The following is a 72,089-nucleotide window of genomic DNA, read 5'->3' as shown; positions in this document are numbered from 1 at the left end:
TTCCATTGACCCAGCCAGCCTACTTGAACCCACAGTGCACCAAAGAAGGACCCACTCAGGAGCACAGCATAACTGAGACCAAAATCATCCCAAAAGGTAACTGGAATTACACCAGGTCAGTACCCACCAAATAAGCCTGGTATATAGGCCTGAACTGGAAGTGCTAATTGCACCTTCAAAATCATGATAAATTATATGTTAAATCTGACGGATGGTCAGATTTGCCATTCTTCAATATGGTATATTTTGGCTTGTATTTTTTTGTTGCTTCTTGATTTATAGTGGCTTTGTAGCCTCTTCTGTTATATATTATGGAAGGATCTCACTTGGTCACAAGATGACTTGGAACCCTCAACAGACCAGAAATCTTAACCTCCTTGTTGATAGAGGATATGGTTGTCATAATACATACTCTTGCATAAATACTCTGTTCTGTGTTTCATTGAAAGTGTACATTGTTTAGTTAAATTTTAGAATCTATCTGTATTTTGTTCCACTCAGCCTACTTGAATACTCTCATAGTAGGCAAACCCAACACCTAGGGTCACTTTTGTAAATACTCTGAGAGTCTGAAGAGTCACACCTAGCACCTTAAAATCCTGCCCTGAAGATATATAACATCAGATTGATTGATACATCCAATAATACCCAACTAACAAGAAAATCCAAGCATTAAATTGATCCAAGATGCAAAAATATATACATTATAACAGAAGAAACACCAAAACTCAAGACAATATAAATCCACCAAAAAGTGTTAATGCATCAGAAAGGACCTCCAGTAAGAACGAGTGAGAGGAAATGCCCGAGAAAGATTTCAAAAGAATAATTATAAATATGTTCAAAAATGTCAAAGAAGAAATCAAAGGAATGAAAGAGGAAATCAAAGGAACCAAAGAGGACACAAGACACCAATTTAATGAAATAAAGAGGTCAATACTAGACATAAATAAGGAAACAGAAATAATAAAGAAAAAACAGTTGGAATTACTAGCAATAATAACACAGTTAATGAAATAAAAATCTCTATAGAAAATATCACCAGTAAATGCATTATGGAAAGGATCAAATATCTAAACTAGAAGACCATGTGGCAGATCTAATACAGTCCAACAAAGAGAAAGGCAAGCTAATAGGAAAGTATGGATGGGATATTTGGGACACTATGAAAAGACCAAAGAATTCAGGGTATAGTAGAAGGAGAAGAATTTCACTCCAAAGGCATAGATGGCGTTTTGAACAAAATCATAGAAGAAGACTACCCCCAAATTGGGAAAGAGGAGCAAATGCAGATACAGGAATCCTTTAGAACACTAACTAGACAAAACCTGGAAAGAACCTCTCCTCACCATATTATAATTGAACTACAAAACATACAAGGAAAAGAAAATATATTGAAAGCAGTCAGAGAGAAAAACAAGTTCTTACAAACACAAGCCCATCAGGATCACAGCAGACTACTCAGCACAAACTTTAAAAGACAGAAGGGCTTGTAGTGATGTATTCCAAGTTCTGAAAGATAACAACACTCAACCAAGGTTACTTTATCATGCAAATATATCCATTCAAATAAATGCAGAAATAAGGACATTCTATAACAAAAGCAGGCTGAAGGAATATTTGAAGACAAAACTAGCTCTACAGATAATAGTTGAAAGACTCCTCCATGCTAAAGATGAAGAAAAGCATGCATATTAGAACCTAGAAAAAGCAAGTCATACTCAAATAGAAGTTAATACTAGAAAGCACAGATAAAACATGAAGAACTACCAAAAAACAGCAAAAATAAATACACATCTTTCAATATATCTCAAATATCTCAATATATCTCAAATATATATATCTATAATATATATATCAATATATCTCAAATATCTCAATGTCAATGGCCTCAATTCCCCAACAAAAAGACATAGGTTTGCAGACTGGGTCAAAAGCAGGATACACCAATTTTTGCCTCCAAGAAACCAACCTTTCTACAAAGGATGGACACTATCTTACAGAAAAAGGTTGGAAAATGGTGTTTCAAGCAAATGGACGTATAAAATAAGCCAGGGTTGTTATCCTAATATCTGACAAGGTAGACATCAGACCAACATTAGTTAGGAAAGATAAAGAAGATCACTTTATATTTATTAAAGGCACCCTCCAACAGGAGGTCCTTACAATCCTAAACATATATGCACCTAACAAGGGGGCTCCCAACTTCATCAAACAAACACTATTAGAACTAAGGTCACAGATAACACCAAACACAGTGGTATTGGGGGACTTCAACACCCCACTCTCATCAATTGAGAGGTTAACCCAGCAAAAAATAAACATAGAGGCATCTGGATTAAATAAGGTCACAGAACAAATGGACCTAACAAGTATACACAGGAAATTTCATCCAAATATTGCAGAATGTACATTCTTTTTAGCAGCACATGGAACATTCTCTAAAATAGACAATATATTAGGACACAAAGCAAATCTTAACAAATACAGGAAAATTGAAATAGTCCCTGGCATTCTATTTGACCACAATGGAATCAAACTACAATTCAATACCCAGAAATACTATAGAGCATGCACAAAATCATGGAAACTATGCAATACACTACTAAATGATGAGTGGGTCAAAGAAGAAATCAAGAAGGAAATCAAAAAATACATAGATTCAAATGATAATGAGAATACAACATACCAAAACCTTTGGGACATAATGAAGACAGTACTAAGAGGGAAATATATAGCTTTAAGTGCCTATAGTAAGAAAGTAGAATGACCTAATGCTTCACCTTAAAGCCTTGGAAAAAGAACAAGGCAAACCAAAAATCAGTAAATGGAAGAAATTATAAACATTAGGGCAGAAGTTAATGAAAAAAGAAACCAAAAAGCAATCCAAAGAATCAATGAAACACGAGTTGTTCCTTTGAAAGGATAAACAAGATGATAAACTCTTAGAAAATGTGACCAAAAGAAAGAGAGAAGAGATACAAATTAATAAAATTAGAGATGTAAAAGGCAATATCACAACAGATAGCAGAGAAGTTCAAAAAAATCATAGGGACACACTATAAAAGCATATACTACACAAACTATGAAAATCTAAAAGAAATAGATGGTTTCTGTGATTTATATGACCTACTTAACTTAAATCAAGATGAGTTCAATCATTTTAATAGATGATTCACAAGTATGGAGATCAAAGGAGTTATCAAAAATGTCCCAACTAAAAAATGTCAAGGCCCAGATGGATTCATTGCTGAATTTTACCAGGCCTTCAGGGAAGAACTAATGCCATTGCTTCTTAAGCTTTTCCATAAAATAGAAAAAGGAATCATACCATATCCTTCTATGAAGCCAGTATCTGGCTGATACAAAAACCAGGCAAATATAGAACAACAACAACAAAAATACAGACCAATCTCCCTCATGAACATGGGTGCATAAATTCTCAACTAAATATTAGCAAACAGAATAGAAGATTATATCAGAAATATCATTCATCTAAACCAAGTAGGCTTTCTCCCAGAGATGCAGGGATGGTTCAATATATGCAAATCTATAAATGTATTACATTATACAGTGGACTGAAGGACAAAAATCACATGATCATCACATTAGATACAGAAAAAGTATTTGAAAAAAATGCAACATCACGTCATGATAAAAGTCCTATAGAGAATGGGAACACAAGGAACATATCTCAATATAACAAAGCCTATTTATGACAAGCCTACAGCCAACATATTACTAAATGGGGAAAACTGGGATCTTTCCCACTAAAATCATGAACAAGACAAGGGTGTACACTGTCCACACTTTTATTTTGTATAATACTGTCAGTCTTAGCCATAACAGTAAGGGAAGGGACACACATAAGAGGGATGCAAATTGGAAATGAAGAGATCAACTTATCAATATTTACAGGTGGCATGATTCTATACATAAAGGACCCTAAAAGTCTACCACCAACTGTTAGAGCTGATAAACACCTATAGCCATGTAGCAGGATACAAAATAACTACACAGAAATCAGTAGCCTCCCTGTATACTAACAACAAACACACAGAGGATTAAATCAGAGAAACACTCCCATTCACAATTGCATGAAAAATAGTACCTTGGAATAAACCTAACCGAGGAAGTGAAGGATATCTACAATGAAAACTTTAAAACACTCAAACAAGAAACTGCAGAAGACACTAGGAAATGGAAAAACATCCCTTGTTCCTGGATCATAAGAATCAATATTGTGAAAATGGCAATCTTACCAAAAGCAATCTACACATTTAATGTAATCTCCATCAAAATTCCCATGGCATTCTTCACAGAAATAGAAAAAAATCCAAAAATTCATTTGGAATTACAAAAAAAAAACCTCGAATAAATAAAATAGTACTGACCAACAACAACAACAACAAAAGGCTGGTGGTATCACCATACCTGATTTTAACCTATAGTACAAAGCCATAGTAACAAAAACAGCATGGTACTGGCATAAAGCAGACATGTAGATCAATGGAACAGAATAGAAGACCCAGATGTAAGTTCAGGAAGCTATAGCCACCTGATATTCGATAAAATTACCAAAAATACTCATTGGAGAAAGATATCCTGTTCAGCAAATGGTGCTGGGAAAACTGGATATGTATCTAAAGAAGGATGAAAACAGATACTTCTCTGTCTCTACGCACAAAAATTAAGTCCAAATGGATTAAAAACCTTAACATCAGACTAGAAACTCTGAAACTGCTAGAGGAAAAAGTAGGGGGAACCCTTCAACACATTGGTCTTGGCAAAGACTTTCTGAATATAACACCAATTGCTCAGGCAATAAAAACACAGCATAACCACTGGGTCCTCGTGAAATTAAAAATATTTTGTACAGCAAAGGGTACTTTGAATAAATCAAAGAGGAAACCTATATAATAATTAAAAAATCTTTTCCAGCTATACTTCTGAAAGAGGATTTAAATATTAAATAATAAGAAATCAAAGAAGCCAATTAAAAATGGGCTATGGAACTAAATAATGAGTTCTTAAAAGAAGAAAAATAGATGGCATATAAGCATCTGAAAAAATGTTCTACATCCCTAGTCATCAGAAAAATGCAGATTAAAACTACGTTGAGATTCCATCTCATTCCTGTCAGATTGGTTACCATCCTGAAAACAAATGGCCATAAATGTTGACAAGGATGTGGAAAAACAGGAACCTTTCTACACTGGTGGTGGGAATGAAATCTGGTCAAGCCATTTTGGAAATCAGTGTGGATGTTCCTAAGATAGCTAAAACTAGATCTAACAAATGACCTAGCTATAGAACTCCTAGGCATATATCCTAAGGACTCATCTCATTACACAGATACATGCTCAACCATGTTTATTGCCGCTCCATCCACAATAGCTGTTTAATGGAGCCAGACTAGATGTCCATCAACTGATAATGAAGATATGGCACATTTATAAAATGAGGTTCTACTCAGCAGTAAAGAAAAATGACATTATGAAATTTGCAGGAAAATGGATGGAGCTGGAAAGAATTACACTAAGTGAGGTAATCCAGGCCCAGAAAGCCAAGTATCACATGTTCTCTCATATGTGTGTCCTACTTATAGATGACTGAACTTCTGGGTGAGCAGGATAAGAACTAGTAGCAAAGGACAATAAGGTAGAAAAGAGATATAAAGGGAAGAGAAAGGAAGGGACTTGGTACTGACAAAGATGGTATTGTATATATGTAAATAGAAGAATAGATTAATGGGGGTGAAAGGCCCAAAGTAAGATTGGGGCTCAGAGGGAAGCTCCACGATGGCAGGGAAAACATCCTGGCCAACATAAGGTGGACAGTAGCAACAGGAAAGTGTGCCAACCACTGGCATGGGGAAACTGGCTATAATACCCATAAAACCACCCACAACAATACACTCCCTCTAGGAGGCATTAATTACCAAATATCCATCAGCTGGGAAACTAGCATTCAGAACACCTAAGCTTCGGGGGGACACCTGAATCAAACCACACATTCAGCCCCTGGCCCCCATAAACTGATAACCATACATGATGTAAAATGCAATGCATTCATATGACTTTAAAAGTCCCATAGGTTTTATCAATCCCAATGATGTTCAAACATCCCCATAGTCCAAGATCTTTTAACTGAGCCACAATGCTAAAAAATGACCACAGAAAACCCATGATGGCACAGAATAAATATTCACACTGATGGCATTGGGCATAGCAAAGAAACATTCAACCAATACAAGATTTAATCAACCGGGACAAACATCAAACTCTGTAAAATCAAGTCCAACAACTCTAGCCAGTTTCAAATCCTTCCACATTCCTCCTGAAAATCAGCTCCAAAAGGCCAAAGCCACAGTCAGGTGTTTAGTAGCAATCCCACTCCTTGGTACCACTTTACTGTTGCAGTCCGGTTCGCATTGCTGGTAGAAATCACCCAACCAAGAGCAGCTTCTTGGAAAAAGAGGTTTATTTTGGCTTACAGACTTGAGGGTTAATTTTCAGTGCCAGGGATGGGACAACTTCCAGTGAATTATTGGCCAGGGATGTCCCTGATGCCCCCAAAACATTATAGGCCATGGCCGAGACTCTTGGTTTCCCACCAGGAATAGATGGTAAGACCCTATTGCTGATGACGCCACACACTTGGGCTGTAAGGCCACTGACAAATCCTGCTGGAACTGAGCTGATAACCTCCTCCATGTATACCAGCTGACAGAAAGCTGGAAGAAGTCATTCTGCATGCAGTTCAATTGGAGAAAGAGAAATCATCAGTGAAGATAGTCAACAGTGAACCCTGCAAGCCTTAGAATTGGCCAGCCAGACCAAATGAGCCAACGGGTGCAATAGTGGCACATCTTTCATGGTGGAAACCAACTGTCCTCTCATTGGACTGGAGGCCCACTCCAGGGGAGGGAATACATCCCTGATACTGAAAACAAAACAGGGATAGTCATGAGCCCTAGGGGGGTAATGTCTGCTGCTGTCTGGCTAAATGTATATGCTATACTTATCAATCTGCCTGGTAAGCACTTCTCTTAATATTCATAACCTTATATTAATGCTACTCTCACTTTTGGTAGAGAATCTTCTCTTTTCAGATGGTGACCTTGGGATGACTCAGAAGGTATTTTGTCCCAACAAAAATATAGTAGCTAACATACTAGGGAGGAAGTGTCACATTCCTCAATGGTGTATCACTAGTACATTACCTTTGTTCCAGTTTAAAAAAAAATAATGGCCTAGAGAGATGGCTTAGTTGTTAAGGCACTTGTCTGCAAAGACAATGGACCCAGGTTCATTCCCCAGGACCCATGTCAGCCAGATGCACAAGGTGGCTCATGCATCTGGAGTTTGGTGCTGGTATGCCCATCCTCCCTTTCTCCTTTTCTCTCCCTCTTTCTCTCTCACATAAAATACATAAATAAATCAATGCTTTAGCTTTTTTTTTTTAATATCCCTTGTTCATATTCAGACATGCGACCCTAATTTAACTCTGGATCACAGAATTTTACAGGACAGGAAAGTATGAAGGCTGATGGGATGGCTGGAGTTCCTGGCATGCCAATTCACTCTCTCTATATCTGCCTGCTCTCTCTCTCTCTCTCTCTCTCTCTCTCTCTCTCTCTCTCTCTCCAATAAATAATAAAATAAAAATTAAAAAATATAAAAGAAAGTAGAAAGAAATTATTTGGGAAAGAGAAAGGGTTCAGCCAGAAGGGACATTTGAAGATAACTGGGAGCTTAAATATGATCAAACACATAATAGGTTCATATAAAATTTTCAGTAAAATTAATCTTATGGGTTGGAGAGATTGTTTAATGGTTAAGGTACTTGCCAAATTATCTGTATTGGATTCCCCCAGACCCATGTAAGTCAGATGCACAAGGTGGCACATGTGTCTGGAATTCATTTGCAGTAGCTGGAAACTAACTAACTTTCTTTCTTTCTTTCCTTCCTTCCTTCCTTCCTTCCTTCCTTCCTTCCTTCCTTCCTTCCTTCCTTCCTTCTTTCTTCTTTCTTTCTTTCTTTCTTTCTTTCTTTCTTTCTTTCTTTCTTTCTTTCTTTCTTTCTTTCTTTCTTCCTGTCTCTCCCTCTTACTCTTTCTCACTGTATCTACAGTAAATAAAAAAAATATTTTTTTAAAAATAACATACCTGATCAGGCATGGTGGCACATACTTTTGATCCCAGGAGGCATAGGTAGGAGGATCACCATGAGTTCAAGTCCACCCTGAGACTATATAGGGAATTCTAGGTCAGTCTCAGCTAGTGTGGGGCCCTACCTTGCAAAACCAAAACCAAAATAATAAATAAATAAAATAACATGTCTGACCAGGCATGGTGGCACATGCTTTTACTCTCAGCACCCAGGAGGCAGAGCTAAGAGGATTGCAGTTATTTCGAGGTACCTGACACTACAGAGTGAATTGCAGGTCAGCCTAGGCTGGTGCAAGACCTTACCTGGAAAAACAACAATAACAACAATACCCTATCTCTGGGCTGGAGAGGTGACTCAGTGGGTCAAAGCTCTTGTTGTACAAGCATGACCCAACTAAAGCTGGCCAGTGTGATGCACATCTATAATCCCAGTATGCCTACTATGAGGTGGGAGAGAGAGAGAGGGGGGCCAACCCCCAGAAGTTCACAGGCCAGTCAGCCTGCCATATACAGAGATGAGCAACAAGAGACACTGCCTGAAAGAAAGTGGAAGACAAGGGCCAACCAAGGGTGATCTCTGACCTTCTCACTTGTGCTATGGCATGACAGCACCTGCTGTCACACATATATAAAACACATACACACATGAAGATAAAAAAAATCATTATTTTGACTAACATGAAAGTAACTTTTAAAACTGGAAGGGGAATAGAGAGATTGTTCAGTGGTTACCATGCTTGGCTGCAAAGCCTGCAGGCACAGGATCGATTCCCAATACCAATGTAAAATCAGATGCACAAAATGCACATGCATAAGGAGTTCATTTTCAATGGCCCATTCTCTCTCTCTCTCTCTCTCTCTCTCTCTCTCTCTCTCTCTCTCTCCTCTATCTGCTTGTAAATAAATGAATATTAAAAAGTGGAAGGGCCAGTTCTGATGGCACACACTGGTCAGAATTGCTAAAGGAGCAGAGGCAGCAGGACCAGGAGTTTCAGACCAGTCTGGGCTCCATATTTAAGAGGTTGGATATATGCCACAGTGGCTAAGGGTGTTTGCTTGTAAAGCCTGCCAGCCTGAGTTCAATACACAAGCCTGAGTCATATAAGCCTTATCAAATAGTGGAGCAAAGGCCAGGCATGGTAGTGCTCACCTTTAATTCCAGGACTCTAGAGGTACAGGTAGGAGGATTGCTGGGAGTTCGAGGCAACCCTGAGACTCCATATTGAATTTCAGGTCAGCCTGGGCTAGAGTGAGACCCTACCTCATAAAAAGGTGGGGGACAATCTTCTAGTATTCATTTGCATCAGCCAGAGACCCTAGCACACCCATATACAGACACACAGACACACACACACACACACACACACACACACATACACACATATGCACACATAAAGTAGATATTTTTTGATAAATATTTTTAAGTAGATGAGAGAAAAGCAACAAAGGGAGTTATTTCCTTTATCTATAACATCAAGCATGGTCTCACATAAACATATTTTACAGAAAAGTGTTTACTTATGTCATCTCTAGAGAAAGACAATACTGAAGTTAATTAATTATGAGGATTATAGAAGGAGTCTTAAAGGCCCAGGGAAATAGAAATCAAACTAATATTATGTGAAAATTTGTTTTGAACATGTGGGGATGATATTAGAAGGTAAAATAAAAGACTATCCATAACATGTAGTTCCATGTAGAATAATCAAGTATGCTGAATATTACAACTCAGTAAATATCCAAGAAAAATATCCTAATGTTTCAGTTTTAAAAACTAGGGCTGGATAGATGGCTTAGCAGTTAAGTGTTTGCCTGTGGAGCCCAAAGACCCCAGTTCCAGGCTCGACTCTCCAGGACCCACGTAAGCCAGATCCACAAGGTGGCCAAGACGGTGACTGCCTAACTGTGCCGCACATCCCCAGGAAAGAAAGGCAAGACATTAAGGGTACAATGGGTCTCCAGTAGATTGCCAGTGGGAAGGCACAGAGGGGAAAAAAACAGGGAATCACTGATTTCCTCCATGCAGGTAGCATGCCCCTCCCCCCAAGCAGCCACCATATCCACAGACTCAGCTTCAGGAAACTCCAGCACTTACTGTAGGAAAAGGGTTCCAGGCCAACATAGCTCCACTTGCCTCACTGCACAGGGGCTATCACCCTGCTACCCCTTCCCCTGAGTGACCTTGGATAGGCTACACCTGGTGGCCCATTGGAGGTCAGGCTCCTTTGATCAATTTGCCTACCAAATGTGTGACACTGCTGATCCCTGTGGGGGTGAGCTTAGCCTGCTCTGCCCATCTGGTCACCTACTGCTCTGGCCACCACACAATAACATGCAAGCCCAGGCCCATTGCATCTCACCACATGAGCTCATACTGTCTCTGTTGGTTGCTTGCACTAGCTCAGGTGTCTCCTCCTCCCTATCTGCCACTCCAGCTGACTGCCACTGTCTGGTTGCAGGTGAGCTCAGACTGCTTCTGGGTTCCAGTGTTCCACCACACCAGAGTTTGGGCTACTTCAGAGCTTGGTGCCTCAGTGTCCCTTCTAGCATGAGTGCAGGCAGCTTTGGCACATTACTATGTGAGAGCTCAGGCAACTTTGAGGCCCCTGACAGGCAGGAGCTCAGGTGGCTTTGGCAAGAGAGAGCCAAAGCCCAGGCTGCTTGGCAACTGCCTCAGGCTGCTATAGCTTCCCATTGTGCTTGAGCTCAGTCTGATCCACCCACCTACATGCCCAAACACTGTGAAGGGCAGACCACAGCACAAAAGAAATAAAATGAAAAATCAAATGCAAGAAAATCCAGTTAGGTCACCCAGTCCTACAATGAACATCTCTAATCAAAATATAGAAGAGTCATTAGGATCAGAATACCAAAATGAAGCTATCAGCAATGCAACCCATACCAAACTACTGGTAGAACTTGCAGAAAAGCAAAAAACAACCGATAATCATGTGGATGCTGTCATCACTAAACTAGACTTAATGGATAAGTAAATGGAAGAAGTTCAAAGACAGATAAGAGATGTGAGGGAGAGTGAAAAAAATAAAGAGGATCTCAAAAATCAGGTGGTGATGCTAAATGAAGACATAAAGAAAGGAAAGGATGAATTCCAATAATCATCAAGAAAATCAGAAAATGATGTGAAAAGGGAGCTTGACAGAGAGATGGAAATTATACATGGAAAAGTAATAGAAAATGCAAACCCAATTGAACAAGTCCAAAACTCTCTAGAAGCTCTCAAGAATGCACTCAGCCATGTGGAGGATAGAAACTCTGATCTGGAAGACAAGATGGAAGAAATAGTTGGAGAGTTCAAAATTTTCAGTAAGTTCAAAAGTTCCTGTGAACAGAACATGAGGGAATTGTGGGATACACATAAATGTCCTAATATCAGAAACATTGGAATACCAGAAGGAGAAGAATTTCAGACCAAAGGCATGGAAAACTTAGCTAACAAAACAATTGAAGAAAACTTCCCCAGTCTCTTACAAGAAAGGCCCATCAAGATACAAGAAGCCAACATAACTCCAAACAGACTGGACCAAAGGAGAAACTCTCCAAGACATATTGTCATAAAGACTCTAAATATTGACATCAAAGAGAAAATCCTAAAAGCAGCTAGAGAAAAGCAGCACACCACTTTCAAAGATAACCCCATCAGAATTACTTCAGACTTCTCAATGGAAACCCTGAAAGCTAGAAGGGCCTGGAATGAAACACAGCAAAGTCTAAGAACTTATGGCTTATAACCCAAACTACTGAACCAGCAAAAGTATCTCTCATAACAGATGGTGAAAGAAAAACTTTACATGACAAAACTCAGCTGTGGGCTGGAGAGATGGCTTAGCGGTTAAGCGCTTGCCTGTGAAGCCTAAGGATCCCGGTTCGAGGCTCGATTCCCCAAGTCCCACGTTAGCCAGATGCACATGAGGGTGCAAGCGTCTGGAGTTCGTTTGCAGTGGCTGGAGGCCCTGGCGTGCCCATTCTCTCTCTCTTCTCTCCCTGTCTGCCTCTTTCTCTCTCTGTCACTATCAAATAAATAAAAATAAACAAAAATTAAAAAAAACTCAGCTGTACAATTATAGTAACATAAAAACAAACCTACAGAGAGTATTTCAGGAAATTTTTCACAGATAAGAAACAAATAATGAACCTCAAATGCCTACACGATGCAGATTACAATAACCAAACTCAGAGTAGGCACAAAAAACTTCAAAGTCCATGAAAACACCAAACCACATATACCATCACAATATGGCAGGGATCAAATCACATCTCACAGTCACTACCCTACATATTGATGGCCTTAATTCACTCATCAAGAGACACAAGCTAACAGGATGGATCAAAAAATCAGACCCCTCAATCTGTTGTCTTCAAGAAACCCACCTCACCACTAAAGACCGACATGTCCTCAGAGTGAAAGGGTGAAAAAATATTCCAAGCAAATGGGTATAAGAAACAATAGGCCTAGCTATATTAATGTCAGATAAAATACACATCAAACCAAAAATAATCACAAAAGACAAAGAGGCCACTTTCTACTTATCAAGGAAATGATCCACCAAGAGGATATTATAATCATAAATTTGTATGCACCAAACACAGGGGAACCACAGTTCATAAACCAAAACCTACTTGACAATAAAACAGAAATAAGAAACACCACCATCATAGTTAAGGACATCAATATACCATTATAAGAAATAGACAGATCATCCAAACAGAAACTCAACAGGGAAGTAAGAGAGCTCAACAAAACCATAGAGCACTTAGACCTAACAGACATCTACAGAACTTTCCATCGAAATACGCAGACTACACATTCTTCTCAGCAACCCATGGAACATTCTCTAAAATAGACCATATACTGGTTCACAAAGCCTGCCTTCACATATTTAGGAAGATTGACATAATTCCCTGCATGGTATCAGATCACAATGCTATATTGCCAGAAATTAATAACATGAGAACCACCAAGAATCCCAACAGCACCTGGGAACTCAACAGTAGAGTTTTAAACAATAAATGGATAGTGGATGAAATCAACAAATGAAATTGCAAAGTTTCAAGAAATGAATGAATATGAGAACACATCATACCAAAACTTATGGGACACAATGAAGGCGGTCCTCAGAGGAAAATTCAAAGCACTCAATGCCTTCATAAAAAAGACAGAGAGATCCAAAATCAATAACCTAACTATCTACCTAAAGGCCTTGGAAAAGCAAGAAAAATCCAACCCAAAGAGCTCCAGAAGGAAAGAGATAATTAAAATCAAAGCAGAAATTAATGTATTGGAATATAAGAAAACAATTAAGACAATTGACAAAACAAAGAGCTGGTTCTTTGAAACAATAAACAAGATTGACAAACCCCTAGCCAATTTGATCAAGTAAAAAAAGAGATGCTTCAAATTAACAAAATTCAAATTGAAAAAGGAGAGATCACTACAGACATAAGTGAAATTGGAGAATCATCAGGACTTATTTCAAAAACCTCTACTCCACAAAACTGGATAAAGTGGAGTAGATGGGTAAATTCCTGGATGCATACCATCTATCAAAGCTAAACTCTGAGCTGATTAATCTCCTATACAAACCTATCACACTCAATGAGATTGAAAAGGTAATAGAAAACCTCCCTAAAAGTAGAGTCCAGGACCAGATGGATTCTCAGCTGAATTATATCAAACCTTCATGGAAGAACTCAAACCAATATTCCTCAAACTATGCCACACAATTAGAGAACAGGGAACACTACCCAACTCATTTTATGAAGTTAGTGTCAACCTAATTCCAAAACCAGGCAGAGATGCCTCAAGAAAACTAGTGACATATTTCCCTGATGAACTTAGATGCAAAGATACTAAACAAAATCCTCGCAAACCGAATCCAACAAGACAGAGGTGGTTCAACATATGGAAATCTGTCATCGTAACACACCACATAAACAAGGTTAAACACAAAAACCATATGATCATTTTGATAGATGCAGAAAAGATACATCACATCATGATCAAAACATTGGAGAGAATTGGCATGGTTGGTTCATATCTTAACATAATAAATGTAATATATAGAGCTCCTAAGTCCCAAATAGTATTTAATGGAGAGAGACTGGAGGAATTCCCATTGAGATCAGGAACAAGACAGGGTTGTCCACTCTCACATCTTCTCTTCAATATAGTACTGGAAGTCCTAGCTCAAGCAATAAGACAGGAGAAGGAAATAAAATGGATACAATTTGGAAAGGAAGAAGTTAGCTCTTTTAGCTGATGACATGATTGTATATGTAAGAGATCTGAGAGCCTCCATCCCTAAACTCCTGAAGATGATTGAGTCCTATAGCAAAGTAACAGGATACAAAATCAAATGCATGAAATCAGTAGCCTTTCTATATGCAAATGACAAGGATACAGAGAAAGAAATAAAGGACACAGTCCCTTTTGGAATTGCAACAAAAAAATATAAAATACCTTGGAATAACGTTAACCAAGGAAGTAAAAGATCTATACAACAAAAACTAAAAACACTCAAAAAAGAAATTGAGGAGGACTTGAGAAATGGAAAGACCTCCCATGCTCTCCGATATGCAGAATTAACATTGTGAAGATGACAGTCCTACCAAAGGCAATATACAGATTTAGTGCCATTCCAAATAAAATCCAATCGTTTCCTTCACAGAGATAGAAAAAAATGATCTTGGGCTGGAGAGATGGCTTAGCGGTTAAGCGCTTGCCTGTGAAGCCTAAGGACCCCGGTTTGAGGCTCGGTTCCCCAGGTCCCACGTTAGCCAGATGCACAAGGGGGTGCACGTGTCTGGAGTTCGTTTGCAGAGGCTGGAAGCCCTGGCGTGCCCATTCTCTCTCTCTCCCTCTATCTGTCTTTCTCTCTGTGTCTGTCGCTCTCAAATAAATAAATAAAAAATGAACAAAAAATATTTTAAAAAAATGATCTGAATTTTCAGATGGAAAGGCAGAAGGCTGATCATAATCAAACATATCCTCAGCCAAAAAATACTTCTGGAGGCATCACCATAGCTGATCTAAAGCTATATTACAAAGCTAGAGTAATAAAAGCATGCCAGCATGGTACTGGCATAAATACAGGAGTATAGACCGATGGAATAGACTTGAAGACCTGGACTTTGTGTCAAGCAATGATAGTTACTTGATATTTGACAAAGGCCCAAACAACATAGGCTGTAAAAAAGACAGCATCTTCAACAAATGGTGCTGGACAAACTGGATAACCACATGCAGTAAATTGAAACTTGATCCACACATTTTTCCATGCACTACACTCAAGTCCAAATGGATCAAAGATCTCAATATAAGACCAGAAACTCCACTGCTACTGGAAGAAAATATAGGGAGTACTTTCCATGATAAGAATGGAAAAAAACTTCCTGAACAAAACCCCAGTAACTCATGACCTTAAACAGTCATTCAATCAATGGGACCACATGAAGCTGAAGAGTTTCTTTACAGACAAGCACACAATATGCAAAGTTAATAAACTACCCACAGAATGGGAGAAAATATTTGCTGGTTATCCAACTGACAGAGGCCTAGTCTATAGAATCTACAAAGAACTCAAACATCAAAACAGGAAAAAGTCAAACACCCCACTCACAAAATGGGGCAAAGAGCTCAACAGGCAGTTCACAGAGGAAGAAATACAAATGGCAAACACACACTTAAGAAATGTTCATCATCCTTAATCATCAGGGAAATGCAAATTAAAACAACTATGAGATTCCACTTTACCCCATTGAGGATAGCAAACATCAAAAAATCAAATGAGGGCTGGAGAGATGGCTTAACGGTTAAGCGCTTGCCTGTGAAGCCTAAGGACCCTGGTTCGAGGCTCGGTTCCCCAGGACCCACGTTAGCCAGATGCACAAGGGGGCGCACGCGTCTGGAGTTCGTTTGCAGTGGCTGGAGGCCCTGGTGTGCCCATTCTCTCTCTCTCTCTCACTCTCTACCTCTTTCTCTCTGTCTGTCGCTATGAAAATAAATAAATAAACAAAAAAAATCAAATGAAAATAAATGCTGGCGAGGATGTGGAGAAGTAGGAAGACTCATCCACTGTTGGTGGGAATCTAAGATGGTACAACCACTTTGGAAAGCAATATGGAGACTCCTGAAAAAGTTGACTATAGAGATACCAACAGACCCAGTTATTCCCTTACTGGGCATCTATCCTAAAACCTTCAAACTACAAGCCAGAAAGATTTGCTCAACCATGTTTGTAGTGGCTCAATTCGTAATAGCTAAGAGCGGGAATAAACCCAGATGTTCATCACTAGAAGAAGAATAATAAGACGTGGTATATTTCCTCAATGAAATTTGAGGAAAAGTGGTTGAACCTGGAACAGATCATTCTCAGTGAACTTACCCAACCATAGAAAAAAAGAAAAATCATCACATAGTCTCACTCATCTACAGCACCTAACCTGAATCTACCCAAGATACCTGACATACCCAGCAAGCATCTCTTGGACTAGACACTAGGATGAGTGGGGAGGGAGGGGAGGGCAACAGAAGGTGTTGGAAACACAAATCTCGACACAAACAGCAATGGTACCCTAAAATTCTACATCCTAAAAGGCCAAGCAAATGACTGAACCTTCACCAGGCCCTTAGATGGAACAGTTGATCCACAAGACACTGGAGAGTGTATGATGAAGACTGACCTTAATCTTCTACAACTTCTCTCCCTCCCTCCCTCACCCTCTCTCTCTTTCTCTCTCTCTCTCTCTCTCTCTCTCTCTCTCTCTCTCTCTCTCTCTTTTCTCTAACTCTTTTATATTAGTTATCTTTTTTTTTCTCTTTTCTTAGTGGGCACTGACTTGTAACTCCCAGTACCAACATGTGGCTATCAGCCACAATGAGCTTTTGATCAAAGAGTACTACAAGGTTTCCTAAAAGCAAAACAGATTTCTGTCTGAGTACTTGATGACCCACCAAAGGTTAATGGTAAGATCCTACTGCTGAAAACATCTTATGTGATTGACACGTACATGGAATGGCATGGCTGGCAGCTGGAAGAGAGTCAGTCCCCAGACAGTCAGTACGACTAATGCCAGAAGGCTACATGGGCAACTGGGGGAAAATGACCAATATCTGCCCAAGCAACTTATGTTCTAATCTACTTAGCAGCAAATAACCTGTTGTGATGTCCACACAAATGCAATAGTGGTACACAGCCATGGTGGAAAAGCAACTGCTTTTGCTTTGGCTAACTGATCCCCTCAGTGGTAAAGGACATGTAGCTGGAGCTGGGAAACAAGTTGGAACCATATCCAAACATAAGCCCACTTTCCATTATCAAGCGACCACCCATCGTGGCCTACAAGCCTGCCTAAACTTATTAAATTCTCTATAAAAAAGTAAGGTTTATCTAATTTGTCTGGTGCTAACTTACTCTCCATCGGACAATCTGCTTCTCTTTTTCAGATAGATGTAGATCCTGTGGAGAGTGCCACCCCATCATACCTCAAAAGGGCCCCAGCTGAAATGAGAACAATTGGCAAAACAAGCAAGGGTGCTGCTTTCTTGGCAAACTAGGTACCAGCACAAGCACAAGGGTGAAGGAGATCAACACAGAGAAAAATCAACTCCTACCAAATCAGACATCAAGAGACAAAGAGGCTCCTAACACATCATCTCTGAAGCAAACCTAAAAATGAGCCCAAAATGGTCAGGGAAATTTTGTGGAAGAGGGGGCAGAAAAATGTCAGAGCCACATGTTGGGTCTTGATATGTAGAGACATTTTCCTGCCTATAACTGTGGGCTAACTCCAGAAAGCATAACCCATATACTTCAACAAGGAGGGGCCAGGGGGAGGGGTTAGGTCATGGATGAGCCTAGCAATGGTACCAAATTGACTGTATTCGCTGAGCACAAAACTAATTTAAAAAAAGAAAAAAAAGAATAACCAAGTAAGCTGAATATTACAACTCAGGAAAGGTCTAAGAAAAATATCTTAATGTTTCAGTCTTAAAAAGGTTAAACTAGGGTGCAGAGATGGCTTAGTGGCTAACCGTTTGGCTGTGGAGCTGTAGGACCCCGGTTTGAGGCTTGATTCTCCAGGACCCATATAAGCCAGATCCATAGGTGGCGAATGCATCTGCAGCTCCTTTGCAGTGGCTGGAGGACTTGGCATGACCATTCTTCTCTCTCTCTATTTTCCTCTTTTCCTGTCTGTCACCCTCAAATAAATAAGTAAAAACTAAGTAAAAATATTTTTTTTAAGAAAGGTGAAACTAGTGCTTTTTTATTCACTTAAAAATGTTTAATTAATTACGCATTCTTTTTGTTTTGTTTGCAAAGCTATGTAGATCAAAGCAACTTAATGTAGATCAAGTTGTCATGGAACATATGGCACTTCTCCTGTCCCTGTTTCCTGAGTACAGCAATAAACAGTGCATGTTACCATCTCCAGCAGTGAACATTGAAAACCATGATCAGCCTGGAGAGATGGCTTACTGGTTAGTGTATTTGCCAGGAAGCCTGAAGACCCCGGTTTGATTGCCTAGTACTCACATCAGCTGGATTTGCGTGGAGTTGGTTTAGAATGGCTAGAGACCCCGGTATGCCTACCCCCTTCTCTCAAGTCAACAAGGAATAAATAACATATTTCAATTATAAAAGAAACATGAGTCAAGGTAAGTCAAAGCAAATGTGTCTGATGTAGAAACAGTGCTATGCCAAGGTCAGTGAGGAGAAAAATCAGTAGTATGCCATTCTCAGGCTGAGACAACTAGGGGCACTGAGTCAGGCCTGTTTGAAGCAGGCACAAAGTTTAATCATGCCAAGAGACTGAGTATTTTATCAGTTCATCCAACCAGTTTCTGGTTTAATTGTTACATGGATGTTGTGCTTTGAGAGGCCCAGGTGTGAGGCCTAGTGGAACTTCCTGACCTTAGCTAAAGTTTGGCGAACTGTCTCTGGCCAGCTAGGACTCAGGAAGACGCCTAATGGCTTCTGGCCTGCTACTTCCACAGAGGAAGGGGTGGGGGAAGTGGGTAGGTGGGACAGAACCCTGCTTACTTTCTAAGTGATGATGTTGCCCAGAGCTAAGCAGAATTCCACAGCCCCTGACCACATGCAAGGAGGACCTATTCCATAGCAAAAAGGTTTCAGAGGGTTCCTGAATTCATGTTGAACTGCAGATTTTGAACAAACATGAACTTAAGCTGCCCTCTAGTGGTCAAACCGTGAGGCACAAGCCCTTCACTGTAAACCTGGATTGGAGGAACAGCCACGTGCTGAGAGCAGAAAGACCTCCAGGCTGCCAGAAGGAAGTGGAATCCTTAAATTCCTGCAGAAACAGACACAATTCTACATGATAAAAGACTTCCACATATACCTATTCCTTTCACATGCGGTTGATATCACACATCAACATGCATCAGTTCTGCTCATGCGGGCTGGAGGGATGGTTTATGGATTAGGGCGCTTCACCATGAAGCCTAAAGACCCAGTTTCATTCTACAGATACCAAGTAAACCAGATGCACATGGTGGCCCATGCATCTGGAGTTCGTTTGCAGGGGCTAGAGGCCCTGGTGCGCCCATTCTCTCTTCTGTGTCTGTCTGTCTGTCTCTCTCTCTGTTTGTGTACTTCTCTCTGTCTCTAATATATACATCAGAAAAAAATAAATAACTTCTCTAGGCGTCTGGAGAGATATCTCAGTGGTGAAGTCCCTTGCTGGTAAAGCCAAAAGGACCCAGGTTTGACTCCTCATGGCCTAGGAAAAGTCACATGCACAAGGGGGCACATGTGCCTGGAGTACGTTTACAGTGGCTGGAAGCCCGGGGATGCCCATTCTCTCTCTCTTCTCTCTCAAATATATATATTGCTCATGGACCTAAGTTCATATACCCAGAACCCAAATCAAAAGCAAAATCCATAGTAGTCATCTGGGAATCCCAGTGTGCTTATGAGAAAATAGGAGGCTAAGACAGGAGATCCTCAGAAGTTCACTGGCATGGTAAATAAGAGATGGTCTGAAGGTAGAAGGAGAGGCCAGACACCACAAATTGTCCTCTCACCTATACATGCTCTCTGGTGCATGTACACCAAAACAAACTCTCTCTCTCTCACGTGGGCACACACACACACAGTGTATCTGCAGAGCTTAGTTGGGAGGCAATGTTGGCTGTAGGGTTTTGTTTGACGGGAGGGGAAGCTCTCCATTATATTGTTTGAAACCTTCCATTTCTGCTCTGATCTGTTCCCTTACAAACCATCCACTGTGGTTTGAATGTGAAATGTCCCTTCAGAGACTCATGTGTTTGAGCACTTGATCCCCGGCAGGTGGTACTATTTGGGGAAGTTGGGGAACATTTTGGAGGTGGAAGAAGTGGGTCACTAGGGGTGAGCCTTGAGGTCTGTGGCCTGGTCCCACTTCCTAACTAAGATACAATGTGAACACTAGCTCATGCACCTGCTGTGATTCCTTCCCTGACATGATGTGCCAAGTCTGCATAAACTACAAGATGGAATAGACCATTCCTTGATTACATTTTCTTTAATCTTTTCTTTAATTTTATTTACTTATTTATTTGAGAGGGAGAGAGAGAATGTGAAAGGATATACCAGGAGATTGTTCAATGGTTGAAGGAATTTGCTTTCAAAGCCTGTTGGCCCTTATTATTTCCCCAATACTCACCTAAAACCAGAACCCAGTGTCCATGTTAAGAAAGATGCTTACAGGTGCATGCACCTGGAGTTGAGCAGGTGAGGTATTTGGCTGCAAAGCCAAAGACCCATGTTTGAAGCCACAGGACCAAACTTAGCCAGAAATCAAGGGGGCACAAGTGTCTGGAGTTCATTGCAGTGGCTATGGGCCTTGATATGCCCATTAAATTTCTCTCTCTATCTCTGTAACTGTCCATCTCTCTGTCTCTCGCACAACCTTTATATGTCAAATCAATAAATTAATTAAAATATACCTTTAAATATAGTTAAAAAATCCCATTATGTCTTTGAATTGAAACAACACACTTTTTGATGCTTAATGGTTACATTGTAAGTAACATTGCACACAGTGATTCCATTTTTTTTAATAAAATTTTTTTTGTTCATTTTTATTTATCTATTTGAGAGTGACAGAGAGAGAAAGAGGCAGAGAGAGAGAGAGAAAGGGCGCTCCAGGGCCTCCAGACACTGCAAGTGAACCCCAGATGCGTGCGCCCACTTGTGCATCTGGCTACTGTGGGTCCTGGGGAATCCAGCCTCGAACCAGGGTCCTTAGGCTTCACAGGCTAGTGCTTAGCTGCTAAGCATCTCTCCAGCCCAAGTGATTCCATTTTTTGAAACACTTTCACATGTTTTTCATTGGAATTACATCTTTTCTTACCAGGACATGATAGCAATCATATTCTAGAGAAATCTATTGCAAATACATGTTCCATTTCACTACAACCCTATTTTATTACAACAGTTTATACATATTTGTAAAAGGTGACATATTTTGAAACCTTTTTATTTTATCTATGATTTTGTATCCTCAAGAGTGATGATTGTTATTAAAACAATGAGCTTGGTTTGATGTTACACACCTTTATTCCAACCACTCAAAAGGCTATGTCAGAGGGCCAGTCTGCAATTTCATAGTGACTCCATGTTAGCCTGGAGAGACAGATTCTACCTTGAAAAACCAAAGTATGGGCTTGAAAGATAAGTTTTTACCTAAATTAGCCTAAACATTGCCAATAATTTTAAAAGGAAGTATAACACATTGCTTGTAAAAAAAAATCTGTTATATCCTCCTGAGGAAAACACTCAATATACTTTGAAAATAGAGAGAGCTGGGCTGGGGAAACAGCTTAGCAGTTAAGGCAGTTGTCTGCTAAATAGAACTTAGGTCATTAGACTTTGCAGGCAAGTATCCTAGCCATTCAGCCATTTCTCCAGCCCTTGACTAAAGGTAAAACAACAACAAAGAAAGTTAAGTACTTTAATTCATGTGACAGCTGACTTCTCAAAAGACACCTTACAGGCCAGGAGAAAGTGATATCACTTAAATTAAATATTTTAATTAAAGGAGGGAAAATACTACCTTTTCAACAATCATAGAGGGTCATTCTTAACATTTTAAAAATCTTTTTAATTTTTATTCATTTCCTTGGTAGATAAAGAAGTAGAAAGAGAGATAGAGAGGTAGAGAGAGAACTGGCACAAAAGGGCCTCCATCCACTGCAAATGATCTCCAGACATATGTACCACCTTGTGCATTTGGCTAACCTGTGTCCTGGGGATTGGATCCTGGGTGCTTTGGCTTTTTAGGAAAACACCTTAATCGCTAACCCTTCCCACTAGCCCACTCCATTCTTAACAAATTTTATCATTTCTCTGAGCAGAGAAAAAGAAAACGACCTATTTTCCCTGCATGCGCGCATTCACAGACACAGCACTACAAATAAATGAGGGTGCAAAGCAGACCCAAATGACATCCTGACATCAACACTTTTGCAAATCCTCCTTCATTTCCTGAGGTCACTAACCAGACCAACTGCTTTTATGAGCTCTCATTTGCATGATCTGCTGATGAAATTTCCTACATTTGCCTCTGACTTTCGCTAGGAAGGTGTGAGTCCTACCGCTTCCTTCCGTTAGAAGGCAGCATGATCACTAATTCTTTGCCTCCTTCTTCCTCCCCTCCACAAGTTAAAAGGTTGTCAACATAAAATTAAAATAATTCAGAGTAAACTTGATGTGGTATTATTTCATGAATATCTGAAGAGACAGAGTTAGTCGAACGAATGGGAGAGAGTCAATAAGAGTGAAGGCTGTCTGGGGTATCTAAATGTTTCCCGATCTCAGATAATGCAGAAAACCTCTAGTTTCCCCTAGCTTTATTTGCAAGATTCTGCACAGTAACATTTGCTTATTCATTCATCTAATGCATGTCTATAGTCTCTCTGCTCTGTGTCAGACAGGACTGGATAGAAGAAAGCATCAGACAGCTATGCCGCCTAAATGTCAGTTAGCAGGCACCGACAAAGAGATGTGCAGGGTCTAAAGGACCTGATGTCCCTTCCTCCTCTCCATCTCACACACACACATAAATAAGTAAATACATAAATAAAACATTTAAATTAATTTCTTATTTCAGTGGTAATGAGGAAGAGAGAGAGAGAAAGAGAGAGATACACACTGGGCACACCAGGACCACTAGGCACTGACAATCAACTTCAGAAACGTGTTCCACCTTGTGCATCTGGCTTAGGTGTGATTTGAAGAATCAAGAATCCCAGAAAATTACAGACCAATCTACCTCATGAACATAGATGCAAAAATTCTCAACAAAATATTGGCAAACAGAATACAAGAATATATCAAAAAGATCATTCACCCTGACCAAGTAGGCTTTATCCCAGAGATGCAGGGATGGTTCAACATATGCAAATCTATAAATGTAATACATTACATGAACGGGTTGGAGGACAAAAATCACATGATCATCTCATTGGATGCAGAGAAAGCATTTGACAAAATCCAACATCCCTTCATGATAAAAGTCCTACAGAGACTGGGAATAGAAGGAACATATCTCAATATAATAAAAGCTATTTATGACAAGCCTACAGCCAACATATTACTAAATGGGGAAAAACTGGAAGCTTTTCCACTAAAATCAGGGACAAGGGTGTCCACTGTTTCCACTTTTATTTAATATAGTTTTGGAAGTCTTAGCCATAGCAATAAGGCAAGAGACACACATAAAAGGGATACAAATTGGAAAGGAAGAGATCAAGTTATCATTATTTGCAGATGACATGATTCTATATATAAAGGACCCTAAAACCTCTACTAGCAAACTGTTAGAGCTGATCAAAACCTACAGCCATGTAGCAGGATACAAAATAAATACACAGAAATCAGTAGCCTTCATATATGCTAACAACAAACACACAGAGGATGAAATCAGAGAATCACTCCCATTCACAATTGCATCCAAAAAAATAAAGTACCTTGGAATAAACCTAACCAAGGAAGTAAAGAATCTCTACAATGAGAACTTTGAAACACTCAAGCGAGAAATTGCAGAAGACACTCGAAAGTGGAGAAACGTCCCCTGTTCCTGGATTGGAAGAATCAATATTGTAAAAGTGGCAATCTTACCAAAAGCAATCTACATATTTAATGCAATCCCTATCAAAATTCCAAAAGCATTCTTCATGGAAACAGAAAAAACAATCCAAAAATTCATTTGGAATCACAAAAAACCTCAAATATCTAAACTAATACTGAGCAACAAAAATAAGGCTGGTGGTATCACCATACCTGATTTTAACCTATACTACAGAGCCATAGTAACAAAAACAGCATGGTACTGGCACAAAAACAGAAATGTAGATCAGTGGAACAGAATAGAGGACCCAGATGTAAGCCCAAGTAGCTATAGCCACCTGATATTCGATAAAAATGCCCAAAATACTCATTGGAGAAAAGACAGCCTCTTTAGCAAATGCTGTTGGGAAAACTGGGTATATATCTGCAGAAGGATGAAAATAGATTCTTCTCTCTCTCCATGCACAAGAATTAAGTTCAAATGGATTAAAGACCTTAACATCAGACCTGAAACTCTGAAACTGCTAGATGAAAAAGTAGGAGAAACCCTTCAACATATTGGTCTTGGCAAAGACTTTCTGAATACAACCCCAATTGCTCAGGCAAGAAAACCCCAGATTAATCACTGGGACCTCATGAAATTACAAAGATTTTGCACCGCAAAGGACACAGTGAAAAAAGCAAAGAGGCAACCTACAGAATGGGAAAAAATCTTCGCCAGCTATATATCTGATAGAGGATTAATATCTAGGATATACAAAGAACTCAAAAAGTTAAATAATAAGGAATAAAACAAGCCAATCAAAAAATGGGCTATGGAGCTAAATAGAGCATTCTCAAAGGAAGAAATACGAATGGCATATAAACATCTAAAAAAATGTTCTACATCCCTAGTCATCAGGGAAATGCAGATTAAAACTACATTAAGATTCCATCTCACTCCTGTCAGATTGGCCACCATCATGAGAAGAAATGATCATAAATGTTGGTGGGGATGTGGAAAAAGAGGAACCCTTCTGCACTGCTGGTGGGAATGCAATCTGGTCCAGCCATTGTGGAAATCAGTGTGGAGGTTCCTAAAACAGCTAGAGATTGATCTACCATATGACCCAGCTATAGCACTCCTAGGCATGTATCCAAAGGACTCATCTCATTTTCTTAGAAGTACATGCTCAGCCATGTTTATTGCTGCTCAATTTATAATAGCTGGGAAATGGAACCAACCCAGATGTCCCTCAACTGATGAGTGGATAATGAAGATGTGGCACGTTTATACAATGGAGTTCTACTCAGCGTTAAAGAAAAATAAAGTTATGAAATTTTCAGAAAAATGGATGGATCTGGAAAGGATTATACGAAGTGAGGTAACCCAGGCCCAGAAAGCCAAGTGCCACATGTTCTCTCTCATATGAGGATCCTAGCTACAGATGATTGGGCTTCTGCGTGAGAATGAAGATACTTAATTGCAGAGGCCAGTAAGTTAAAAAGAAGCCAAAAAGGGAAGAGAAAGGAAGGGAGGAGGCTACTTAATAGGTTGATATTGTATATATGTAAGTACAATGATTGAGGTGCGGAGGTAATATGATGGAGAATGGAATTTCAAGGGGGAAAGTGTGGGGAGGGGAGGGAGGGAATTACCATGGGATTTTTTTTAAAATCATGGAAAATGCTAATAAAAATTAAAAAAAAAAGAATCAAGAATGGCTCTTTAGGCTTCAGCAGCCATCACTCCAGGCCTATAACTTTTTCTTTTATTTTTTAAATTATTTTTGTAAGGGTGGGAAAGAAGCAGAGAAAGAGATGGGCATGCAAATGGACTCCAAAAGCAGACACCACCTTATGCATCTGGCTATGTGCATACTGTGGAATTGAACCTGGGTCCATAGCCTTTGGGGGCAAGTGCCTTAACTGCCAAGCCAACTCTCCAGCCCAAATAGAATATTTAAAAATAAGGAAACAACACATGCTGGGGTGATGGCTCAGAGGATTAACTGCTTGCGTTTTATGTGTGAGATCTTGAGTTTACCCCACATGAAGATATCACCATGGTGACTTGTGCCTGTAACTTCAGAGCTGAGGAGGTGGAGATAAGTGAATCCCCAGGCTCAGCAGGCAAGGAGTCTGGCCCACTTGGTGAGTTCCAGGATGGAGAGAACAACAGGGAGTTCTGGATAGATGGCCCAGGGCTTAAGATGCTTGCTGAAAGCCTAATGTCTGAGGTTTGATTCCCAGGGCACCTGTAAAAGAAAGTAAACAACTTTCCACCCATGAGGCATTTTGTGGCAGCAATGAGAAGGTAGTAGGGTTTCTGTTTTTAGTCTTTCCTCAAAAATGTTAATAGGGCTGGAGAGATGGCTTAGCAGTTAAGTGCTTGCCTGTGAAGTATAAGGACTGTGGTTTGAGTCTTGCTTCCCCAGTACCAAGAAAGCCAGATGTACAAGGTAGTGCATCCATCTGGTGTTGGTTTGTACTGGCTGGACACCCTGATGCCCTGATGCTCCCATTCTCTGCCTCCTTCCCTCCCCCGCCCCCCGTCTTCATGTAAGTGGAAAGTACAGCCCAGGGAAGGCTTGTGCCAACTTGTGGGCATCTGTGACCTAGTGCTTGCCTCACCTCTGTGTGTCTGGATTACACTAGACCTGGAGAGCCAAACTTGTGTCCTCAGGCTCTGCAGGCAAGCCTCTTAACCCCTAAGCCATCCCTCCAGCAGCTAAATTGGCTTTTCCATGATAACTACTTTTGAGATTCTCTTCCTCATAAGTGTAACATTTCCAAAGACCTAGAATTACAAGGAGAGGGGAAAAAATGACAAGCAGGGCTAGAGGGATGGCTAGGTGAAGAAGCTGTTAGCTTGCAAAGCCTGGTTGCCTGTGGTTCAATTCCCTAGTACTCACGTAAAGCCAGATGCACAACGTGGCACAAGCATCTACAATACTCACTCTCTCTTTTCCTTTCCATCACCATCTGCTTCTATCTGTCCACTTCAAATAAATGTTTGTTTGTTTTAAATTATAGCCAGGCTAGAACTTGGAATGCAGATGTACAAGGACCTCTGTGAGTTTGAGGCCGGCCTGAGACTCATAGTGAATTCCAAGTCAGCCTGGACTACAGTGAGACTCTACTTCAAAAACTAAAACAAATGAAAAATAATAGAAAATAAACATAAAATATTTTTATAGGCTGGTGGAATTGCTTAGTGGTTAAGGTGTTTTCCTGCCAAGGAAAAGGACCCAGGTTTGATTCCCAAAAATCCACATTAGCCAGATGCACAAGAGGGCACATGTGCCTGGGGTTTGTCTGCAGTGGCTAGAGGCCCTGGCCTGCTTATTTACTCTTTGTCTCTATATGTCTTTCTCTCGTGAGTAAACAAATAAAACATTTTTTAAAAAAGAAAAAAATAAGAAAAAGCTACTTTAGCCACAAAATAATTAAGAATCGCAATCTGGCACTGGAAACATGGCTTAGAGTTAAGGTGTCTGTGAAGACAAACGACCCAATTTTGATTCCCCAGGAACCCTGAAAGCCAGATGCTCAAGGAGTACAAGTGTCTGCAGTTTGTTTGCGTTTGATAGAGGGCCTGGTTTGCCCATTCTCTGTTGTTTTGTCTTTCTTCTTTGTTTCCCTTCCTGATTGAAAGTAAATAATATTTAAAAAATTAGTTTAAGGCATTGTTTACCAGTTGAGGCTTTTCGCTGCAAACCAAAGGACCCAGGTTCGATGCCCCAGGACCCCTGTTAGCCAGATGCACATGTGGGTGCCAGTGTCTGGGGTTTATTTGTGATTTGGGACATTAATAAAATGAATACATGTTCTACATTCATTGTGATTTTCTCAACTGTAAAGTTGAGTAAAAATCCAATTGCTAGCATACATAGTAAGCACTGGATGAATGATTTTTACTGAAAGAACTTTCTGTAAATGAAAACAAGTGCTTAATAAACATGTGCTCATTGATACAGAACTAAACACACTGACCAACTCTACTTAATATGACTGTACTAAATAACAGCAGTTATAGTTAAAATACCTCCATATGTTGGCTTCCAAAAGCCCCAGTATAAGCCTCAATCACTGGGTCTACTGTATTATCACTTCTGTTAAAATTGGGTGGTTACAGGACATTTTTAAATTATTCTCAATCTCCCAACAATAAACCAGTTTATGCACATTCTATTATGTACATGATAGCTGTAACCAGCTGAATCTTCTCATGTCCGAGTCACTGGTTCACATTCATGAGGACATCACAGAGCACTAGTCACTGCAGTTATTTTCTCTTATTTGCATGTCTCCAAAAAGTAGTTAAATAAACAGCCTGAGCTTGTTCCATTGTATTTTGTTGACAATATATAATACAGTATATTATTGATGATATTTCTTAATTTCTATTATCTACTTTTTTTTCCCCTTTCTGTGCTAGGGTCTTGCTCTAGCTCAGGCTGACCTGGTCATTATAATCCTCCTACTTCTGCCTCCCAAGTGCTGGGATTGAACTCCTGTGCCCAGGTTATCTTTCTTTTTCAGACCAAGTTAACAAATATACTTGTATATACTCTATTTTGCCATGTATATTCACAATGAAACTTCCTGTATCTCATAACATAGGCCAAAGTCCACTCTGAAAACATACTTTATGCTATGGTAGAGAGAGTATACTTAATTAAATTAAGAACAGATACTTATCAGAATTTTGATTTACTTTACACAATCCTCTTATCACGTGTGTTGAAACTTATCTGCAGCTTGGAAGAACGAATGTATATACAATCAGTAATAATTTTGAAATCTATAGGTTGAACTTATTTCTATTGCTTCTAAACCATTTTTTTTCACCTTATAGTCTTTTAATGTCATATGCATACCACTTCCCTTTTTAAAAAGTCTCAATAAGATCTTCATTCTGGAAATTACACAGTGAATGAAAGGCACCCATGTCTAGAGATCCCAAATGGAGTGTCTGGGAAAACCATGAAAAGAAGGGAAGGAAACTAAAGAGCTCCTGCCCTGTGCGGAGCTAGAGGAGACAAAGTGTGCATGTAGCAGCGACGGGCTAGGGCTCTCTCTCTGACTGCTGGAAGTGCCGAAGGGGACAAGGAGCTCAGAGCTCCTTCTTTTTTTGAGATTTAAATAATTTTTTTTCACTGACAACTTCTGTAATTATGGAAAATAAACCATAATAATTTCTGCCCACCTCCACTTTCCCTTCAAAATCGACCACCCATCACATACCCCCGCCCCCTCAATTAGTCACTCTTTTCTTTTGATGTTATCTTTTCCTCCTATTATGAGACTCCTACGTTTGTAATAACAGGCATTGCTAGGTCATGGATATCCAGACATTTTGCAATGGAAAGACTGTATTGTAAGCAGTCCTGCCCTTCCTTTGACTCTTATGTACTTTGCATCTCTGTTCTGCAATGGATCATGAGCCTCTGAGGGTGTGATAGAGGTGTTTCAGTGCAGAACACTCCTCTGTAAATTCTCAGCAATATACTACCTTTTGAGTCTTCCAAAAGGTCAGAGCAATGTTTAAAGAAAAGCTTCTCTAACCAAAAAGTGAGAGTAGCATTACTGGGCAATTTTGTGAGCATAATAATGTATACATTTGGCCAGGGTTCATGGCCTCCCTATCATAGTTTTCAGAACCAGGCATGGAGTTTCTCTAGTGGAGTAGGCCTCCATTCCAGTTCGTGTGTGATTGGCTCCCCATGTAACAGACATACCATTCTTACACCTGTCACCTAATGTGGCCAGGCTGGGAAAAGTTAAGGCTTGTAGTGTCCACAGTTGCTTATATCTACTAATGACTAGTGTCTACCATAGGAATGAATGCAATATGTAAAATATGTAAAACCTATGGGTTTTACCAGTTTTTTGTCAGCTATTCAAAAAGGAGGAGTTTTTCTCATTCTCTCTCTCCCTCTTCCTCATTCAAATAAATAAATAAATATTTAAAATAATTAGGACAGAAGGGATGGCTTTGCTGTTAAGACATTTGCCTGCAAAGCCAAAGGGCCCAGGTTAAATTCCCCAGGAACCACAGTGGCCAGATACACAAGGGGGCCCACACATCTCAAATAGGTTTGCAGTGGCTGGAGGCCCTGATGCACCCAATCATATTCTCTCTCATTCTCTTTCTCTCTTTCCCCCTCTCTCCCTCTTTTGCTGCAAATAAATAAATATGAAGTATATTTTTTTAAGGAGGAGGTTTTCACCTCAGGTACAGATTGACTTCTCAATGACCTTTGCAGCACAAGCATGCAATGACCTTGCAGCCCAAACAGCCCAAGCAGTCCAAGCATGTGGAGTCTTCAGCAATAGAGACTTATCATCTATTCCCCGTGGGAATCCAAGAGCTTTAACAATGGTCTGTAATGTTTTGGTGGCATTAAGGACCTTCCTTGCCAACAACTCACATAGAGTCTCCCATCCCTGGCACTGAAATTTGTCTAGTAAAATCTGTGGCTTCTGGGTGTGGTATTCTTGAAAAAGGTAGGTTGTCTTATGGCTTATTCATTCCTGCTTAAATTTTGATCAACCATCCCCCACCCTCCCTTTACTAACTCTCTTCCCCTGACTGCACTTAAGCCATTTCATCCCCAGTAATCTGTTCATTTATTTACACATATACAATTCTCTCTCTTTAAGTTCTACCCTTTTCTCTCTTCCATATATTCCTTTCATAGCTTACTGTCTCCTGCTACTGATTTTTACCCAAAGTCACATAAAATTCTAAATATTTTCAGTAGGATCCCCATAAGAAGAGCACATGTGGCATTTGGTTTTCTGGACTGGGTTATGTCTCTTAGTGGAATCCTTTCTAGATACATCCAATTTCCTGCAAATTTTGTAATTCTGTTCTTCTTTACGGCTGAAAGGAACTGCTTTGCATAAATGTACCACATCTTCATTAGTTTTAACTTGAATTTCTTTAATGGCTAAAGATGTTGAACATGATTTTAGATGTTCATAAGCCATCTATATGTCTTCATTGGAGACAATCTATTTAGTTTCCATTCCTAGTTTTTGATTAGGTCATTGACTTTTTAATTGCTTAAATATTTTAAAACTTTATATAGTCTAGTAGGTTTCAATCTAGGAATGCAAAGGTAGTTCTTATATACAAAATGTAAATAAAGCTGACCTTGGTGGATAATGCCTTTATTTCCAGCACATAGGAGGCAGAGTTAGGAAGATCCACATGAGTTCAAGGTCATCGTGAGACTGCATATTGAATTCCAGGTCAGCCTGGGCTACAGTAAAAGCCTAACTCAAAAAAAAAAAAATTTAAACTTAACAATAGATTTTAATAATTCACATGATCAGCTTATAAAATAGAATTGTTTCATCCTAATACTTTGTATAATTTCATTAGAGTATACTGAGTTTACTAGGAATTTAAAAATATTCTCTCATTTAATAACAACTATACAATAGTACTATAACCAATGTTATACTAAGTGGTAAAAACTGAAGATGTTTCTTCGAAAATCATCACTGAGTTCTTCATGTCTGCCCTCTCTGCTCTCATTGGAAAAAGTAGTGAATATTAGCAAAAATATTGCTAAAATAAGGACAGTAAATGGAAAAAAATAGTATAAGAATGAGTCATATTATATAAATTTGCAGATTGCATAATCCTGCATGTAAAAGACAGTAAAGATGACAGCAGAAGATAGAGTATGAGGGGCCAGGCATGGTGGCACATGCCTTTGATCCCAGCATTCTGGAGGCAGATCACCATGAGTGCGAGGCCACCCTTAGTGAAACCCTACCTCAAAAAAAAGAAAAGAAAATAGAATGTGAAATCAGCATATAAAAGCATTTGTGTGTGAATGTGTAACTTCTTTCTCCACACTGCAATTTACAACTGTATTTCTGGGTACTCACAGTTGCACAGCAAATTTCCTCCACATTGAAAGGTGTAAACTACATTTGCCAGCTTTATCTTACACCATTGGGTCGGCTTATGAGAGAAGGCATTAGGAGGGACCACAGACACACCCCCCACCTGAGATTCAAGTGGCCCCTGTGCCAGCTGTAATGAATAAATGCAGAATGTCTCATGACTTCAGAGGGAGACAAAGTACATGGAGACTAAAAGATAAAGGAACATCGAGCTCACTGACATAATGTTTTACAGTCTCCATGGTCTCTAAGTAAACCATGACCAAGAGTTTGAGTGAGGGCCATCTGAGGGTAATCCCAACACACTGAAGTGCTGTTCTGTGATCTCATAGCCTGGACAGTGACAAGCATCTTATGGATGTGGCCACATGGAAAACATCATTCAGGACAGGATGAGATCTCTGTATGTTGAAGCTGCTCTGGTTTCCCATGCTGTGTAACTAAGCCCTCATCCCTAGGTTAATGGACAAGCATCCAAGCAGCAGTCCTCACAAAGGAAGCCTCATCAAAGTAGTTGCTTTGGGGACCCATGCTGCTGTACATAACCCCCCTTTTTGCTCTGTATGTAAATTCCAGTACTCTTGGGTTCACTCTATTGGTATTGGTGTAATCATACTTTGTTCTGAATATGAGCCCTATTTGGACTGAAGACATGTGTTCTCATCTCCCCTGGGGAGAAGAAACCCAAGAGTCTCAAAGAATTCCATGACTCATTAACTTCATGAGACAGTCAGAGTGTCATAAAACTTACAATACACAAATCCTTTATTTAAGTTTATAAAAATAGAAAAATATTGGAATGGAGTAGACTTTCAGTAGTGAACAGGACAGTAACCTTTGTGTGAAACTCAATTGATAAATTTGTTGTGAGTTACTGTCCAAGTAAGGCCAGCTTTGATGCTGGTATTGAAACTTTAATCACTCATGACATTCTTAAAAAAAAAAAAAAAAAGAAAAAAGAAAAGCCTCTTGTGAATCTTGTCAAAGACTCTGGGGTATGGTTATTCTTATAGAGCCTTTTTACTACTTATTTGTATGTGTGTATGGGGGTGGGTATGAGCATATCAGGGCCTCTCATCACTGCACACAAATTATTCTACTTTTGGCATCTGGCTTTAAGCGAACCCACTGTGAATTAAGCCTGAATGCCCGGCATTGCAAACAAGCATCTTTAAATGCTGAACCATCTACCCAGTAGGTGTGTATATGTGTGGGTACGTGCACACACACACAAGAGCACAAACACCGGTGCATACACGCGTTTGTGTACGTGCATGCAGAGGCTAGAGGTCTATGTTAAGCATCTTCCTCAATTGCTCTCCAAGTCATTTACAGAGACAGGCTCTGTCTCTAAACCCAGAGCTCACCACGTCTGCTACTCTACCTATTTATTTGCCTTAAAAACCCACCTATCTGACCTTCCCAGTCCTGAGATGATGGGTGCACATCACAATGCCCAGCATTTTAAGGTGGGTGCTAGGGTTCTGAACCTAGATCCTCATGCTTGCACACAAAGAACTTGAACAACTGGGCCACCTCCCAACCGATTTCTTGAAATCCATTCAGTTTTAAAGAGAAAGCCATAATGTAGATGAATCTCCTCTGGAAGAGAACCAAACGCTGCAAAATGTGAAAAGAATTTCTTTTTCAAAATTTGTAGGTTAGTAAATTGAATTTTATGGACTATTTCCCACACTTTGGGGCTATGCCAGCCTTTTGATTTTTGTGTGTTACTTAAAAAAAATACTTCATTCCTTTGTGTTTCATTATTCCCTGTTCTGTGAAAATTCTATGCTTAATATATTAGAAAAAAAAGAGAGAGAGAACCAAGACTTCCTGTGTATTCTGGGATGCATTGGGTCGTTGGTTAGTGGCCATTCACCCTGCCCTGGCATCAGCAAGTGACAACAGCCAGCCCTTGAGCTCAAGGCAGCAGGCACTTCGCAGTGCTGAGGACGCAGGGCAGTGGGCGCCCCATATCTGCCCCAAGCGCCCATCCACGTGCACTCTGGGAAGAGCCACATCCATCTTTTCACCTGACATTCTCAGATAAATAAATTAAATAATAGAACTTATATGAGTCCTATCTCTAAAGGAGACACACATACTGTCATCCAGGACTTTTCTTCATGGAAAGGAAAATTCAGAATTGTTAACAAATCTCCACACTCCCCACCCCGCCCTGCCCAGAAGCTTTTGAGAATAAAAATCTTATAAGGAAAAAAATTTCCAAAACTATGTGCTATCTTCAGTTTAAAGGATAGAATCATATCAAAGTATCTTTTCAACATAGATAAAAAGTGCCAGAGACGGCAAGCATGTCATTTCAGGTCACACAGAACTGAATGTTGAAGAGCTGCTTGACACAGTTCCAGCCCAGGTGTCTCTTCCTTGAAGTCCAATGTGGCCCTCTATAGAAACATCTTTGGCTCTCTATGCTACAGATTTCTATGATTTTTTTGTATGTTTGTCTTTCTTTTTCTTTCACTTGGTGCACCAATCTCTAAGCCTACTTTTCCAGCAAAAATTCATTAGAAGTATTGGTCAATGTATCTGAAAAGGGGCTCTGGTACAGAACTGGAAAAAAAAAAAAAAAGAAAATGGATCAGAGATAATTGTTTTCCTTAAAGGCCTTAAATAAAGTCAGGCATAGAGTACAATACACTTAGGAGGAAACAGTGAACCTCCTGGAATAATGTAAAAATTGTTCTATGACCAATTTTTCTGAATGGTGGAAATTGCAGCAAACTATGACTCTTGACCAAGAATCCTTACAGAAAAACAACCGAAATCAGAAAGAGTTCAATTGGCGGGACCAAAGTCTAAGTATTGGAGAGACATAAAAAGGAAAATTCAAAATAAATGATTGAGGGATAAATGGATCTATTGGATCAGTGATTAAATATGGGAACCCCCATTTGTGGTTGTTTTGTCTATCACCTCTAATATAGTAATTGGAAGTAGAAATTCAGGAAATCGCATGTGCTTGACCATACAAACATGGGGTAAGAGTGAAAACACCTAATCATTATAGGGTCCTGACGACTTTACTTGAGGTGAATAATTATGGAATTGTTTGATGAAAAGGAGTAACAAAACGTTTCTATGAATTCTGTGAAACTGTACCTTTCTTGAAGTTTGCTCTTGCATGACATGCTGTGGCAGCAGAGAAGCAGGGAAAATCAGAGAAAAAGAAGAAAAAAGAAGAGAGAGAGAGAAACAGAGAAGGAGAGAGAGAGAGAGAGAGAAGAGAAGAGAAGCAGAGAGAGAAAGATGGAAAAACTCAGCTGCCTTCAGTATTAGCCTGTCAGCTTGCACCAGAACTTGACTTAGAGTCATTATTGCACTGCTCCCTTTCACACCTCTCTTCAGGGACCCTCCTTCAAGCCAGGCCTGGACCCAGGGAAAGAAGTATGCTATGTAAGTATCTTACAAAACCTTGATTCTGACATTCATACTTCTCAGAGTTGTGCCTACTTTTCCTGAAATCAAATTATGAAAAAGTACATCTGGTAACCAAAGAATGACAACTATGTTTGTGTTCCTAGGCTGTGCCTAGTAATTTTGAATTATTGTGTAACACCCATTGGTATGGTGTCATTTAGTTGGGAAAAGAGTGTGCTGAAATAAGTGTAAAATCCCACTGCCTCCTGTGATACAGACAGTCAACACCACATATTGTGGCTGACTGCCAGGTTTTTCTTGCACAATAGCAATTAGATCCAAGGACAACACAATTCGACCAACAACTCAAGAAAAGATACCTGGACCTCCATTAAAAAATGAGTCAAGACACCCACTTTATGAAGGAAAGATGAGACAGCACAGAAGTATTGAGGTGCGCAAAAGTGCTGCTTGAAGGAAGAGTTTGAAAACCTATACCAGGCCAGTCTTGGTGGTACATGACTTTAATCCCAGCATTAGGGAGGCAGAGATAATAAAATCACCATGATTTTGCAGCCGCACTGGGACTACATTGTGAATTCCTGGTCAACCCCTACTAGAGTGAAACACTACCTTGAAAAACAAATGTTAGAAAATAGAAAAAAAGGGGGGAGACTTGGGAAATGGATTCCCAGTTATGACATTGGCCTGCAAAGATTTAGGACCTGGGTTTGATTCCACAGGACCAACATGCACCCGGGGGCACATATATCTAGAGTTTGTATGTAGTAGCTAGAGGCACTGGCATGCCTAATCTCTCTCTCTCTCTCTGTCTCTCTCTCTCTCTATGCATCTTTTTCCTCTCATAAATAAGTAAAATATTTTTAAAAAAGAAAAAAAGGAAAACCTACAGCAGTATGATGGGTAGAAATACAAAACTCACTGAAGCAGATTTTGTGCAGCTACTAAGGACTCAATATTAAATTAGACAGAAACCAAAGTTTCCTATGCTCATGAAAATGTGCAGAATGGCAAATTACAACAGAGATGGCCATGGCTATAACCATATTTGATACATACTTAGGAATTTTCTTCTAATGCAAAGTAACCAAATAAATAAATATTCAAAACAAACAAATAAAGAAGAAATTGAAAAACTTATATGGTTGGGGTTCAACCTACAAGTAAGAGTCCTACTTCTTGTGTCACCAGGTACTTGTGGAATTCTGCCTCTTTTTCAAGATTCTGATGCCAAAATCTACACACATTTTGGAAAAGTTGACTCATAATCATCATTAATGACAATGATGAGTGCACAGTCCAAGAAAGTGAAACTCAAACTTTCTCTAAGATTTTTAAATCTCTGAATGCATTATATTTGAGAGTGGGTTTAATGGTCTATCAGCTGGCTTTTTACTCTTGGAGGTTGTCCTTCCTCAGCTTATTAACATATGTTTTTGGGGCTATGTTATTCCTATAGAAACACACACTTTGTGTCCTGTTCACTCATATTTCAGACGTTCTGATTATAGTAGGCTTGCTACTTCTAAGTGATAGGGTGAGGTCTCAAATATTGATCAATTTAAAGAAAAATGTTTCTGTCTAGTGGCTAGTTATACATCAGCAGTTACTCTACGCTTAATAATTAAATCTGATAATTTATCTGAAAAGAGCAGATTCTCTAATCTAGGGTGATAGCTTAACACTATCACCCTAGGATAGAAAATCTGTAAATTCAAAGTCAAACAGAATGTCATGAAGATTCAGGAAGTCTCTGTATTATACATTAATGAGGCACCAGGCAAGCATGTGTGCTACCTGCTCACATCTGCATGGGACCTAGAGACCTTACACAGGGCTCTAGACATTGTATAGTAGTGCCAAGCTTCTTTCTAGCCAGAGGAACACTCTCTATTTGTGGGAGTAGATATTGAGGAGACTTCTAACTTGAAAGGGGAACACAGGAGTCATGTAAAACCCATATGCAAGTATGGATCTTCTTTTGGCCTCAGGAAAATTGCTGAAGGCTGAGGAGAAAAAAATTAAGATTTTCAGGGTCAAGAAGTATATCCTGAGGAATGAAGTCCCTTTTAAGATGCTCTTGAGAACCTTCATGACCCCACAGAGGCCACAGGTGCAACAAAGTACCAGAAGAGTAAACTATTGGAAAATCATCCACCTACCCGTTGTTCATCCAGTAACATTCACAATTACCAATGAAAATATGATAAATACATAACACAAGGCCCACTGTTAACACGGGTACATTTACCCACATCCCACATCAACCAGATGCACAAGAGGGCTCATGGGTCTGGAATTACTTTGCAGTGGCTGTGGGCCTGGATGTGCCCATTCACACACTCGGTGTGTGTGTGTGTGTGTTTCTAACCCTCTTTCTCTGTCAAATAAGTAAAGTCATTAAAATATTTTAAAATGCAATTAAAGCAACCCAATCAGACATTGGAAAAAGACAGCTAGGTTTCTTGTGCTTTGTGCTTACATAGTAAATAACATTGTACACTGTGATTCCAGTTTTTGAAACACTTTTGTATTTTTCATTGGAATTACATCTTTACTTACCAGGAAATGATAACATTCTCATTCTGGGGAAATCTATTGCAAATACATGTTTAATTCTACTGCATCCCTTCATTATTACAGCAATTTAAGTATATTTGTAAAAGCTGACACATTTTGAAACCTTTTTATTTTATCTGATTTTCAATCATCAGGAGGGCTGATTATCATAAACACATAGAGCTTGGCTTGATGGTATATACCTTTGTTCCCAGTAATAACAAGGCCAATGTGGTCTTAGCTATGATTTCAAAGACAGCCTGAGATTTCATATTGTGTTCCAGGTCAGCCTGGGATAGAATGAGATCCTACCTTGAAAAACTAAAAATATGGGCTGTAGAGATTGCTTAGCAGTAAAAGTGTTTGTGTGCAAAGCCAAAGTACTTCAGTTTGATTCACAAGGACTAACATGCACAGGATGCACAACTTGGCTCGTGAATCTGTTGTTCATTTGAAATGGCTGGATGCCCTGGCACCCCCCCCTTTCTTTCTCTGTTTCAGTATTTTTCCCTCTTTTCTGCTCTCTAATAAATAATAAAATTTAAAAACTTAAATAAATGGAAGTGTGGTCAAAACTGACTGAAACTTTCACATTAAATAGCCTAAATGCTGTGATTAGTTGTAAATACATAAATAAACCTTTGACTTCCAGTTAAGATGGCAGCATAGGTACCACACCAAAGCAGCCTAGGGGGGAAAAAGACCAAAAAACCTCAGCAAAATACACACTTTTACTAAAAAGTGAGGTGTATAGGAAACTGAAGCGGCAGCGGAGAAGTAGAAGAGATCCAGAGCATCCTGAGCCCGCACAGGCGGGAAAAGCGGCCCCGGCAGCTCGGCCAACTGTGGTGGTGGTGGGGCGCACCAGAAAGCCGCCAGGCTCGGCTCCAGCCTCAGGAAAAGCCAGGGGCGGGGGCTTCCCCTCACACCGCACTCTCCGCAACTCAGGAAACATGAAGGGAGAGCAGCAGTGAGCAACGTAGGAGAGGATGTGAGGTAGAAGAACATGTGGAACAGCGAGAGAACCAGAGCAGCTGCGGCTCCATCCCCTCCCCCACCGCCTGAGCCTAGTTCCAGCGAACAGAGCAGCGGTCCTGGGACCCAGCCACACCAACTTGAGCTGACAGCGGGACCCAAGCAGGAGCAGAGTTCAGCAGCAACATCAGCAGCTCCAGAACCAGTACCAGCGGCCCCAGCAGCAGCAGACCCAGGAGTGGCAACAACAGCAGACCCAGAAGCAGCAGCAGTTCCAGCAGCGGGGGTGCTGATCTGCAAGCCCACAGTTGCCAGGCTTGGTTTGCCCCGCAGGAAAAGCCAGTGCCCAGATCCAGAAATCAGAACAGCAGCCCGACGACCCAGGCAGCAACTTGACTGAGACCAAACTCATCCAAGGTAACTGGGTTTGCACCACGGAAGGGTCTCACTTGGTCACAAGCTGACTGGGTTCCCTCAACAGACCAGAAATCTTAACCTCTATGTTGATAGAGGATCTGGTTGTTAAATAACTACTCTGGCATACATACTTGGGGCTGTTTTTGACTGAATGGGTACAGTGTTTAGTTAACTTTTAGAATCTACCTGTGTTTTATTCCACTCAGCCTAATTGAATACTCCCATAGAAGGGATACTCAACCCCTAGGAGCACCTTTGTAGATACTCCCAGAGGCTTAAGAGCCACATGTAACACCTTAAGCTCCTACCCTGAAAATATATAACATCAAATCAATTGATACAGCTAAGAATACCCAGCTAGCTAGAAAATCCAAGCATTAACTTAATCCAAGATGCAAAAATATATACATTATAACACAAGAAACACTAAAAAGCAAGACGATATAAATCCACCAAAAAGTCTTAATGCATCAGAAATGACCTCCAGTGAGAATGAGTTAGAGGAAATGCCTGAAAAAGATTTTAAAAGAATGATTGTAAATATGTTCAAAGAAGTCAGAGAACAAATCAAAGGAGTCAAAGAGGAACTTAAAGAGAAATCAAAGGAATCAAAGAAGATGTAGGACAGCAATTTAATGAAATAAAGAAGGCAATACAAGACATAAATAAGGAAATGGAAATAATAAAGAAAAACCAGACAGAATTACTAGCAATGAAGAACACAGTTAATGAAATAAAAAACTGTAGAAAAAATCACCAGTAGAATGGATGAAGGAGAGCACAGAATATCTAAGCTAGAACACCAGGTGGCAGATCTAATACAGGCCAACAAAGAGAAAGACAAACTTATAGAAAAGTATGAGTGGGAATTTCAAGATATTCGGGACACTATGAAAAGATCAAATATTAGAATTCAGGGCATAGGAGAAGGAGAAGAATTCCACTCCAAAGGCATAGTAGGCATCTTCAACAAAAACATAGAAGAAAATTTCCCCCAAACTGGGAAAGAGGTGCCAATGCAGATACAGGAAGCCTTTAGAACCCCAGTCAGACAAAACCTGGAAAGAACCTCTCCTCGCCATATTATAATCAAACTTCCAAACACACACACCAAAGAAAAAATATTGAAAGCAGTTAGAGAGAAAAATCAAGTTACCTACAAAAGTAAGCCCATCAGGATTACAGCAGATTATTCCACATAAACTTTTAAAGCCAGAAGGGCTTGGGGTGATATATTCCAAGTTCTGAAGGATAACAACTGTCAACCAAGGTTACTTTATCCTGCAAAGTTATCCATTCAAATAGACAGAGAAATAAGGACATTCTATGACAAAAGCAGGTTGAAAGAGTATTTGAAGACAAAACCAGATCTACAGAAAATACTTGACAGAATCCTCCATGCTGAAGAAAAGGAAAAGCACACATATAAGGAACCTAGAAAAAACAAGCAATACTCAAATACTAGTTAACAGAAGAGAGCACAGGTAGAACCAGAACCACACACACACACACACAAAAAATGGCAAACATAAATACACACCTTTCAATAATATCCCTTAATATCAATGGCCTCAATGCCCCAACGAAAAGACATAGATTTGCAGACTGGGTTAAAAATCAGGATCCTACAATTTGTTGTCTCCAAGAAACTCACCTTTCTACAAAGGATAGACATTACCTTAGGGTGAAAGGTTGGAAGACGGTGTTTCAAGCAAATGGGCCTAGAAAACAAGCAGGGTTGCTATCCTTATATCGGACAGGGTAGACTTTAGTCCGACGTTAGTCAAGAAAGATAAGGAAGGTCACTTTATATTGATTAAGGGCACACTCCAACAGGAGGACATTACAATCCTAAACACATATGCAACTAACATGGGGGCTCCCAAATTCGTCAAACAAACACTATTAGAACTAAGGTCACAGATAACACCAAACACAGTGGTGGTGGGTGACTTTAACACCCCACTCTCATCAATTGACAGGTCACCCCGGGAAAGAATAAACAGAGAGGCATCTGGACTAAATGAGGTCATAGAAGGAATGAACTTAAGAGATATATACAGGACATTTCATCCAAAGGCTGCAGAATATACATTCTTTTCAGCAGCACATGGAACATTCTCTAAAATAGACCATATATTAGGACACAAAGCAAATCTTAACAAATTCAGAAAATTGAAATAATTCCTTGTATTCTATCTGACCACAATGGAATTAAACTACAAATCAGTAGCAAGAAAGGCTATAGAGCATACACAAAATCATGGAAAGTAAACAATACACTACTAAATGATGAGTGGGTCAATGAAGAAATCAAAAAGGAAATCAAAAAATTTATAGAGTCAAATTATAATGAGAACACAACATACCAAAATCTCTGGGACACAATGACGGCAGTTCTAAGAGGTAAATTTATAGCCTTAAGTGCCTATATTAAGAAATCAGAAAGGTCGCAAGTAAACGACCTAATGCTTCGCCTTAAGACCTTGGAAAAGGAAGAACAAGGCAAACCAAAAATCAGTAGACGGGAAGAAATAATAAAGATTAGGGCAGAAATTAATGAAATAGAAACAAAAAGAACAATCCAAAGAATTAATGAAACAAAGAGTTGGTTCTTTGAAAGGATAAACAAGATTGATAAACCCTTAGCAAATCTGACCAAAAGATAGAGAGAAGAGACACAAATTAATAATATCAGAGATGAACAAGGTAACATCACAACAGATTCCAGAGAAATTCAAAAAATCATAGGGACATACTATAAAAGATATACTCCACAAAGTATGAAAATCTGAAAGAAATGGATGATTTCCTTGATCTATATGACTTACCTAAATTAAATCAAAATGAGATTAATCACTTAAATAGACCTATAACAAACATGGGGATCCGAACAGTTATCAATAATCTCCCAACTAAAAAATACTCAGACCCAGATGGATTCACTGCTGAATTTTACCAGACTTTTAAAGAAGGGCTAACACCATTGCTTCTTAAGCTTTTCCAGGAAACAGAAAAAGAAGGAATTCTACCAAACTTCTTCTATGAGGCCAGCATCACCCTGACACCAAAACCAGGCAAAGATAGAACAAAAAAAGAAAATTACAGACCAATCTCCCTCATGAACATAGATGCAAAAATTCTCAACAAAATATTGGCAAACAGAATACAAGAATATATCAAAAAGATCGTTCACCCTGACCAAGTAGGCTTTATCCCAGAGATGCAGGGATGGTTCAACATACGCAAATCTATAAATGTAATACATTACATAAACGGGTTGAAGGACAAAAATCACATGATCATCTCATTAGACGCAGAGAAAGCATTTGAGAAAATCCAACATCCCTTCATGATAAAAGTCCTACAGAGACTGGGAATAGAAGGAATATATCTCAATATAATAAAGGCTATTTATGACAAGTCTACAGCCAACATATTACTAAATGGGGAAAAACTGGAAGCTTTTCCACTAAAATCAGGAACAAGACAAGGGTGTCCACTGTTTCCACTTTTATTTAATATAGTTTTGGAAGTCTTAGCCATAGCAATAAGGCAAGAGACACACATAAAAGAGATACAAATTGGAAAGGAAGAGATCAAGTTATCATTTGCAGATGACATGATTCTATACATAAAGGACCCTAAAGACTCTACTAGCAAACTGTTAGAGCTGATCAAAACCTACAGCAATGTAGCAGGATACAAATAAATACACAGAAATCAGTAGCCTTCATATATGCTAACAACAAACACACAGAGGATGAAATCAGAGAATCACTCCCATTCACAATTGCATCAAAAAAAATAAGGTGCCTTGGAATAAACCTAACCAAGGAAGTAAAGAATCTCTACAATGAGAACTTTAAAACACTCAAGTGAGAAATTGCAGAAGACACTTGAAAGTGGAGAAACGTCCCCTGTTCCTGGATTGGAAGAATCAATATTGTGAAAATGCCAATCTTACCTAAAGCAATCTACACATTTAATGCAATCCCTATCAACATTCCAAAGGCTTTCTTCATGGAAATAGAAAAAACAATCCAAAAATTCATTTGGAATCACAAAAAACCTTGAATATCTAAAATAATACTGAGCAATAAAAATGTGGCTGGTGGTATCACCATACCTGATTTTAACCTATACTACAGAGCCATAGTAACAAAAACAGCATGGTACTGGCACAAAAACAGAAATGTAGATCAGTGGAACAGAATAGAGGACCCAGATGTAAGCCCAAGTAGCTATAGCCACCTGATATTCGATAAAAATGCCCAAAATACTCATTGGAGAAGAGACAGCCTCTTCAGCAAATGGTGTTTTGAAAACTGGATATATATCTGCAGAAGGATGAAAATAGATTCTTCTCTCTTGCCATGCACAAGAATTAAGTCCAGGGCTGGAGAGATGGCTTAGCGGTTAAGCGCTTGCCTGTGAAGCCTAAGGACCCCGGTTCGAGGCTCGGTTCCCCAGGTCCCACGTTAACTAGATGCACAAGGGGGCGCACGCGTCTGGAGTTCGTTTGCAGAGGCTGTAAGCCCTGGCGCACCCATTCTCTCTCTCTCCCTCTATCTGTCTTTCTCTCTGTGTCTGTCGCTCTCAAATAAATAAATTTAAAAAAAAAAAGAATTAAGTCCAAATGGATTAAAGACCTTAACATCAGACCTGAAACTCTGATACTGCTAGAGGAAAAAGTAGGGAAAACCCTTCAACAATATTGGTCTTGGCAAAGACTTTCTGAATACAACCCCAATTGCTCAAGCAATAAAACCACAGATTAATCACTGGGACCTCATGAAATTACAAAGATTTTGCACTGCAAAGGACACAGTGAAAAAAGCAAAGAGGCAACCTACAGAATGGGAAAAAATCTTTGCCAGCTATATATCTGATAGACGATTAATATCTAGGATATACAAAGAACTCAAAAAGTTAAATAATAAGGAATCAAACAAGCCAATCAAAAAATGGGCTATGGAGCTAAATAGAGCATTCTCAAAGGAAGAAATATGAATGGCATATAAGCATCTAAAAAAATGTTCTACGTCACTAGTCATCAGGGAAATGCAGATTAAAACTACATTGAGATTCCATCTCACTCCTGTCAGATTGGCCACCATCATGAAAACAAATGATCATAAATGTTGGCGGGGATGTGGAAAAAGAGGAACCCTTCTACACTGCTGGTAGGAATGCAATCTGGTCCAGCCATTGTGGAAATCAGTGTGGAGTTTCCTAAAACAGCTAAAGATTGATCTACCATATGACCCAGCTATAGCACTCCTAGGCATATATCCTAAGGACTCATCTCATTTCCTTAGAAGTACGTGCTCAACCATGTTTATTGCTGCTCAATTTATAATAGCTGGGAAATGGAACCAGCCTAGATGTCCCTCAACAGATGAGTGGATAATGAAGATGTGGCACATTTATACAATGGAGTTCTACTCAGTGGTAAATTAAAATGAAGTTATGAAATTTTCAGAAAAATGGATGGACCTGGAAAGGATTATACTAAGTGAGGTAACCCAGGCCCAGAAAGCCAAGCACCACATGTTCTCTCTCCTATGTGGATCCTAGCTACAGATGATTTGGCTTCTGCGTGAGAATGATAAATACTTAGTAGCAGAGGCCAGTAAGGTAAAAAGGAGACATAAAGGGTAGAGAAAGGAAGGGAGGAGGATACTTAATAGGTTGATATTGTATATATGTAATTACAATGATTGTAATGGGGAGGTAATATGATGGTGAATGGAATTTCAAATGGGAAAGTGTGTGGGTGGGGAGGGAGGGAATTACCATGGGATATATTTTATAATCATGGAAAATGTTAATAAAATTTTTTAAAAAAATAAATAAATAAATAAATAAATAAACCTTATTAGACATCTCTTTGGAACAATATTATGCCATTCTAGGAAAAGTACTCATATTCTGTAAGATTTTTTTGTTTATGTTTATTTATTTGAGAGTGACAGACAGAGAGAAAGAGTCAGAGAGAGAGAGAGAGAGAGAGAGAGAGAGAGAGAGAGAGAGAGAAAGAATGAATGGGCACGCCAGGGTTTCCAGCCACTGCAAATGAACTTCAGACATGTGTGCCCCCTTGTGCATCTGGCTAACGTGGGTCCTGGGAACTGAGCCTCAAACCAGGGTCCTTAGGTTTCACAGGCAAGTGCTTAACCACTAAAGCATCTCTCCAGCCCCTCAACATTCCTTAAAAATTAGAGAGACTCTTTATTAGGTCTAGGCTCTTATGAAGAGACATGCACTTGCATCCAGGATATTTTATGTTGAAAGGAAAATTCAGAATTGGTTCCAAAAGTTTTCAACAGGAGCATTTGGGACTAAAATCATATTTAAGAAAAGACTAAAGCTAGTGGTATGTTCACTTGAAAGGATGACATCATATCAAAGACTCCCTTCAACATAAGTAAGAAGGATGATATGTGATACTTACTATGTAAGTATCCTAGAAGGGTTGAATTCTCACATGAACTTCTCAGAAGTTGAGCCTCTTTTCCCTGAAAAAAAAAAAAAAATTGCGAGTTGGTACATCTGAAAATGAAAGAATAACAACTATACTTGTGGCGACCCTTACCTGGATTGGGCCTGGTATTTTGAAGTTTTATATGGCATTCCATTAATATGCTGCCATGGAGGTGAGAACAAAGGGAATGAAATGTCCAGAAACCATGATGGTGGCTTTATGTGTAAAATCCCACAGCCTCCTCTGATACGCAAAGAAAGCCAACAATACATATTTTGGTTGAGTGCCTAGTTTTGTTGCACAGAGGGAATGAGATCCAAAGACAATACAAATCTACCAACAATTTAAGAAAAGATACCTGAATCACTATCAAAAGATGAGTCAAGAGATATGATGGAGAGTGGAGTTTCAAAGGGATAAGTGAGGGGGAGGGGGAGGGAGTTACCTTGGGTATTGTTTACAATTATGCAAGCTGTCAATAAAAACTAAATTAAAAAAAAAGAAGAATCAAGATAAACACATTATGCAGGACTAAAGAGATGGCACAGAGGAATTGAGGTGAGCAACAGTGCTGCTTGAAGAGAGAGTTTGGAAACCTAAACGATGTGATGGGGAAATACACAAAACATAGTGAAAGAAATTTCTAGAAGATGCTAAGAATTCAAAGTTAGAATAGACTAAAAACACAGTCACCAATGCTCAGGGAAATGTGCTAAAGGAAGGCAGAAGAACCATTGGAAGTGAAGCAATATCACTGTTCACTGGCTCCATCCATTGACTGACTGCTGTGTGCAAAACGCAGAAACATTAACAACATGAGAAATGGCCTCAGTGCCTCTATGGGCTACAAATCATATGGTGCCAATGAAGAGGGGTATGATGGTGCCTACATGTGATTTTTTTACTTATAAAGAATAGAAAATAAAAAAAATAAATAAATAAGATATTGGAAATCCCAATATCATTGGGCTTCAACCTACAAATAAGAGTTCTACTGCCTGTGTTGAAAGGCCCAAGAATTCAGAAGCTCAGAAATACTATCACGCTCCAAAGGGAGCTTAAGCGGGCCACCTGCATACCTCAAACTCCAGGTTTTACTCTCTGTCAGAAGCAAGTAAAGAATCCCTCTTCTCATTGTATCAGAGCCCACTCCTAATATAAAACTAGGTAAAAAGGGCATGAGATAGCCCTCAGGGATGGGAAATAAATAATAAAGTAAACCACTTATTTAGTTTCTGTAAATAGCCTGCACCATAAGCCTTAATAGCCCACACTGTAAGCCTTAGTAGCCTACACTGTAAGCCTTAGTAACTCGCACCATAGGCTGTAGCAGCCTGCCTCAGACCACCAAGGTCATAGGAGGCTGATACCATACTCTGTTACCCCCACCTAAGGAATTGCACAAGTGCTGACCTCCAAGGTCACAGGAGACTGGTACCATACTCTGCTACTCCCACCCAAGGACCTGCGCAAACGCTGACCACCAAGGTCATAGTCATAAGAGAGTGATTGGTCCATGAGGGGCTTGAGCAAAGTAAACTAATTGGCTTAGAAACTGTGGGGTGGCACAAACTGACTGGCTAACACCCTGCAGGGGCTCCTGATATTAAATAATGATTGGTCTAATACACAGGCTTTGTTAGAAAACCCTATAAAAACTACCCCATTCCTGCATTCGGGGCTCTGCAGTCCTCTACCCCTGTGCGGTGTACGACTGTGGGCCTCAGTGCGCTTGGAATAAAATCCTCTTGCAGTTTGCATCAAGACCGCTTCTCGTGAGTGAGTGATTTGGGGTGTCGCCTTATTCGGGCAGAGCGTGGGGACCCCCTGGGGGGGTTTTTTCCCACAGTGTCACCAGGTAGTAAAGAAAATAATACTCCTTATGTGCCATGGAGTTCTGCCTCTCTTTCAAGAACACTGCACCATAATCCATGCACATTTCAGAAAAGTTGAGTCATTTTCAACATCAGTGACAATGAGAAATGAGTAGACCAAGTATGTGAACTCAAACCTCCTCTAAGATTTTTAAATCTCTGTATTGTTTTATATTTGAGACAGGGTCTCACAGTCTATCAGCTTGCTTTGGACTCTTGGAGGTCCTCCTCCCTCAGCCTTATAACAACTTCTTAGTTGGCCTGTGTTCTTCCTTTGTTTCCTGTTCACACATATTTCAGACATCCCCATTCCAATAGGCTTGAAACATCTAAGGGATGGGATGAAATCTAAAATTTTGCTCAATTTCTAGGAAAATGATTCCATCTAGCACATGGTCACTCATCAGCAGTCTATGGAATGCTAATTCTCTCTCTCTCTCTCTCTCATACACATTAAAAAATAAATAAAAGGACAGACTAATGGTTTTTCCTCAAAAAAAGGGTAGTTTGAAATGCAATTTTTGCATGTACATGTGTGGTGTTTATGTGAAGAGTTTGTGTGAGTGTATAGTGGAGTGGTGGCCCACATGGGGTGAGCACATAAAGCCTTCCTTAAATATAAACAGTATACCATGATCATCCGCTCCCAAAAATTAACTTTCCCATTCTTAACCCCTAAACCCCTTCTTTCCAATACACTCTCTCTTCTATTTTGATGCTGTAACAGACAGCTTCAGGTTCACTGAGATGAACTTTCAGACCAGACACAGTTTTGGAGGAAGGGGTATTTATTGAAGCTTACAGATCCTGGGGAATTTCCATAATGGCAGAAGAAACTGGCCTGCCTTCACAGGACCATGCAGAGAGAGAGAAGCACAAGCCTAAAAAGCCAAAAGCCACAGCACACTTCAGGAATTCCTGCTAGGCACACTTTGCATATCTTCAGATTGTAATCTGAAACACACAACCACACCTTAAGATCCACCCAGTAATGCTGCCCCCAGCCAGATGGCTGCAGATGCAAACTACAAATAAACAACTAAATATACTGGGGGCCATCTATTCTATTCCAACCACCACAGATGCCATCATGTTATTCCTCCTATTATGTAAGTCTTCTGTAGGTAGCATCAGCCACTCTGAGGTCATGAAGGAAGGGAGACAGTTTTAAAAATTAAATTTCCTTTTTCATAAAATGTTCATATGGGCTGGAAAAATGGTTTAGCAGTCAAGGCACTTGCTTGTGAAGCCTAAGGACTCAGGTTCAATACTCCAGTACCCACATAAACCAGATGTGCATGGTGGCGCATGTGTCTGGAGATTGTTGCAGTGACTGGATGCCCTGCGTGCATTCTCTTCCCTCTCTTCTCTCTCTTTCTCTCTCTCTCCTTGTATCTCAAATAAATAAATAAAAATAAAACTTTTTAAAAGTCTGGTGTGGTGGTGCATGCCTTTAACACCAGCACTTGTAAGGCAGAGGTGTGAAAATTTTCATAAGTTCAAGGCCACCCTGAGATTAAATAGTGAATTCCAGGCCAGCCTGGGTAGTGAGACCCTAAATCAAAAACCAAAAGACAAAACAAAACAAAATAAATCAAAACAAGAAAAAGAAAGTTTAAACTAAAAAAAATATAAATAAATAATTCCGGGCTGGATGGATGGCTTAGCAGTTAAGGCTCTTGCCTCATTCTGTATTCCCCAGTATCCACATAAGCCAGATACAGATGGTGGCACAAGCATCAGGGATTCCTCTGCAATGGCTGGATGCCCTGCACACCCGTGATCTCTCTCTCGCTCTTTTCCTCTTTCCCTCTCTGAAATAAATAAATAACAATAAAATGTTTTTAAAAAATTCCACCTCAGCAAAAGCATCCCATAGCAGTATGAGCCAGTGGAGTGTCAACTCAAGGTATGATGCAGTGTGACCAAGTCCATGGCGTGTGGGGAGCGGGGGACATAAGCCTGGTCCTACTCCCATCGTGATGATTTTGCCCAGAGCTAACCAGAATTCCATAGCCTCTGACCACATGCAAGGAGGACCTTGCCCATAGCAAAAAGGTTTCAAAGGCTTCCTGAATTCATGCTGAACTGCAGATTTAGAACAAACCTGCTCCTAATGCGCCCTCTAGTGGCCAAATGATGATGCACAAGCAGCACACTGTAAACCTGGATTGGAGGAACAATCTGGTGCTGAGAGCAGAAAGACCTCCAGGCTTCCAAAAGGAAGTGGAATCTTAAATTTCTGTAGTAACAGACCCAACTCTAGGTGCTAAAGACTGCAATAGACACCTATTCCTTCCACGTGCCAATGGCTTACGGATTAGGGTGCTTGCCTGTTAAGCCTAAAGCACCAATTTCAATTCTACAGATACCAAATAAACCAGATGCACATGGTGGCCCATGCATCTGTAGTTCGTTTGCTGGTGCTCCCATTCTCTCTTCTCTCTCTCTCTCTCTGTCTCTGTCTCTGTCTCTCTCTTTGTGACCTTCTCTCTGTCAATAATATATAACTCAGAAAAAAAAGAACTTCTCATAGGTGGCTAGAGAGATAGCTCAGTGGTGAAGGCCCTTGCTGGCAAAGCTGGAGACCAAGTGTGAACCTTACTCACAAACACAGGAGGCTATGAGAGGCATTTTATATTCCAGTCCCGCAGCATTATAACTATGAACACAGGCACGTACACAGCTGTTTCTAAGCAGTTTGGGGTAGAAAAGGCTTTCTGGAGAAGTAGCTCTGAAAAGTAGATGCCTCAGTATGCCCATTCTTTTTTCCCTACCTCCCTCTCTCTCACAATTAAGTAAATAAGGGACAAAATTTTTCACTAAAAAGAAACACGAGTCAAAGTTGTCTGATGCGAAGCCAGTGCTATGCCAATCAATGTCAGTTAGGAGAATAAACAGTAGAATGGCATTCATAGGCTGAGGCAACTACAAACACTGAGTCAGCCCACTTTAAAACAGGCACAAAGTTCAAACATTCCAAGATGTTCAGTATTATCTTTTCTCATCTAAAATTAGGTTTCCTGTTTAGCTATCACATAGAGACTACTTACGGATCTTAAGAAGAGAAAAAACTATAAAGTTTTCACCTAGGACACAGTTTCTAAAACTGAAAGCAGTAAGAAGTCACATCTAATGGTTGATTTACTTCAAACCATCTCTGGATGCCCCTAAGACCCAAGACAGGAAAAGAACGATTTTGGCATGAACTTCCAAAATTAGTCACCAACTTAATGTTAAAATATCAAAAATGTCATCCTGCCCACCAGGAAAAACATCTCATAATATTCAAACATGTCCTCATGTTGTGCTTCAGAAACTTTCAATGAGAAAGAATGGCAGAGGTCCATGAGAAACAGCCTAGGCACTGTTAGACATCCCCAAATTATTCTTCACTCTCATGCAAATATAATAACAAACATGAATGAAGGTGTAGATATATATCAGCCCTTGTATCAAGTGACTCAGATCATCAATCCCTTCAAAATACATTTTTAGAACTGGAGGGATGGCTTATCAGCTAAGGCATTTGCCTCCAAAGCTGAAGGACACAGGTTCAATTCCCCAGGTCCCATGTTATCCAGGTCCCCAAGGAGGCAAAGTGGCTGGAGGGCCTAGCACACCCATTCTCTCTCTCTCTCTCTCTCTCTCTCTCTCTCTCTCTCTCTCTCTCTCTCTCTTCTTCTTGCTCTGCCATATGTATAAATAAATAAAAAATTGATTTTCACAGGGCTGTAGAGTTATCTCAGTAGTTATAAACTCTTGCTACTTAAGCACGATGGCCTGGAAAAACTTAAGACCCCTTGAATTTATTTCCACCGGAATCCATGTAACAATTGCACATGGGTATAGGATGGGTGGGATTGGGAAGGGGGTGGTTGTCTCAGACAGAATAGGTGCTTGCTTGCAAAGCTTGATGGCCTTATGTGCAAAATGGCTCAACTTTGTTGAGTGTGGAGTTTGCAGTTTCAAGACCACTGGTGGGTTTGTACACTTTTTATCTACTTTTCTATCTCTTGGTCATCAAATAAACAAACAAACAAAGTGACAAATATAAAAGGTAGGCATTGTCATGCACATTTGTCCATGGGGATGAGTGGCAGAGGTCAGAGAATCGCTGGAGCTCATTAAAGGAAATCATCAGCTGCGGAGAGTGATCCCGTGTCAAGAAGTATGCATTTGAGCAACAGTTAAGGCACCTGAAGTTTTCCTTGGTTGCTATATACACATGTATGGTGTGCACCCTATCTAAGCGCAAATGCGTGCACGCATGCGCACACACACACACACACAACTCTGCAAGGTAAAAGAACAATAATAATCTTATTATTTCCAATCTTGTTCCAAACTGACCTTTGATCTGTTTATTTATTTTTTGTTTTTTGAAGTAGGGTCTCACTCTACCTCAGGCTAAACTGGAGTTCACCATGTACTCTTAGGGTGGCCTAGGACTCACAGCGATCTTCTTACCTCTGCCTCCTGAGTGCTGGGATTAAAGGCTATGCCACCTCTCCTGGCTCTGACTTTTGATCTTTTAAGGTACTGAGAAATAGATGGTAATGAATCCCTAATTTTGAAAGAGTAAACATCATCTTAACCACTGCTGACATAATGCCTTAGCCTTGGTCTAACAGGTTTTAAACAAATTTTGCAGACCTGTGTTGACAATGAAATGTATGCAAAGGGTCTGATTGCAAACTAGGAAGACAGACTTCTCAAGTTTTATGGGTACTGGCAGAAAACATAAGGTTCTAAGATCAGTTTGATATGTTCATATTACTAGTAGTTCGACAATTAGTATGTGGCCCAGTTCCCTCCCTCAATGAAAAAAAAATGACTTAAGTGATATCACTTTCTCCTAGCCTATAAGGCATCTTTTGAGAAGTCAGCTGTCACATGAATTGAATTACTTAACCTTTTATTTTATGTTTATTCAAGGGCTGGAGAGAAGGTTGAATGGCTAAGATACTTGCCTGCAAGGTCTAATGACCTAACTTTTATTTTCCAGTTCCCATGTAAAGCCAGATGCACAATGGTGCATGCATCTGGTGTTCATTTGTAGTGGTTAAAGTTGCTGATGATCCATTCTTATACTCTTTCTTCCTCCCTTTGTCTCTCTTCATTCATTCTCTTCTTGCAAAAAAAAAAATGCTTTAAAAAATATTTTTTTTAAATGCCATGCATAAAGGCACTTGTCTTTAATCCCAGCGCTTGGAAGGAGGAGAAAAGGGGGGTCACTGAGTTCAGAGCCAGCCTGGGACTGCAGACTGAGTTCCATACCTAGAATGAGACTGTACCTGAAAACAATCAAATATTAATTCAACCTCTCAGTTCAGTTTTTCTGTTAGAATATTTGTAAATTTCTACATGATTTCTGAAAGCTCCTTGTTTTTACTTAAAACAGTTCCGGAAGCATGTGCCTCCTTGTGCATCTGGTGAACAATGGTTCTGTGCAATCGAGCCTCAAACAGGGGTCCTCAGGATTCTCAGGCAAGTGCTTAACCAGCAAGCCACTTCTGCAGCCCAATTAAAATATTTTAATTACTTTTCTTTTTATATGACACAGAAATATGAAAAGAGAAAGAAAATGGGCAAGCAGCTTAATGGCTAAACTATCTCTCTAGCCCGGAAACATTTTTTAAAATATTTATTTTATGTTTTATTTATTTGAAAGAGAGAAAAAGTGAGAGAGAAAGAGAGAGAGAAAGAGAGAGGGGGAGAGAGAGACACACAGAGAAAGAGAGAGACAGAGAGAGAGAGAGAGAGAGAGAGAGAGAGAGAGAGAGAGAGAGAGAGAGAGAGAGATTGGGCAACCAGGACTTTCAGCTGGTGCAAATGAACTGCAGAAGCAGAAACCACCTTATGCATCTGGCTTACATGGGTATTGGGGAATAGAACCTGAGTCCTTAGGCTTCACGGCCAAGAGCCTTAAATGCTAAGCCATCTCTACAGCTGAAATAAAATATTACAAAGAAAAGGAAACAACACATGCTGGGGTGATGGCTTACGGGGTAAATTTCTTGCCTTGGATATGTGAGAATTTGAGTTTAATCCCACACGAAGATACCACTATGGTGACATATGCTTGTAATTTCAGAATTGAGGAGGTGGAGACAAGTCAATCCCTGGGGCTCATCAGGCAATGAGTCTGGCCCACTTGGTGAGTTCCAGGATGTAGAGAGACTATCTTTGTAAAGAAGGACAGGGCGGGGAGGATGGAGCGATGTCAGAGGTGTTGAGACGCTTGCTAACAGCCTAATGTGTGAGGTTTGATTACCCAGTATGCACATAATGCAAAGTAAACAACTTTCCACCCATCAGCTGCTTTGGGTCAGGCATTTTGTACCAGCAATGACTGCAACACCACAAAAGCAGGAGGACCTAACTTTGGATACCCAGCACGTATGAAAAAGGCAGGCACAGCCAGCATTGGACTGGCAGAGGCAGGAAGATTCATGAACCTTGCTGGCCATTTGTTTTTGTTGTTGTCGTTTGGTTTTTTGTTTTTGTTTTTGTTTTTTCTTTTTGAGGTAGAATCATACTCCAGCTCAGGTTGACCTGGAATTCACTATGTAGTCATAGGGTGCACTCAATCTCTTTGCTATCTGCCTACCTCTGCTTTCCAAGTGCTGGGATTAAAGACAAGATCTACAACATCCAGCTTTGGTTTCATTTTTTGAGGTAGGGTCTCACTCTACTCCAGGCTAGGCTGGAATTCATTATGTAGTATCAGAGTGGCCTCAAAGTCACAATGATCCTCCTACATCTGCCTACATCTGCCTACATCTGGGTTTAAAGATATGTGCCACCGTACTTGGCTAGTTTAGCTAAACTGGTGTGCTCTAGGTTTCATGGAACTCTGTCTCAAAAAGTTAAGGTGGAGAACAACTGTGGAAGATCATTGTCAAATGCTTGCCCCCCACACGCACCCGCACACATAACTCTCCCTACACATATACAAGCACATGCACACATACACACATGCACTCGCACCACATATACATATGAACAAAAATCAACTTTAGAATGGCTCACTTTGTTTATCATATTTGACACCATTACTAGCAGTTTTTTTTAACAGGTACCATTTATTTATTATTTATTTTCATGAAAAGAGAGAGAGAGGAAAGAGAAATAGAGAGATAATGGGTGCCCCATAGTCTCCAGGTACAGTGCCACTTTGTGCATCTGGCTCTACATCAGTACTGGAGAATCAACCCAGTGTTGTTAGGCTTTGAGGCATGAGACTTGACATGAGACATGACACTGTGCCATCTCTAAAGCCCTGCTATCAGATTTTTAAAGGAATGGTCTGTTTTTAGTCTTTTCTCAAAGATGGTGATAGGTTTGGAGAGAGGGCTGAGCAGTCAAGTGCTTGCCTGTGGATCCTAAGGACCGTGGTTGAGTCTCGCTTCCCCAGTGCTCGTGTAAGCCAGATGGACAAGGTGGTACATGCATCTGGAGTTGGTTGTGCCCAAACTTACTCTCGATCCCTCTCATTCTCTGGCTCTCAAATAATAAACAAATTAATTAAAAAATTGTTATATACAGCTCAGACTCCTTAGCCCATAGTTTACGTTCCTCCAGCAATTATCTGTGCAGGTTTCCTTCCATTTCTTTCCTTCTTCTGTAGCTGTGTGATTTCCAAACTGAGCTGTTTCCCACCACACCCCACTTCCCACCACCCCACTTCCCACCACTGTGGTCACTTCGTCAACCACTAATATCTATGGATGCATTCACAGTCTCAACCTTCTTTGTAGGAAGTATAGAACTTGTGACTTGGTTCTGGATGGGAAACATGTCACTTCTACATAGAGAGAGCAGAAAGCCAAGTGCCTCCTCCATTCCTCTCCTGCCCTGCTGGTCACCTTGGAAGCCTCACATTCCAAACTGCACAACTACAAGATGAAGGAATATTACCTGCACTACATCAGACTTTATGTATGTGGACATACAGCCTGGGGAATTCTTGCACCACCTAGTGGGAACGTGTGACCTTGCCTCACTTCTGTGGGTCTGACTTACATTGGATCTACCAGGTATCACATGGTTACTCAAGTTTGCAGGCAAGCACCTTACCCAGTGAGCCATGTCTCTCACACCTAAATTGGCTTTTCCAGGATATCTACCTTAGAAATTATCTTCCTCATAAGTGTAACATTTCCAAAGACCTAGAATTACATAGGCAGGTCAATGAAATGATGCCCCAGTCAAGCAGAGGAAAGAAAAATGACAAGGAGTGCTAGGGAGATGGCTTAGCAAGTGAAGGTGCCTTCTTCCAAAGCCTTGTGGCCTGAGGTTCAATTCCCTATTACTCACATAAATCCAGTGGCCAAAAGTGGCACATGCTTCTAGAATACTCACTGTCTCTTTTTCTTTCCATCTCCATCTGCTTCTTTCTGTCCACCCCAAATAAATAACTATTTAAAAAAAAATTAAGCAAGGCCAGAACTTGGGATGAAGTTTTAGAAGGACCTCTGTGAGTCTGAGGCTAGCCTGATACTCCATAGTGCATTGCAAGTGAGCCTAGACTATAGCGAGAATCTACTTCAAAAACAAAAACAAATGAACTCTGTATTAAAATAGACAGAAAACAAAGTCTCAAATGCTCAGGAAAATGTGTGAAATAGAAGAATGCAAGAGAGATGGGAAAGGTGATAACAACATGTGATGCATACTTCTGAATTTTCTTATGATAGAAAGTAAACAAATCCATAATTATTCAAAATAATGAAATAAAGAGGAAATTGAAAAACCTATGTGATTGGGGTTTCATCTAAAAGTAAGAGTCCTACAGCCTGTGTCACCAGGTAGAAATAAAACAAAGCTCCTTGTACATCATAGATTTCTGTCTCTCTTTCAAGAATCCCACACCACCATCCACGTACATTTCAGAAAAGTTGACTCATAATCAATGACAATAAGTGAGCTGTCCAAGTAACTCACTCAAACTTTCTCTAAGAATTTTAACTCACTGAATGTTTTATATTTGAGGCAGTGTCTCATGGTCTATCAGTGGACTTTGGACTCCTGGAGGTGGTCCTCCCTTAGCCTATTAGTAAATGCTTATTTGGGTTGTGTTATTCCTAGAGAAACACACACTTTATGTCCTGTTCACTCATATTTCAGACAACCCCATTCCAGTAGGCTTGCTAATTCTAGATGATGAAATGAAGTCCAAATTACCGATCGATTTAAAGAAAAATGATTCCATCTAGTACATTTTTATACATGGGCAGCCTATGCTCAGTCAATAAATCTGAAAGTACAGTACATACATCACACAAAGGCCGCCAATAACACATTAAGAATTTTTTGTGGCATTTCCTTAGCCATAAAATAATTAAGAATCACCACCTGGGGCTAGATACAAGACTTATTGTTTGCCTATGAAGACAAAGGACCCAGATTTCATTCCCCAGGAACCCCAAAAGCCAGATGCTCAAGGAGTACATATGTTGGAAGTTTGTTTGCAGTTGATAGAGGGCCTGCCTTGCCCATTCTCCCTTAATTCTCTCTCTCTCTTTCTCTTTCTCTCTTTTTACAAATAAATAATATTAAAAAAAAAAAAACTTAGCTTAAGCCATTGCATAGTAGTTGAGGCATTTGAATGCAAAGCCAAAGGACCCAGGTTTGATGCTCCAGGACCCACCTGAGACAGTTGCACAAGGGGTCACAAGTATCTGGTATTTGTTTGCAAGTAATGAAAAACAAACAAAAAACCCTAATCTTTATTCTGATTAACTTTCATGTTTCATGCTTTATGTTTCATGTTTCATGACTTTTGAAAGTGGAAGGGGACTGGAGAGATGGATCAGTGATAAAGATGTTTGCCTGCAAAGTGAAAGGATGCAGGTTTGATTCCCAGTAACCCTGTAAAATCAGAAGCACAAAATGACACATGCTTAGGGAGTTTATTTTCATTCTCTCTCTCCCCCCTCCTCTCTATCTGCTTGAAAATACATATTAAAAACTGGTAAGGCCAGTTGCAATGGCATACACTGATCTGACTTGCTAAAGGAGCAGATGTAGGAGGATCAGGAGTTTGAGATGAGTCTGAGCTCCATATTTAAGAGGATGGGAATATGTCTCAGTGGCTAAGAGTGCTTGCTTGTAAAGCCCGACAACCAGAGTTCATTACCCAAGCCAGAGTAACATAAGACTTATCTGAAAGAGGGAAAAAGGTCATGCATGGTGACACACACCCTTAATCCTAGCACTTTGGTGGCAGATGTAGGTGGAACACCATGAGTTTGGGGCGACCCTGAGACTAGAGACTGAATTCCACTTCATCCTGGATTATACTGAAACCTTACCTGATTGACAGGGGGAGGGAATATGATGAACTATAGAGTTTCAAAGGAAAAAGTGGGGGTGGGAGGGCATTACCATGGGATATTGTTTAAAATTATGGAAGCTGTTAATTAAAAAATATATATATTTAAAAAGTGGAACAAAGATCAGGTGTGGTAGTGAATGTCTTTAATCCCAGGACTCGGCAGGCACAGGTAGGAGGATTTCTGTGAGGTCGAGACCACACTGATACTCTATAGTGAATTTCAGGTCAGCCTGGGCTAGAGTGAGACCCTACCTTGAAAAATAAAAAACAAAAAACAGAATAACCTTCTAGTGTTCATTGCAGCAGCATAGGGCTCTAGCACACCCACACACCAACCCACAAACACACACACACATACACATACATGCATGTGGGCATACATGAACACACAAAATAGATAAATACTTTTTAATTGGATGGGAGAAAAGCAACAAAGGGTGTTACCTCCTTTGTGTATAACAACAAGCATGGACTTAAAGAAATATCTTTACAGAAACGAACATGAATATGTTCTCAGTAGAGAAAGCTAGTTCTGAAGCTAATTAGTTATGATGATTGTAGAAGAAATCATGAAGGCCCAGGAAAATAGAAAGCAAACTAATATTTTCTGAAAATTTGATTTGAACATGTGTGGATGATATTGGAAGGTAAAATAAAGTCTCTTCATTAAATGTAATTCTATGTAGAACAATAATGTAAGATGAATATTACAATTCAGGAAAGTTCCAAGAAAATATGCTAATGTTTCAGTCTTTAAAAGGTGAATCTATAGCTGGAGAGATGGTTTCATGGTCAAACGCTTGACTGTGGAGCCTAAGGACCCTGGTTCAAGGCTTGATTCTTCAGGACCCATGTAAGCCAGATGCACAAGGTGGCACATGCATCTGGACGTCCTTTGAAGTGGCTGAAAGCCCTAGCATGCCAAATCCCTCTATCTGACTCTTTCTCTGTCTGTCTGTCGCTCTCAAACAAATAAATAAAAAAAGGAATGTTTTTTTTTTAATGTGAAATTAGTGTTTTTTGTTTTTTTTTTTTTTTTTTTTACTGAAGTCAGTCTCATTCAACCACCCTTGCTGGATGTCCTAGTTCTTTTTATGAAAGCCCATGTTTCTCACCTGCCCTTTCTCTGATCAAGCTGCGCTCTCATGGCTGGCAGAGCCACTGGCCAGTAGGACAGAGCCCTTGACATTTTTTCATTGCCTTGTGAAGATTGCTCAGGGCTCTTGACCCAAAAGGCTGGCGGAGCTCTCATAAAGTGGATATGGAGCGCTTAGCTGGGAGGCACTGTTGGCTGAAGGGTTTTGTTTGAGGGGAGGGGTAGTTTTCCATTATATCATTTTTAACCTTCCGTTTCTACTCTGATGTTTTCCCTCCCAAACTATGCATTAGGGTGTGAGTGAAATGTCCCCTCAGAGACACATATGTTTGAACACTTGGTCCCCAGTAGGTTGTACTGTTTGGGGAGGTTGGAGACCCTTTAGGAGGTGGAATAGGTGGGTCACAAGGGGTGAGCCTTGAGGTTTGTGGCCTTACCCTACTTCCTGACTCACGATAAAGTGTGAGCTACTAGCTCACGCACCTGCTATGATACCTTCTCTGACATGATGTTCCATGTCCGCTAAAACTACAAGGAAGAATAAACACATCAACACTTACAATGCTTTTTAATTTTGTTATTATTTTTTTTTTTTTAATCAGGGTCTCACTCAATGTCAGGCTGACCTGGAATTCAATATGTTGTCTCAGGGTGGCCTTGAACTTATGTTGATCCTTCTACTTATGTCTACTGACTGCTGGCATTAAAGGCGTGAACTACGACACCCAGCTTCTAATATTTTATTTATTTATTTATTCATTTGAGACAGAGAGAGAGAAAGGAAGGAAGGAAAGAAGGAAGTTGGAATTAAAGAAGGAAGGAAGTACCAGGGCCTACAGCCCCTGCAAATGAACTTAAGGCTCAAGCACCATCCTGTGCATCTAGCTTAGTCAGTATTGGAGAATCAAACCTGGTACCTTTGGCTTTGTAGGCAAGTGCCTTCATGATTAAGACATCTCTCAAGCCCTTACATTGTTTCCTGACAGGCATTTGGTCACAAGAGGAAGTAACTCACCCTCATGCTAGCCTCAATAACCTTGTTTGTTGTTGTTTGCATATGATGAAAAATCAGCAAGAAACACCTTAAGAGGAAAGGCTGGGGCTGGAGTGAATGCTTAGCGGTTAAGGCATTCCTGCTAAGGCAAAGAACCCAAGTTCATTTCCCAGAACCCATGTTGGCCATATGGAGAAGGGGTTGCACATGCCGCAAGTTCCTTTGAAGTGGCTAGAGGCATTGGCATGCCTATTTTCTGTCTATCTATCTCCATCTCTCTCTGTAAAATAAATAAATAATAAATAAATAAAAACATAAATAAATACATAAATAATATATGTATGTATGTATGTACATATGCATGCATGGAGATATATATCTATAAATAAATAAAAAATAAATAAAATGCCAGTCTATTTTTATTAATGCAATACCAAATCTCATGCTGCCATTTCAGTGAGAAAAGAGTGGCATTAAATGTACAGAAGCCATTACAGTGGTGTTAAGTGTAAAATACCACTGCTTCCTATGATACACAGATTAAAGATCTCATACTGTTTTTGAGTGCCTAGTTTTCCTTGCACAGAGGTAGTGAGAACTAAGGACAATGCAAATAGACCAACAATTGAAGGAAAGATAACTGAATTCCTGTAAAAACATATGTCAGGATGCACACTTTACAAAGGCCCAAATAGACAGCACAGAGGAATTGAGATGAGCAACAGTGCTGCTTGAAGGGAGAGTTTGAAAATCTACACTAGGCCAGGCATGGTGGTGCATGCCTTTAATACCCAGCACTTGAGAGGCAGAGAAAGCAGGATCACCATGTCTTTGAAGCCACTTGAGACTGCATCATGAATTCCCAGACAGCCTGTACTAGAGTGAAACCTTACCTCCAAAATCAAATGTTTAAAAAAAAAGAAAAGAAAAGAAAAACAGGAACAGGGGAAATCAATTAGAGGTTACATGACTTGCCTATGAAGACAAAGGATCTGGTCTGAGTCCCCAGAACCCATGTAAGCCATATGATACACAAGGGGGCACATGTGTCTGGAGTTTGTGTGCCATGGATAGAGTCCCTAGCATGCCTATGCTCTCTTTTAATCTACCTATTTCTCTCTTAAATAAAAAATAAATGAGTAACTATTATTTTAAAAGAAAAAAACTTAAATTATACCAATAGATATACAAAAAACACTGAAGCATATTTCTAGAAGTTGTTAAAAACTTATTCTTAAAATAGACAAAACACAAAGTCTCCAATGCTCATGAAAATGTTTGGAAGAGAATGTAGCAAGAGAGAGGGGCTTGACGATAACCATATGGGATGTATATGTCATTGATTGCCTGATTTGCATTGCACAGAGTCAAAGAGGTCCAAGGACAACATAATTCGACCAACAATTCAAGAAAAGATAACTGAACACTGTCAAAACTTGAGTCATGACCCCCACATTACAATGGATCAATGAGACAGCACAGAGTTATCGAGATGAGCAATAGCATTGCTTGAAGGGATAGTTTGAAATCCTACACCAAGCTGGGCATGGTGGTTCACAACTTTAATCCAGGCACAAGGGAGGCAGAGATAGGATGATCAACATGACTTTGCAGTTACCCTGAGTCTAAATCATGAATTCCAAGTCAACTACTACTAGAGTGAAATCTTACCTTGAAAAACAAATGTTAAAAAAAAAGAAAGAGACTTCTGGTTAACATGGCGGTGTACATACCACGCCAAAGCAGCCTAGTGGGGGAAAGGCCAAAACAAAACAAAACAAACAAAAAAAACTCCACAAAAAACAGCAAAATACACACATTAACTAAAAAGTGAAGTGTATATGAAATTGAAACAGCAGCAGAGAAGTAGGAGAGATCCAGAGCATCCAGAGCCCACAGAGGACATCAGAAGCAGCTCTGGCAGGTCCGCTCCTGGGACCAAGGTGGTGCACCAGCCAGCCACCAGGCTTGACTTGAGCATCAGGAAAAGCCAGGTGAAGGGATTTTCCACTCACACTGGAGCACTCCACAAACTAAAATGTGAAGGGAGAGAGCGGCAGTGAACAACAGAGGAGCAGATCACAAGGTAGAAGAACATGTGGAACAGAGGGTGAACTAGAGCAGAATCGGCAGCCTCCCCTCCACCAGCACCAGTGCCCAGCTCCTGCAAACAGAGCAGCAGTCCAGGGACCTGGCCCCATCTACTTAAACGGAAAGAACACCAAAGAGGGACCCAAGGAGGAGCTCAGCTAACTGAGACCAAAGTCATCCCAAAAGGTAACTGGGATTACACCAGGTCAGTACCTGCCTAATAAACCTGGTATATAGGACTGAAACAGAAGTGCTAATTGCACCTTCCATATCAGGATAAATTATGTGTTAAATCAGATAGATTGTCAGATTTGCCATTCTTAAATATGCTGTAATTTGTGCTTGTTATTTGTTGCTTCTTGATTTATAGTAGCTTTGTTTCCTCTTCTGTTATACATTAGGGCAGGGTCTCACCTGGTCACAAGCTTAATTGCAACACTCTACAAACCAGAAATCTTAACCTCCTTGTTGTCAGGATTAAGGGAGTGGGTGAGGCACCACATACCCTAAGGGATAGCCAGGGGATCTGGTTGTCATAATACCCTATTCTTGGATAAATACTCCATTCTGTTTTTCATTAAAAGTGTACATTGTTTAGTTAAATTTTAGAAACTATCTGTATTTGGTTCCACTTAGCCTACTTGAATACTCTCATAGGAGGCAAACCCAACACCTAAGGTCACTTTTGTAGATACTCTGAGAGTCTTGAGAGCCACAACTAGCGCCTTAAGCTACTACCCTGAAAATATATTGATTGATATATACATTGTTTGATACATCTAATAATACCCAGCTAACTAGAAAATCCAAAAAGTAAATAATCCAGGATGCAAAAATATATACAATATAACCCAAGAAACACCAAAAAAATCGAGACAATATAAATCCATCCAAAAGCATGCATGCATCAGAAATGACCTGCAGTGAGAATTATTTAGAGGAAATGCCTGAGAAAGATTGCAAAAGAATTATGATAAATATTTTCAAAGAAATCAAAGAAGAAATAAAATGAATCAAAGAGGAAATCAAAGGAATCAAAGAAAACACAGGACACCAATTAATAAGATAAAGAGGACAATACTAGACATAAATAAGGAAAATAAATAATAAAAAACAACCGTCAGAATTATTAGCAATGAACATAGTTAATGAAATAAAAAACTCTGTAGAAAATCTCACCAATAGAGTGGATGAAGGAGAGGACAGAATATCTAAGCTAGAAGACCAGGTGGAAGATCTAATACAGTCCAACAAAGAGAAAGACAAACTTATAGAAAAGCATGAGTGAGAATTTAAAGATATTTGGGACATTATGAAAAGATCAAACATAAGAATTCAGGGCACCTTAGAATGAGAATTTCACTCCAAATGCATAGTAGGTGCCTTCAACAAAATCACAGAAGAAAATTTCCCCCAAATTGGGAAAGAGGTGCCAATGCAGCTACAGGAAACCTTTTGAACACCAGCCAGACAAAACCTGGAAAGAACCTCTCCTAACCATATTATAATTAAACTACCAAACACACAAACCAAAGAAAACATATTGAAAGCAGTCAGAGAGAAAAGACAAGTTACCTAAAAAGGCAAACTTATCAGGATTACAGATTACTCAACACAAACTTTAAAAGCCAGAAGGGCTTGGAGGGATGTATTCCAAGTTCTGAAACATAACAAGTGTCAACCAAGATTACTTTATCCTGCAAAACTATCCATTCAAATAAATGGAGAAATAAGAACATTTCACTACCAAATGAAGCTAATGGAGTATTTGAAGACAAAACAATCTCTACAGAAAATAATTGAAAGAATCCTCCATGCTGACAAAAAAATGCACACATATAAAGAACTGAGAAAAAAAAATACTCAAATACTAGTTAACGCAAGAGAGCAAAGGTAAAACTGGAAGAACTACAAAAAGATGGCAAAAATGAATATGCACCTTTCAATAATTTATCTTAATATCAATGGCCTCAATGCCACAACCAAAAGACATATGTTAGAAGACTGGGTTAAAAAGCAGAGTCCTTCAAATTGTTGCCCTCAAGAAACCAACCTTTCTACAATTAATGGACACTATCTTAGGGTGAAAGGTTGGAAAACAGTGTTTCAAGCAAATGGACCTAGAAAACAAGCAGGGGTCACCATCCTAATATCTGACAAGGTAGGCTTCTATCCAACATTAGTTAACAAAATTAAGGAAGGCCACTTTATATTGATTAAAGGCACTCTCCAACAGGAGGACATTACAATCCTACATACACATGTACCTAACATGGGGGCCCCCAAATACATCAAACAAATGCTATTAGAACTGAGGTCACAGATAACACTAAACACAGTGGTAGTGGGTGACTTCAACACCCCACTCTCATAAATTGACAGTCAACCAGGGAAAAAATAAACACAGAGGCATCTGGACTAAATGAGGTCATAGAAGGAATGAACCTAAAATATATATACAGGGGCTGGAGAGATGGCTTAGCAGTTAAGTGCTTGCCTGTGAAGCCTAAGGACCCCGGTTTGAGGCTCGGTTCCCCAGGTCCCACGTTAGCCAGATGCACAAGGGGGCGCAAGCGTCTGGAGTTCGTCTTCAGAGTCTGGAAGCCCTGGCGCGCCCATTCTCTCTCTCTCCCTCTATCTGTCTTTCTCTCTGTGTCTGTCCCTCTCAAATAAATAAATAGATAAATAAAAAAAATATATATATACAGGACATTTCATCCAAATGATGCAGAATATACATTCTTTTCAGCAGCTCATGGAACATTCTCTAAAATAGACCATATATTAGGACACAAAGCAAATCTTAACAAATACAGGAAAATTATAATAATTCCTTGCATTCTATTTGACCACAATGGAATCAAACTACAAATCAATAGTAAGAAAGGCTATAGAGCATATACAAAATCATGTAAATTAAACAACACACTACTAAATAATGAATGGGTCAATGGAGAATCAAGAAGGAAATCAAAAGCTTTATAGACTCAAATGATACTGAGAACACAGCAGACCAAAATCTCTGGGACACAATGAAGTCAGTCGTAAGAGATGAATTTATAGCTTTAAGTACCTATATAAAGAAATTAGAAGCCAAGCATGGTGTCACACGCCTTTAGTCCCAGCACTTGGGTGGCAGAGGTGGGAGGAATGTCATGAGTTTGGGGCCACCCTGAGATGCCATAGTGAATTTCAGGTCAGCCTAGGCTAATGTGAGACCATACCTTGAAAAAAAAATCTTAGAAAGTTTGCAAGTAACACAATCAGCATGGTACTGGCATAAAAGCAGACATGTAGATCAATGGAACAGCATAGAGGACCCAGATATAAGTCCAGGTAGCTATAGCCAACTGATATTTGATAAAAATGCCAAAAATATTCATTAGAGAAAATACAGGCTCTTCATCAAATGGTGCTGGGAAACTGGATATGTATCTGTATCTGGATATATAGAAGGATGAAAATAGATCCTTTTCTCTCTCTCCATGCACAAGAATTAAATCCTAATGGATTAAGACCTTAACATCAGATGCCTTACCCTGATCACACTGTCTTCTTTTTCTCTTAATATAGTCCCAGGTCCAAACACAGAAAGTTTTATGATTATTTCATCAATCAAATCCACCTTTATCTCACATCTAAGCTAGGTGTGAAGCTGGTCGTGGTGGCACCAAGCATGCAGGAAGAAGATTGAGGAGAATCACTGTATGTTGGAGACCACTCTGAGACTACATAAAGAATTTCTGAACATCCTGGCTAGAGCAAATCCAACATAAAAAAAAAAAAAGCAGGTCTGGAGAGATGGCTTAGTAATTAATGCTCCTGCATTTTAAGTCAAACAACCCAAGATCAATTCCCCCAGGCCCCATGTAAGACAGCTGCAGAAGGTGGTACATTTGTCTGCAGTTCATTTGCAGTGGTTGGAGGCCCTGGTTTTCTCATCCTCTCTGCCTCTCTGTATGTGCCTTTCTCTAAAATAAATTGTGTGTGTGTGTGTGTGTGTATACACATGGGTCCTTTTGCTTTGCAGACAAATGCCTTAAATGATCAGCCTTCCTTCCAGCCCATTCTATTCTTAACATTTTTTTTTTTCGCTTTGCTGAGCAGAAAAAAAGAAAAAGATCCAGATGGGACACACACACCTACACACACACACACACACACACACACACACACGACCCTAAAAAAAAGGGGGGGGATCAAATCCCAATGTGACTTTCTGACTTCAATTGTTTTGCAGACGTGTGGGCTAACTGCCCATCCTCCTTCATTTTCTGAGGCCACCGAGATAGAGTTAGGGGAAAGGGAGGGATTGATTAAGAGTGGGCTTTCTGGAGCATCCAAATATTTCCCACTCTCAGAACATGCTGAAAACCCACTTTACTTTATTTTTTATTCTGCACAGTAACATTTCATTATTCTTTCATCTAATGCAAATTCAAATACTCTTTGACATGTGTCTGACAGGACATGATCGATGAAATCATGGGCCAGCTGTGCAGCCTAATTATCAGTTAGCAGGCACCTACAACTACACCCAAACACAGAGGTGCTGAGGGCAATTCATCATCACTTATTCTGCTCTTCTGAAGATACCAGTGGAAATTGAAACAAGGGGTCTAGAGACCTGGCTTACCTACTGATTAAGGCACTTGCCTGCAAGGACTAAAGAGCCAGGGTCGATTCCCAAGAGCACAAGTAAGCTAAGTGCACATGCTAGGTCATCTCTTCCTTCCTTTCCCCCAAATATTTTACTATAAAGGAAACAACATATGCTGGGGGAATGGGTTATATTATAATGTGCTAGCCTTGTACGTATGAGAACTTGAGTTTAATCCCACCTGTAGATACCACCATGGAGACTTGTGCCTGTAATTTCAGAGCTGAGGAGGTGGAGACAAGTGCATTCCCAGTGCTCATCAGGCAGCAAGTCTGGCCCACGTGGTGAATTCCAGGCTGTAGAGAGACCATCTTTCCAAAGATGGACAGGGAGGGCTGGCAAGATGGCCCAGGGGAAAGATGGTTGCTGAAAGCTTAATCTTTGAGGTTTGATTACGCAGTACACAACTAACACAATGTAAACAACTTTCCACCCATCAGCTGCCTTTATTCAGGTATTTTTTTTTTTTTGTGCCAGTAATGAGAAGGAAACTGCAACACCACAAAGCAGAAGACCCGACTTGGGATACCCAGCCCGTATGGAAAAGGAAGATACAGTCAGAATTGGAGTGGCAGAGCCAGGAGGATTCCATATGCTAGCTGGCCTGCAAGTCTAGCTAAACTTTTTTTTTTTTTTTTTTTGAGGTACATTCCCACTCTAGCTCAGGCTGACCTGGATTTCACTATGTAGACTTAAAGTGGCCTTGAACTCTTTAGCATTCCTCCTATGTTTGCCTCCCAAGGGCTGTGATTAAAGATGTATACCATCATGCCTGACCAGCCTAGATAAATTCATGAGCCCAAGGTTTAGAGGGACTCAAAATATTATGGTGGAGAGCACCTGTAGAAGCTCTTTGTCAACTACTTTCCCCCCATACACAAAAATGTTCATACACATGCACCTGTACAAATACCTGTTCCCACACATCTACCAGCACACATATACACACATGCTCACATACCACATATACATATGGAGAAAAAAAAATATACTCTAGAATGGCTACCCTTGTTTATGCTATTTCCCACAATTACTATTATATTCTTTAAAGGGTATCATTTACTTATTTATTTATTATTTTCAGGAAAAGAGAAATAGAGGGAAGAGAGAAAGTGAGACAACAGGTGCTCCAGAGTCTCCTGCCACTGTGCCCCTTTGTGCATCTGGCTGTACATGGGTACGGGAGTGTCAAACCTGGCTTGTTAGGCTTTGTAGGCACGAGCCTTTACCACTGAGCAATTTCGCCAGCCCTGAAATCACATTTTTTTTTTAAAAGAATGGTCTGATGTTAGTATTTAGTCAAAAATGCTAATAGGGTTGGAGAGAAGGCTTAGTGGTTAAGAGCTTCTCTGTGAAGCCCAAGGACCCTGGTTGAGGTCTTGCATAATTTGAACCCATGTAAGCGAGATTCACAAGGTGATGCATGCGTCTGGAGTTCATTTGCAATGGTGGGAGTCCCTGAAGCACAAATTCTCTCCCTTGCTCTGTAGCTATCAAACAACAAACAATAATAATTTAAAAGTGGTTACAAAAAGCTCAAATTCCTTAGTCCATACTTTACATTCTTCCAGCAAATATCTGAGCATATTCCCTCCCAATGGTATCCTTCTTCCATGGTCATGTGATTCCCATACTGAACAAATTCCCATGCCACTCCACCACCCTGCTTCCCACCAAGGCTGTCACTCTTTCACCCACCAATATCCATGGATGCATCGATACTCCCAGCCTATATGTGGGAAGAATAGAGCATGTGTCTTAGTTCTGGGGGTGAAATACATCACTTCTTCATAGAGAAAGCAGAAAGCCAAGTGCCTCCTCCACTCCTCTCCTGCCCAGCAGGTCACCATGGAAGCCTCCTATTGTAAACCACACAGCTAAAAGATGAAGGAACATTATGTGAGCTATGTCAGACTTTACGTATGTGGAATTTATAGCCCAGGGATGGCTTACACCTCCTAGCGGGCACGTGTGACCAAGGGCTTGAATCACCTCTGGGTGTGTGTCTTACATTGGATTAGAGAGTCGAACATGGGTCCTCAAGTTTTGCAGGCAAGCATCTTAACCACTAAGCCATCTCTCTTGCTCAATTGGCTTTTCCATGATCCCTAGTTTTGAAATTATCTTCCTCATAAGTCAAATTTCCAAAGACCTAGAATTATATAGGCAGGTCAATGAAATGGTGTGAGTTCTACTGCGACCATTGATTTTTATCTCTAGTTCTCTGCCTGTTACTCTTTCATGCTTCTTCCCTCTGTGTTCCTCACCATCGTTCACTGTCTAATAAATAAAATTATTAAAATAAAATTATTAAAATGTTTCAATTGATGGCTTCCAGTTAAGATGTCAGGATAGGTACCACACCAAAGCAGCCTATGAAGAAAAAAAAGAAGAAAGAAAGAAAGAAAGAAAGAAAGAAAGAAAGAAAGAGCACAACCAGCAAAATACACACTTTTATTGGAAAGTGAGGTTACAGGAAATTGAAATGGCAGCAGGGAAGCAGGAGAGATCGAGAGCCCACAGCGCAGCAGAAGTGGCTCCTGCAGGTCAGCAGGAGCACAGTGGCAGTGTGCCAGCCATCTGCCAGGCTCAGCTTGAGCTACTGGAAAAGGCAGGTGAGGGGATTTTCCACTCACACCAGAGCTCCCCACATACTCAAGCTAAGTGAAGGGAGAATGGCAGTGAACAAAGGAGGAGCAGACCACAAGATAGAGGAAAACATGTAGTGAGAGAACAAGAGCAGCATTGGGAGCCTCCCCTCCCCCATCACCTGTGCCCAGCTCTAGACAACAGAGCAGCGGTTGAGGGACCCGGCCACACCTAATTGTACCAACAGCAGGAACCAAGCATAACTGAGACCAAAATCATCACAAAATGTAACTGGGGTTACATCAGATCAGTACACGCCTAATAATCCTGATATACAGGCCTGAACCGGAAGTGCTAACTGCACCTTCCATATCAGGACAAATTATGTGTTAAATCTTATGGATGGTCAGATTTACCATTCTTAAATAAGCTGTATTTGGGGCTTGATATTTTTTGCTTCTTCATTTATAGAGGTTTTGTTTCCTCTTCTGTTATACATTAGGGAGGGTCTCACCTGGTCTCAAGCTGATTTGAAACCCTCTACTGACCAGAAATCTTAACCTCCTTATTGTCAGGATTAAGGGAGTGGGTGAGGCACCACACAGACTAAGGGACAGACAGAGGATCTGGTTGTCATAATACTTACTCATGGATCAATACTCTGCTGTTTTTCATTGAAAGTGTACATTGTTTAGTTAAAATTGAGAAACTATCAGTATTTGATCCAACTCAGACTACTTGAATTCCCTCATAGCAGGGAAACCCAACAAATAGGGTCACTTTTGTCGATACCCTGTGAGTCGTGATAGCCACATCTAGCGCCTTAAACTCCTAAACTGAACATATATAACATCAGATTGATTGATACATCTAATAATACCCAGCTAACTAGAAAATGCATTCACTAAATAATCCAGGATGCAAAAATATACACATTACAACATAAGAATCACTAAAAATCAAGACAATATAAATCAACCATAACGTAACAATGCATCAGAAATGACATCCAGTGAGAACAAGTTAGAGGAAATGCCTGAGAAAGATTTCAAAAGAATGATTGCAAATATGTTCAAAGAAATCAAAGGAAGCAAAGAAGACACGGGGTGCAAATTTAATGAAATAAAGAGGTCAATAGTAGAAATAAATAAGGAAATAGAAATAATAAAGAAAAACCAGTTACGATTACTAGCAGTAAAGAACACAGTTAATGAAATAAAATACTCTGTAGAAAATCTCACCAGGAGAATGGATGAAGGAGAGGACAGAATATCTAAGCTAGAAGACCAGGAGGCAGAAATAATACAGTCCAACAGAGAGAAAGACAAACTAATAATAATAATAATAATAATAATAATAATAATAATAAAAAAAGTATGAGTGGTGATTTCAAGATTTTCGGGACACTATAAAAAGATCAGACGTAAATATTCAGGGCATAGTAGAAGGAGAAGAATTACACTACAAAGGCATAGTAGACATCTTCAACAAAATCACATAAGAAAACTTCCCTCAAATTGGGAAAGTGGTGTCAATGCAGCTACAGGAATCCATTTAAACACCAGCAAGACAAAACCTGGAAAGAACCTCTCCTCGCTATATTATATTCAAACTACCCAACACAGAAACCAAAGAAAAAACATTGAAAGCAGACAGAGGAAAAATCAACTTACCTACAAAGGCAAGCCTATCAGGATTACAGCAGATTACTCAAAACAATCTTTAACAGCAAGAATGGCATGGAGTGATGTATTCCATGTTCTGAAAGATAACAACTGTCAACCAAAGTTACTTTATCCTGCAAAGCTATCCATTCAAATAGATGGAGAAATAAGGACATTCCACGACAAAAGCAAGCTAAAGGAGTATTTGAAGACAAAACCAGCTCTTCAGAAAATACTTGAAAGAGTCCTCAATAAACGAACAATAAGAAAAGCACACATATAAAGAACCAGAAAAAAAAAAACAAACAATACTCAAACACTAGTTAACACAAGAGAAAAATGTAAAACTGGAAGAACTACACAAAAGGGCAAAAATAAATACACACTTGTCGATAATATCTCAATATCAACGGCCCCAATGCCCCAATCCAAAGATACAGGTTTGCAAACTGGGTTAAAAAGCAGGATACTTCAATTTGTTGCCTCTAAGAAACCCACCTTTCTACAAAGGATGGACACTATCTTAGGGTAAAAGGTTGGGAAACGGTGTTTCAAGCAAATGGACCTAGATAACAAGCAGGATTGCTAACCTATCATCTTGACAAAGTAGACTTCAGTCCAACATTAGACAAGATAAGGAAGGCCACTTTTAATTGATTAAAGGCACCCTCAAGCAGAAGGACATTACAATCATAAACATATATGCACATAACATGGCCATGCCCAAGTTCATCAAACAAATGATATTACAACTAAGGTCACA

This window comes from Jaculus jaculus, unplaced genomic scaffold (genome assembly GCF_020740685.1).
Source record: "Jaculus jaculus isolate mJacJac1 unplaced genomic scaffold, mJacJac1.mat.Y.cur mat_scaffold_34_1_3701052_arrow_ctg1, whole genome shotgun sequence".
Classification (NCBI taxonomy): domain Eukaryota; kingdom Metazoa; phylum Chordata; class Mammalia; order Rodentia; family Dipodidae; genus Jaculus; species Jaculus jaculus.
This window is presented reverse-complemented; position numbering follows the sequence as displayed.